This window comes from Bactrocera tryoni, chromosome 3, assembly GCF_016617805.1.
Source record: "Bactrocera tryoni isolate S06 chromosome 3, CSIRO_BtryS06_freeze2, whole genome shotgun sequence".
NCBI classification, from domain to species: domain Eukaryota; kingdom Metazoa; phylum Arthropoda; class Insecta; order Diptera; family Tephritidae; genus Bactrocera; species Bactrocera tryoni.
This window is the reverse complement of record NC_052501.1, coordinates 58,751,429-58,823,517: the sequence shown is the minus strand read 5'-3', so window position 1 is coordinate 58,823,517 and position 72,089 is coordinate 58,751,429. Positions and strand designations below refer to the sequence as shown.

Sequence of the window (72,089 nt, the reverse complement as noted above, 5' to 3'; positions counted from 1 at the left end):
TCGTATGGAATTAGGGCAAAGTTTATTATCATTGGCATAAAATTATCTTATATTTAAATTAAAAAAAATATTAAGAAAAGTCAAGTTTTAACATATTTTTAAACAGCATAAAGTAAAATTCTTTTGATCAAAGCCACTATTTATTCAAATTTTAATAAAATTTTTTATTTTACATTTTTTTTTGGAGTTTTCTTAGTTTAACTAGAAGATAAATTAATCAAAAATATGAATCTCTTTGAATTTTTTGTTTCCGATAGAAATTGCGACCTGCATCCTGCCCGCCGTCCGAAAAATGTACATGCGAGATGCATCGGGTAATTGCTTCCCAAAGACGGAATATCAAAGATTTCGTATCCAAAAAATTTGTGAAAGATGTTCAAATATATAACTATAAAGCCTAGAGATTTCGCTTAAATCAATTATTTCTTTTCCTCCCAAAAAATTCCTCAAAAAAATCGATTTTTTGAAGCCTCGAAAGCAGGCTCTCCCCTTAACACTTGCCATTGTCCGCGATCTTCACTGTTCGGCGACACGAGAGAAATGAGATTTTGTGCGCCGACAACGCCATACACGATAAACATGCTCGCGCACCGATCGTAAAAAATCAAACATTTTCGCGAACATGGATCGGTACGCGAACAAGCCCATACACGATAAACCGCAAGCGCACACATACCGAACGAACGCACTTGTGTGCTCGTGTATGGGCGCTTTAAGGCTGTGTGCTAAACGGAAGAAGAAGAAAATTTTGAAAGTCAGAATTTTATAATAGAGGTATTCTCCCGCTCTTGCAAAACCCTTGCACGGTGCACGAATTGCAGATATTTCCTCTTGGTGCTCCGACACAACAACAAACACACGCAGAAAACTATTTGAACTGGCTGTAAAATATGTCAGACCAAAACCCATTTTTATTTTCGTGCAATGACACGTAAAAAAATAATTGCAAGCCTGTGTTAGTTGTCATTTTACTTAAAATAGATTTTATGATTTCTATTTAAAATATAAAGATTTGTTACAGTTTTTTTGTTAAGAATGAATGCAGAAGGTGCGCCAATTCACAATAGCATTTACAATAAATTCACCGAATCAGCCGTTCATATATCACTAGATTCTGCAATGGGTGCTCTCGTGCTCTTGTATATTTCGGTATAGGATTTTTGCAATATGCAATCTTGAAAGAAGAAGAGAATTCCCCTAATATGTTAATACTGACTTGGCAACCCATCAGCGAGGTAAAATTTTAGATACTTATACCATGTTCAGACCGAAAATTGAAAAGATTAGATTATATTTAAGCATTTCATACCCCAACAGTGTTCTCACTGCCGTTAGAAAGATCAAAAAACAGCTGTTATTGGCATTCAAGAATTCACATCGCTTAATATTTATCAAAAGAGAAGATTGTCATATAGTATTTTGAAATAAAAAGACTTTTTTTTTAATATTTTCCATATAATAGAAATAATGGATGCATTTTTTCATTTGTTTAGTTGATTTTCAGATGAAATTAGATTCATTGCTTTAAACAAAATTTTTTTGTTTACATTTTTTTCCCTTTGTACCCTGCAAGACGGGTAGCTGTTAGCAAACGTGTAAGCGGCTTGTTATTGTTCACTTTTGCATTCGTTAAAATATTTGTTACTTTCGTTCAGAGAGTGGGAAAAAAGTAACACATAGCTATTTGATGTTCAATGGTTATCTCACTCTAACCAATGGCAAATATCGCATGCTGCCTTGTTCTAACAGAATACATGCATTTGTTAGCAAATCTCTTCACAGTATGTTACGGGTAACAAATTCTTTTGTTAGCGCATTGCTTACCTATGTGTTATGGATAACAAAAAGTATTTGTTACCCGAATATCTGTTAGTGTTATTATTTTCGTTATCAGTTTGTTACCTATAACATATAATTATGTTAGCAAGAACAAGCAGTAACAAGATTATCTGTTACCCATTTGTTACTTCTAGCAAATTCAATTATTTTAAATAAAATTCAGTTTTTTTATTATTTCGCTTTATTTAATAATAACATCAAAATAATGAAATATTTACTTAAACTAATAGCGAGCTCCACGTAATGCTCGTCCTCCAAGTCACCGGTGATGCGGCTAATTGAATGGTGCGTCTTTGTTATACGCATCCAAACGCTCCAAATGATTTCTGTAATATTAAAAATTTTAATTACACACACGACATTCAATTCACAATGCTTACCTTTTTCTCGTTGTTAATCTTTTTCGTTTACTCTATATAAAAGAAATTAATAACATATATAGTATAAATGTATATAAGAAATTAATTATAAAATATCAAATAATGAAATAACGAACTTACCTCTTTAAAAACCAAAATAAACTGCGCTTTTCGTTTTCTTGTTCTTGAAAAAATGGGCATTCGTCTCTCCTATTCTAGCAAGTTAATATTACAATATGTTTAGAATGTCTATAGTTTTTCTCTATCTTACTTACGTATTTTCCCATTCAATTGAAAATTCCAGAAAATGTAACAGTGTTAGTGAACAGCTGAAAATGTTTCAATGTGTTTGTGCAATCTGTTACCTCCGTCTTGCAGGGTAGTGTTTAAATCAGCTGTGATAATGTAACAGATTTCCAGTGCTGACAAGTCGATTGCGCAAAATCAGAGTCGCACAGAGAGATTTAGCGTGGATCAGTTTCAAATCATTTCAATGAAGTGATTAGGAACTGTCATTTTTGTGTGGCGAAATCTTGATAAATTTTTAAGATTAGTGGGATAATCTATTCAACAGCCGAAATCGTGTGATTAAGTGTCGTGTGATTAGCTGTCGCCTGTCAGGGCTAATAGGTAAGATATGCCCTAACAAAAGAATTGTTATTCAAATTTCTGTTAGTGTTAATATTTTCGTTGGCAGTTCGTTACATTTAACATCTAAACATGTTAGCAAATTTGTTACCAATTTGTTAGCAGTAACAAGCATGACTGTACATCGATATGTCTTATATTTGTTACCCTTTTGTTACTTCTAACAAATTTATTTATTTTAAATAACTTACAAAATTTATTTTGTTAATATTTCTCTTTTAGTTAATTATTTTAACATCCTCAATTAGATGTATATTAATATAAATTAACAACTTAAAATATATTAAAAAGCTAATTTAAAAAAAAAAATATTGGAATCCTTAAACAACAAATTAAAAAAAAAATAATAATTTGCTTATTAGTAATATGTACGTTTGGCAGAAAATATCAATTTAATTTATTATTAAGACCTAAAATAATGTAATACAAGATTAAGTTTATTTAAGTATAAAAATTATAATGCTGAAAATTCATATTTGTATAAAATTAAAACTAGAAATTACAACATAAAACTAATATGTACAACTTAGAACTAATATACTACTGTGATCAAATTGAAAGGTGAATTCTTAATTTATACTTCGCGTGTTTTTCGAATCGGTAAATTTTTAGTACTGTTAGTGACATCCAGAGCCGTAACTAGGGCGTGGCGAAGGTGGCACCCGCCACGGGCGCAACAGTCGCAGAGGCGCAACGTAGGTTGAGCCTACATACGCCTGACGAAATATCGGTTGCTGAGCGTCCGAAAGAGCTACCGTCTGAAACTGGCGCGTCACCCACGGCGGGCGAAACAAGAGACATAGGGCGCGAACGGACCGAAAAAACTGCAGCGCCAGAGCCAGTGCAGTGGGCAGCAATGCGGAGTACCACACGTGCCAGTGCGAATGTAATCGTCGCGAGGCGCGCACAAAGCAAGGGCACCCGTGGACGTGCTATTCCAGAAATCGGGGGCGCCACGCTATTAGTGCGAGTCTGTCAGTCCTGTTTCTGTGCCCACTGCCGGCCGTGCCGTGTGTTGTGCTATAGGCCAGTCAGCCACAATCTGTGTTCATCTGTGATCCAGGTGACAAAACGCATGCTTTTTTCAATAACATATGATGCAATGATGTAAAATTGTGCAAATTGTAGATTTTGTTTTCCATAGACAATGAGGACTATCGGAAGGTGCTTTCTGATTTTCGGTATAACTTCCGGTTTAGCCGGAAATACTATCAATTTTTGTCTTTCAAACGACACATACATGCTTTTTTTTCAGTTTTGGAATAAACATTCATTCCCCTCTAGAATAACATACAACGTGCATAAATTCCAAGAAAATAGTATTTGAAAATTGTATCCTAATCTAGCAATATCAACTACACATCAAGGTTCCTATTTATAATATCCATGGAAACTTGCCATTAGTCGTTTTACGTTATTGTATAGGATAATTAGTTCCTATTCCAAAATCAAGGAAAAAATATGTAGGTGCCATTTGAAAAACAAAAATTGGTAGTATTTCCGGTCAAAGCGCAACTCACTCAGGTCGAGTACAGATGACTAGTGACGGAGAGATTGCAAAATGTAAAAGCAATTCTTTAGAAACACTGGGTTGATTCCTAATATACGGTATGTTCTTCCGGCTCGGCTCGGAGCCGCTCGACTCATAGCCGAGCGAACGTGAGTGGAAAGTGCGCGGCGCGCGATTGATCTCCGCTCCCCACACTTGCGTATTCCACAAGCCGCATGGTGTAATGGCAAAGCGCTTGCTTACGGATCCAGAGGTCATGGATTCGAACCCTACCCCTCGCATTCTTTCTACTTTTTCCTTGATTTATGATTTTTTACTCGTTTCACTGCCTTTTTTCTAGTTCTATTTTTCATTTTACTCTAGATCTCAAGATTGAATTTCTAGTCTGATAAGTATTGCAGTGGATTCATCACCATACCATATTAGTACTGCCAGGAAACATTTGGATACTTAACGGAAGAAAATTGCGAGTGAGTATACCTACTGTAACTAATAAAACATACATAGTTATTAAAATTTTCTCAACTGTATTTTGAACAATTATTTTTTATAAATATTTACTTTTTTATAGAGATGCCACCAAAGAAGAAATTGTCGGGTGCTCAATTCAAGCAGATTCGCGAAGAGAAAAAGGCTGTAGCAGTAAAAAATAGTGGTAATATCCAGCAATTCTTCACGAGGGAATTACCATCAACGCAGACTGCACAATCGCAATCAGAAGACGAAAATGATGAATTGAATAGAGAACAAAACATGGAAGTGGAATGCAACGATACGCTTTCTGAGACGGATTCCTCAAATCAGCAGAGAGTGGGACAGGAAGAAGATTCGATTGAAATCAATTTCAATAATCCCAAAACATGAAAAATTGATAAAAATTTCATCAAATTATATATCGAACAGGGTCCTATCAATGGTGACGATATTTCCGTGTACCCAGTTACAAATAATAGACGTTTTGAGAAAAAATGGTTTACTCGAACTATGACAAATAGTGAGAAAGTACACAGGAACTGGTTGATCTACTGTGAACAGCTTGACTCTCTGTTTTGTTTTCCGTGTATCCTCTTCAACGATGACAGGAGCAGCATTTGGTTGAACGGCTTCAACGACTGGCCACATCTCAATCCCTACTTACCGAGACACAAAAACTCGACGTCTCATAGATCCAATTATATAAAAATGAAAACATTTGAGAATAAGTTGAAATGTGGCGGTTTCATCGATGACCATCTTCTCAAAGAATTTGATAAGGAAAGAACAAAGTGGCGACATATTTTAAAAGTGATACTCGATGCAACTTTCCACTGCGTCAAAACCAACGACGCCCTTAGAGGTAGCAGTGAAGTAATTGGGCGACCAGACTGTGGAAAGTTTTTGAACACTATTGAATTGATTAGCCACTATGATGCCACAATAAAAAAACATATCGAGACACACAATAAAGGCACAATCTCATATTTTTCACCGGCGATTCAGAACGAATTGATCAATTTGGCTGCCCAGCAAGTGCAATCACATATAATTAGCGACATAAAAGCAGCTAAATATTTCTCAATCCTCTTCGATTGTACGACCGACATTTCTCCGAAAGAACAGATGGTTCAAATAATTCGGTACGTTAAAATCGAAAACAAGAAGTGTACAATTGAAGAAAGCTTCATCACGTTTATTAACACCGAAGAAAAAACCGGTGAAGGTCTTTCGGGAGAAATTCTTGATATATTAAGAAAAGATGGGCTAGACATTGCAAATGTACGAGGACAGTCTTATGACAACGGAGCTAATATGGCAGGCAAATATAAAGGTGTGCAGTCGAGAATATTAGCTTTGAACGTGAATGCTCGGTTTATTCCATGTACTACTCATAGCCTAAATTTGATTGGGGTCAATGCTGCCAACGTGATACCGCAAATGCAAACTTTTTTTGGTATCATCCAACAAACGTACAATTTTTTTTTTGGATCGGCAACTCGTTGGAAATTTTTGCAAGCAGAACTAAAAATAACGTTGAGTAAGCTAAAACTCATCAAATCTTATCTTCGTTCCTCTTTAGGCCAGGAACGGTTGGCGAATATCTCTATTTTGTCGATTGAGAAGGATACTACAACACGTCTCAATTTCGATAAAATAATCGATTTATTTGCAGAGGCGAAATCCAGAAAAGTATTATTCTGAACGATATAAGCGATCCTTGTATAAATTATTATTGAAAATAAGATGTACGTTCTTTCACGTGTAAATATATGATTTTTGATTTGGACAACATCGGTTTCCATTATACTATATGGTAAGGGCGCAAGCAAGGTTGTTGCCACAGGCGCTGAAGCAGCTAGTTCCGGCTCTGGTGACATCTATGCTAAACTTCACGTCAACATATTCAATAACTAACTCCAATACTAAGGAGATACGCGTCGTTTTGTGAGGCTCTAAAATTGAATTCTTCGATTTTTACTATATCTGAATTAATTGAACTAAGAAGTGCGATAAAGCATCATCTCATACTGTAATGGTTATTCGTGATCATTGGCCTGATTTACCTTCGTGTAATTTCTGGCTATTTAGCAAATTAACATGACCACTCCGAGGACACCGTTTTGACTCAATTGAGGATATAAAGGATGAATGGAAGAGGGCTCTGATGGCGCCCTGACCATGACCTCGACGGAGGATTCTTCCAAGTGCTATGATGACTGGAAAATTCGTTGGCATAAGTGTATTGCCGCGGGAGGGTTACTTTGAAGGAGATGAAATGGACAAAATTCACCTTTCAATTTGATCACAGTAGTATAAATCTTAAAACTAATATGTACAACTTAAAACTAATATATACAACTTTCAACTAATATATATATGTATGTATAAGTAATAATAAGAAAATCTATACTACTTTAGCCTTAAGTTTATGTTTTTTTTATTGTTTAAATCGATTGTGGCTTAAGGCCACAAATCTCCGGAGCTCCCCACATATTGTATTTTTGTCCTTGTCAGGAAAAATTTCAAAAGGTATAAGTTAAGACATCCAAATATATATCAGTAAAAATACCTGCCAAAAACTAAGCCTACTCACTTTAGCTTAAGTAGGGATTCCTTTCCTTTGCGCCTCTCTAAAGTGTAATGGTACATTACATCATCTGAAAACGCCGTCAACACTACCTTTTGCGCCCTTTGCGTTCAATATTAGCAGTATCTGTTATGAAGAAATAAATGACATTAAATTATATAATATTACAATCGCATTATATTTAAAAGCGAAATACTAACCATAGCATCCGTTCTTTCCTTTTTTGAAAATTTGTCTTCCACGAAGCGCACGTGCTCTTTCGGTTGCACCTCGGCCTCTTCTGGCATCAAGAAAATGAAAATTGAAAAATTAGCTTCTGTTTTATTTTTAAATGTAAAATTGCATTACTTAATTTTTAGGGCCTTTTCAATGGCAGTGAGACGGTCATCAACACCGCTTATCAGTTTTGTTATGTACCTGGGTCTCAACATTTACACATACACATGAATATATAGTATATACTATATATGTATAATATTTAAATTAAATATAATAATAATTAATAATAATAAAATAGTTAATAATAATATAACTTACTTACCTGAATTAGTTATAATTCGCAATCGTCCAGTTTCTGAGCACCGATAAACGGTTGGCGAAAGTGTCGACGCTTTCCTAACCAAGGTAGGATGGTGTCCAACGTTCCCAACAATCGAGTGATAGTACTGAACCGTTCAGTAAACAGAATAGCATGCCCGTTTGGACGACGTGTATATAACGGATGTGACACGAGTATAATCAATTTGTTCGTATTTCAGTTTTCGCCGAAAAAGACCTCTGATTCATTCTTGCCGAGAGGAACATCACTACTGTCCAAATAGATCACCTCTCCACTAAAGTTCATGTACTATGTAATAGCTCGCCAACTATGATGCCTCTACTGACACAATCAGATAGGCTATGAGAAGGACGAATGTGATGCCAAGGCGCGGGGGATGTCAACTCTTGTATCCTACGAATCCAATTTGATATGTATGGTGGCCTGATTCTTCTAGGGAAGAACGTTAGTTCCAGGCGGAACGTTAACTAATCCCAAAGAATTTCGCACGTTCTGGAATGGAAAGAAGCGCTGCCGCCAGTTCCAGGCGTGGTATGTTAGTAGCCTTGCCGACAGATGAGTGAAGCGTACAGAACCGTTTGTTTTCGATATCTTCACATAAACCACCGCTGCATACGCGTGTGTTGAAGGATGGAGTCATGTGTAGAAGTTCACGTAAGTGAGGAAAGTTCTCTGATCGCCATTCACTTGGGAGTGGCCAGAAACGATACTTTTACATATAGCTCAAGCAGCTCACGACTGCCGGTCCTAGACCAAGTATCACCTGGGTAGCCAAAGAACATCCGTTTAAAGGCGAGCTAAAGTGAGAAGGCGAAACATCCCCTTCAAAGGGTTGTGTGCTGGGTTTGGGACCTGTCACGTAAAAAAACACCCCCAATGAAAGGAAGCAACAAGCCTCGGATGAGAGACCCCCCTTTTGATGACGACCATGACAAACGAAATAAGGACTACGAATTAAGGGCGTGCACCTGTAATGTCCGGTCCCTTTATTGGGAAGGTGCCGCTGTCTAGCTGATTGATGCCCTCGTGAAAATAAAGGCTGGCATCACTGCCGTCCAAGAAATGCGATAGACGGGATAAGGACAGCGACGAGTAGGTCCTTGTGGCATTTACTACAGTGGCCATATAAAGGAGCGCAAGTTTGGTGTGGGATTCGTGGAGGGAGAGAGACTCCGTCGACGATTACTATCATTTACTCCGGTGAATGAACGTCTAGCTACAATCCGCATCAAAGCGAGGTTCTTCAACATATCGCTTATTTGCGCCCACGCCCCGACGGAAGAGAACGACGATGTAACCAAAGATGCCTTCTATGAGCGTTTGGAGCGCACTTATGAGAGCTGCCCTCGCCACGATGTCAAAATCGTGCTTGGCGACGACCTGGTAAATTAACAACCAATCAAATATTCACCATGCGCCAAATCTTGGAAAAGACCCGTGAAAGGAGAATCGACACACACCACCTCTTCGTCGATTTCAAAGCTGCTTTCGACAGCACAAAAAGGAACTGCTTTTATGCCGCAATGTCTGAATTGGGTATCCCCGCAAAACTAATACGGCTGTGTAAACTGACGTTGAGCAACACTAAAAGCTCCGTCAGGATCGGGAAGGACCTCTCTGAGCCGTTCGATACCAAACGAGGTTTCAGACAAGGCGACTCCCTATCGTGCGACTTCTTCAACCTGCTGCTGGAGAAAATAATTCGAGCTGCAGAGTGTACAGCTGCTGGCGTATGCCGATGATATTAATATCATCGGCCTCAACACCCGCACCGTTAGTTCTGCTTTCTCCAGACTGGACAAGGAAACAATGTAAATGGGTATGGCAGTGAAGGAGAACAAGACGAAATATCTAATGTCATCAAACAAACAGTCGTCGCACTCGCGACTTGGCTCTCACGTCACTGTTGACAGTCATAACTTTGAAGTTGTAGATAGTTTCGTATATTTGGGAACCAGCATAAACACCACCAACAATGTCAGCCTGGAAGTCCAACGCAAGATAACTCTTGCAAACAGGTGCTACTTCGGACTGAGTAGGCAATTGAGAAGCAAAGTCCTCTCTCGACGAACAAAAGCCAAACTCTATAAGTCACTCATAATTCCCGTCCTGCTATATGGTGCAGAGGCCTGGACGATGACAACAACTGATGAGTTGACGTTGCGAGTTTTCGAGAGAAAAGTTCTGCGAAAGATTTATGGTCCTTTGCGCGATGGCCACGGCGAATATCGCATTCGATGGAACGATGAGCTGTATGAGATATACGATGACATTGACATAGTTCAGCGAATTAAAAGACAGCGGCAACGCTGACTAGGTCATGTTGTCCGGATGGACGAAAATACTCCAGCACTGAAAGTATTCGACGCAGTACCCGCCGGGGCAAGCAAAGGAAGAGGAAGACCTCCACTCCGTTGGAAGAAGCAAGTGGAGAAAGACCTGGCTTCGCTTGGAATATCCAATTGGCGCCACGTAGCGAAAAGAAGAAACGACTGGCGCGCTGTTGTTAACTCGGCTATAATCGCGTAAGCGGTGTCTACGTCAATAAAGAAGAAGATACGCGTGTGTTATGTAATTAAATAAATTACACTTATTAAGTAGCTTTAGATCTCTTAATTTTAAAGATGATCTTAAGAATGTATAATACAAAATTTACTTAACTCAACGAAACCTTAAATGTATGAAATAATACAAATAATCGTAAATGGTATGTTTATTTAACAAATGATGTTTTTGTTGTTAAATAAAATTTAGTCAAATAGAGGGTAGTTATATTGTTACATCTGTAAAGATAAAGAAAACAAGAAATTTAATTTTTGCCATTGTTAAATACATATGTAACTCGTGTGAGTTAGCATCGTAAAACTCGTGAAACGATGTTTCAACGAGTGGAATCATTCCCACGAACGCTCGATACGAATTTGATTAAGCTCTGGAAGCCGTGATATTTCAGCCGAATGAATATTTTCCCCAGTTACGATAACAGGCGATAACAATCCAGTAGGATCAAAGAGTCGTCTCATCTATATCGTAGACCGATGCGAACGAATAACTGATCCGACAGTGCCCATCTTAAGTTCAAAACAGAAGCGTCACCATTTTCTTAGGAAGAACTTCCCGGCAGATAAGATGACGTCCACTTTTTTAGCCAACTACACTGCGTCGGTAACGCTTTCACAACTTGTCAAAAAGTCGCCATCATAAAAAGAAGTTAATATCGTAGTTCTAGTGCGAACCGTTTGTTGTATGTCAGAAACCACAAAACTTGCCTGAACATTTCCTTTATGTCCGCTGTTATCGCCACACGATAGCAACGAAAACGTAAAAGTATACTACTCAACGTATACTGAAATGTTTGGACCTACCAGTTGAACATCGTTCAGTGAGATTCCAATGTTGGTAGGTGTTAAAGTTCCCTTTTGTTCGTCGCAAGGGTAGCTGTACAATATAACGGCCGTCTGAGGTACTCCGTCTGGTCTCGAAATTTGTTTTGAAATTTTCTAACCCGTAATGAGCGCACATGCATCTTCAGTGGCCGTTGCTGACGGAAAGCCATTAATGCGACCGATGTTTCAGGAACCAGGCTATAAGCACGTCTTATTAGATCTTCCCCATTCCACGCTTAGTTACCGCTGAAAGCTTAGCCACCACAATTGGCACAGCTAACTCATTCCACTGATTTATAGGGATATCCATAACACGCAATGCACGCAGCGACCCAAGAACTAAGTATATCCACAATAGTCAATAATGATTGTGATGACTGCCTGCCGAAGTTTTCCCAACTTAAAGGCTTCTAGGTTGCCCGTGTTTCAAAGGCATCTTTGGACGCTAACCATTTGCATATGTATCCATCAAAAAACGGGATAGCTAACGGGTCCAATTTGAAATCAACCAAATGGCCATCCAGAGGTGTCGTGGTGCAATTGTGCGTCCCGTTATGTTAAATTAGTAATTTACCAGCGGGTAAAGTTTTCAGTGCTTTATTGCGTTTGTACGATGAGTACAATCAGCACGGAGTTATAATCAGAAAAGAGGCTCATACATACATGTCCTCCGATATTTATAGGAGTACAATAGAAATAAAAATACCATAACTTTAAAATATGAATTAACAAAGATAATAACAAACAGAAATGTATGATAAATAAAGTTGACAAATTGAACGCTTAGAATAACCAGTATTGCTAGATCAATCTTAACATAATTATAAAATAAACTTAAAACTAACGTAAATAATCTTAAACAATACCTTTCAAATAAATTAAAATTAGTTTTATTAAAATGGGAAACACTAAATTCAATATTGTCATGTCATCTGGCCAAGTTACTTTAGAAAGTTCGCAATTAATCTTCTTAAAATTAGCTTTCGCAAAGTTTAACTGAGAACAAAGGTTCTCCGTATTATTGTCAAGTGAGTTAGCTATGATGTCGATACTAATTTCCAAACCAGGATGATTAGAGTTCTCTGGCAAAACCAAATGATCGCATCGGATAACAAAGAATATTGAAGCGTTATCGATGAAAACAAGATCTAAGAACTTACCGAACTTATTTGAAATTAAATTAATTTGGTTAAAACCCAACTCCGACAAATCATCTAAAAACTCGTTGAAGCATAAGCGAATACTAACAGTAATGATATAATTATCAATAGATTTCCATGATTCACACGGAGAAATTAAAATCTCCCAAAATAATCATGTAATTATTAGCCATGGAGAAAGCATTATTTATTACAGATAAGTTAGACTGAGACGGTATATATGATAAAGTTAATAGTTAAAATATGACCATTATTATCGCAAATTCGAATGTACCGCAAACAGGACGCCACCTCCTATTCTGCTCAGCGGGTCATATCTAAAGATTTCAAATTCGCTATTCAATATATAATCAAAAATTTCTTAAAAATTACAATTAATGCTATTTAAATACAATTCAATTTGTTTCGTATTAAGATCTCTAATCCTGAGAAAGTGGTGACGTATTACAGTCAGACAATAAGCAAGTCAGAGAGAAATTATTGTGTAACTCGGAGGGAATTACTGGTGTTCATAAAGTGCATCAAACATTTTTTTATGGTCACCGTTTTCGAGATAAGACAGATCAGCATTAAAATGGCTTCTACAAATCAGGAACCCAGAAGGACAGTTGGCACGGTAGATTGAGAGACTTCAAAGTTACGACTTTTCTATAGAACATCGCAGAGGTGTTCATCAACAATTGAGTATCTCTGTTTCCATAGAATTACATCTGACTAAGGGAGGAATTTTGAATCAACTCTAATTCAGGAGATGTGCCAGAAACTGGGTGTTCGGAAAACCCATACAAATGCACTACATCCACAGTACCATGGCATGGTAGGACGATTTCATCGAACTTTGGAAGAAGATTTGAGGAAAGTTGTGGGTTAGTATCAAAAAAGGTGCGTGGAGTCCCTACTCGCGGATGAAGTTATACTTCATAGTGATATTCCAAGAAATGCATATTATTTTGTATGAAAGAAAACTAGAAAACTTAAATTCACATTTTATAAATTTATTATGCACATAAAATGAAGAATAAAGCAAAGTCTAAATGAAAGAGCTTTGACATGAAAAGTAGTTCTGTCTCTTCGTTGTACTTATATGTACATATATTTGCATACATTGCCAAACAAATAATGCACAAGCATACAAACATACATATGCGTACACATATGAATATGTCTCCAACAAAAAATTGATCTTCACAAGACAATATGGCAGCCAAATTGGCGAAGAACAAGTGTAGTACATTTTACAACAAAAACGATTTCATTCATGAACGCAAGCGCAAATTCCACAACCGACCTCGCTTTATTCAGAAAAACAGACGCCGTAACATCTCCCGAGCTTGCCTTCGCCAACAAGCGTCTTTTCGTGACAATAGCAAAAGCTAAAAATCATAAATTGAACAACTTTCTGGTGTTTGTTCTAAGAAAGAAGAGAGAAAAGTGGCAACATAGCTGTTGTCGATTTATAATGCTCATACATATGCGTACATATTTACGCAAGTTTGTTGGTAAAGCTGTTAGAGCGGCAAGGGAAGCGGTGACAATCGGCGGCCATTCGTTTATTATTTATTTTTTTCGGCACAGCTTGGGTTTTCTACCAGCAACAAAATGTTGTGACGCTTTGTCGACGCGTCAGTGCTTCGACAGATTGACTCTTTGACAAAACGTGAGTTTCGGCCATTGGTTGTCCGTGACAACGGAGATACAAAAAGATGCAGGCGGCACTTGTTATTATGAGAGTGAAAGTGTCAAAGTGTACGGTCGCAGTTACGTTTGCTCCTCAATTTTTTTCTAATTTACCTGCAATCCAGGCTGTGGAAATTCGCCTTCAGATTCATCGGAGGTTCTTATATCGCTGACACCACGTGGCACATCAACTTAATTGAAATTATTCACATTAATATCTAAAAACAATAATCAATTTATCATATAAACAATTGGAAATTTTAAAACAATAACAAAAAATAATACCAAATTAAAAAACACTCAATTAATTTTCGCGCAAAAAATTCTTCTCCTCACAATTAAAGTGATTGTCAGCTGTTTCTGTCGCACTGCAAACAAACTGTCTACGCAAAGTTGTAAGTGGCCAGGAACACTACATTATCTGCACGTACGGTCGGTAAAGCAGTTGGTAAGGTAGTTTCTTGTACTTAACGTAACCACAATTTAATAAGATCGCTATGGACATACAAACTCCGCCTCCGGGTGGGGGAACACAATGTAATTAAATAGGTATGCTGCTTGAACGCATTTAGAGACGTTAAACAATGAATTAAAAAATGAAAATGCGACACTTAAACTCCAAAATGAAAACTTGAGAAAATCGCTAAACAAATATACCAACGAAACGTCTTCTTCTCCATCAAAATCGACCTTTATAGCGGAAACAGACGAAGAAGAGCTGGAAAATGGAACAAATTGGCTGTTAAAAAAGAAAAAAAAAAGAGGGAAAGTAAAAAACGTAAGGCAGATTCATCACCGGATGTAACGCTGAAGTCTCCGAGCTCGGAAAACACAGCAGAAGGTAAAAAAGCTATAAAAATAAGACATCGGCTTCCGCCAATTATTATATCAGAGAATTTCAATCAACCTTTGATGCGTTCCTTAATAAACGCGGAAGTTAAAAATACTAACACACTTAAGCTCACTGGCCCCAGTTCATGCAAAATAAACCTTTCAGATAGTTCAGACTACAGAATACTCACAAAGAAATTAAATTAATCACAAATTTCCTGGTACTCCTACTCCTGGTTGGGTTTTAAAGTTTCGAAGGTCATAAACAAACTTCAATATAAAACAAAAAATCCATTGAATATGTTTATTGTATGCTTCGAATCAACAGAGAACATCAAGAAAATTTTATCTTGTGCCGCAATGTAAGTCCTGTCAGGCTTTCGGTCACACCAGAAATTATTTTTGTAAACCACAAAGGTGTGTGAAGTGTGCCGGAAATCATTCTACTCTAAATTGCACAAAATCTGCCGATCTACCGCCAAAATGCTGTAACTGCAATTAAAGTCACCCTGCGAACTATAGGGGATGTGAAGTAGCAAAACAACTTCAAAAATTAGAAACGCAACCGAAAAAAATAAAGAGCATAACCAACATCCTAAACACCTAAGTACAACCGCTTCTACTGCTCCTCAGAAGGAAGTTACTAATGTAAGTCAGCAATCTGCAAAACCCTCATTTGCTAGCAGAACTAAAGGTAGTAATCATGTACAACAACATAAGTTTGCAAACCAAACAAATTTTAATGCTATTAGTGATATTACCAATAATTTATCGATAATTCTCAACAAGCTCAATAAGCTAGAAGAGCAAAATAAACTTACACATGAACGACTTACTCAACTAGAGCGACAGCAAAAAGAAAGTAAGACGCAAAAATGAAACCGTTAAAAATTATGACATGGAGTGCAAATGGCTTACTCAAACGTAGCAAAGAATTAGAGACATTACTCCATGTTGCAAAAATTGATATTTGTCTTATATCAGAAACCCATTTTACTAATGAAACATTCGTTAAATTCAAAAACTACAAGACATATTGCTCGAACCACCCAAATAACAATGCGAGAGGGGGGAGTGCCATAATTATCAGAGATAATATTTCCCACTACGAATAAATTAATATAAGTGTCCCAGAATTTCAAACCACGACCATACATATCGGTTGATACTAGTTTCGGTAAAATAAGTATTACCGCGATATATAGCCCACCTAGACACAATATCAAAATGGACTTGTACACGAAACGTATACTAAAACACCATGGAAAATTCACCGTGGGTGGTGACTTTAACGCAAAACACTCCCAATGGGGCTCAAGAGTTACGACACCGACGGGAAGAGAGCTTTTTAAAGCTGCTATGGCTACTGGATGCGACTTTATGTCTACTGGCAAGCCGACTTACTGGCCTCTCGACACAAGAAAACTGCCTGACCTGATCGACTTTTCCATCACTTGACAAATATCTAAGAAATTCATTACCATGGAAAATGGATTGGACTTAAATTCGGACCACTCGCCAGTATATCTAATCTTTAAAGGCCATCTACAAGAAATCGACATACCACCTTATCTCTCTAATAGACATCCGGACTGGGAGTATTTTAAAGTTATGCTTGACAAAAAAATTGATTCTAAAGTAAATATAACTACTAAAGATATATTAGAAGATGAAGTTCATGCATTTACGAAAACTATTCAAGAATCGGCTTGGGAAAGTACTCCTGTGCCCAAACAAAGAAACTTTTACACTAAATATCCTTCCGATATTTTAGAACTCATAAAAAAAGAGAAAACTACGTAAAAAATGGCAAATCACGCGATTTCTCAGTATAAAATAGAACTAAACAATTTAACTAAAATTCTCAGCACCAAAATAAAGTTATTTACAAATCAAAAAATTTCTAATTATATTGAGAAATTAAAGCCAAACAAACATACGGATTATTCCCTTTGGAAAGCTGTAAAAAACGCTAGGAAACCAATATTGTCGAATACACCCCTCAGAAAGCCAAACGGATCCTGGGCCAGAAGCGATGAGGAAAAAGCGAAAGTTTTCTCAGAGAAACTAACAAAAACATTTAGTCCTTTTGTGGTCAATGGTACCCTACCACAGCTGCAAGAATCGCAATACGTGGGTGAAATCCAACCAACAACAAATAAAGAAGTGGAAAATATTATTAAAAGTAGATTTAAACCAAAAAAAGGCTCCCGGCTTCGACTTGGTGACTGCTGATGTACTAAGAAATCTAACGCTAAAAGCAATAGCAAAGCTTACGACGATAATAAACGCTTGCTTAAATCTCAGATACGTCTCACTGTCATGGAAAGTATCTGAAATCATTATGGTACAAGAACCTGGCAAAAGCTCACATGAAGCCTCGTCATATCATCCAATTTCCCTGTTGCCTATCTTGTCCAAACTACTTGAAGCTGTAATCATAAGAAGACTTCAGAACATAATTGAAGAAATGGAACTTATACCCATTCATCAATATGGATTTAGATCTCAACATTCCACAATCGAATAACGAGCATAATTGAAGATGCGATGGAAAAAAAGCACAATTGCACAGTTGTTTTCCTTGACGTATCGCAGGCGTTCGATAGAGTATGGCACCATGGCTTACTTCTTAAATTAAGATTTCACTTTCCACAGTATCTAACCGGTCTAGTTGATTCCTATCTGAACAACCGCTACTTCAGAATCAAGCAGGGACAATCATATTCTACGTTACAGCCGATAAAAACAGGTGTACTCCAAGGAAGTGTCCTGGGACCGCTCTTATACATTTTATTTACCAGCGACATGCCTACGCCACCAAACTGCGCAATCGCCACATTTGCAGATGATACCTGCATCATTACGACCGGCAAAAATGAAGTTGAGTCATTGCACTGAATGCAATCTTCACTAAGTCAAATTGTAGAATGGACACGGTACATTACTTTAAACGAGTTGAAGTCTATCCATATAAACTTCACTAAAGTAATCCCGTATTCCACCTCACTGAAATATCTTGGTATGACGTTGGATGCAAAATTAAAGTGGAGGGAGCATATACAAAGGAAAGTTGCAGAACTAAAACTAAAATATAACAAAATAAACTGGTTAATCGGCAGGAAATCACCATTAACTACCTCAAATAAAATCCTAGTCTACAACCAAACGTTAAAGCCCATTTGGACATACGGAATTCAACTATGGGGATGCGCTGCACCGTTATACATCGAAGCGGTGCAAAGATTCCAAAACAAGGCTCTGCGAAAAATTGTAAATGCCCCGTGGTACATACGCAATTCAGATCTACATCGTGATCTCCGCATAAAAATGGTTCGGGAATTCACGAAACGGCATCGAAACATGCTACAAGGTTACAAAATCATGTAAACGCTGAAGCCCGGCAACTGGGAGAAACCAGAAATAGCAGGCGCAGATTGAAAGGGACTACGTTTAAATTTATTTTAATTTATGCTATTGATTATACATATGTTTCAGTTAGGGGTGTCTGAATACGAATTTTGCGTTTGTAAATATTATACTTTTAGTTATTATGGAAATATTATTTATTTTTATATAATATAAAAATCAATACATTTGGCATTCTGCATTAATTTTTCATCCAAATTTAGTTTTTCATTTACGAATTTTCTGACTGTATATTACCGTTAAAAAGGAACATAAAAAATACTCTGGGAATGACAAAAAAAATAATAATAAAATTCAAAGATCATGTAAATATTATACGTTTATGGTTTCAAAAATCGTCATTAATCTGTGTCTTCTTTGCCTTTACTTACGGCTCACGGTAGCATTCTACCCGAGCATGTTAATGAATAGATATGCCGCAAATGTGAAATCAAATCGTTTTGAGTGCTAATTTTTTCACATGTGGGAACATCGAAAACATAACTTCGAAAAGGAAAATACACCATCGATGCGTATGATTATTTAGATTTGCGCTGCAGGACTTCAAGAGGGTAATGGTAGAATCATGGATGGCTACTGGAGTATTATATTTTTTTTTTTTAATTTCAGGAAAAGAAGCAAAAATGTGTACTTACCACGATCAGCTTAGGGAAATCTTTGGCAAACCGTTTTTTGCTACCGTTGCTGGTATAAGATACTTTCTTGGCTTCGCCACTGCTGTGTCCAGCGAGTCCTGCACTAGAATTTGAAAATTAGGTTTTGGAAGCTTCTTCAATCATCAAATTAACAATTTTGTTTCTCGTTAACTTTTTGCAATTTGTTTTGTTTGTTCATTTATTCATTCACAATACTCATTATAACAGTGATTCACATTTACGTTCAAATCCTGAAACTAATAAAACTAATTTTTTTATATTTTTAATTGGATTTTTAGCTGATCTCTCAATTTATTTACTTTAATAGCATACTTTTCTTACTGTAATAATTAAATATTTTGGGAAAATATTTTATGTTTATATGTTTATTAAATTTCCCTTATTATGCGCATTTCACAAATATGATAATCACACACACATATGTATATTCAAAAATACACCTGCGCTAATGCTTACTTCCCTGCCAGCCAGGAGCGGTTAACAAACCAATGAAACAGTAGGTAGTAAAGTGGTAAAAATGTGGTTAGATTGCCATAGGTCGCGTGAAGATTCCAACCACTTTTCCCCTCGGCCTGTACAGCCTTAAACGCATAAAATACATACTTACTATGTACATACATATGTAACTATTTTTGCGTATTATATTGGATGCGCAATCCAATTTCAAACAACACACACTTATTTTCACATACTTACTTAACAATTTATATTTGCTGCTTCTGATGATATTGCTGCTGCTGCTATTTACAATTCAGTTCTGATTTTCAATGCTATAAAAACAAATGAAGTAATTGCAAATTATTTTTAAAAAAATCACATAAAAATCATTCACTTACCCAGCAAAACTTGCGTGACCGAAACTCCAATACATTTACACAATTTTTACTTGTCACTAACACTTCCTCACAAATCTTTGAAATGAGTAAGAAGTCAATCTATTGTATCTTTTGTTTGTTTTATATGATAAGCTCTTCACTCAACAGATGTTAAGCAAAAATAAAACAAAAGAAGACAAATAAATTTTTTAGCTGTCACCGCTTATTGAAAACGATGGATGTGAAAGCGTACAGCGTGATACCGTGAATTTGACGTTTGCTTGTTCGTTGTGACAAATTGAATTCGAAGAAAAAAAGAATTCGGTTACAAACGCGTCGATAGTTGAGAATTGTGGAGAAAAATGTGAGGGCCCTCATGATATTAGGATGAGTCCAAAACAAAACATCAATAAATGACAAAAGAATAAAAAAGATAATGGTTGTCAAAAAAGTCTTGCGGCATTTTCGCTAGTTAGCGCTGAAAGCGCGTAGTTCTAGTTTTATTCGTCGCATCGGGTCATGCTACATATACCTTTTTGGAAAGCTTATTTCACGCGCTAACATGTGTTTGATTGATTGTCGTTTTTTTTTAAGTCGTGCGTGAGTTATAGCGTCGCAAACATGGAGCAAAATAAAGAGAAAATACGGCATATTTTACAGTACTACTACGATAAAGGCAAAACTGCATCTCAAGCCGCCAATAAAATTTGTGCAGTTTATAGACCCGATACAGTTTCCATTTCCACCACACAACGATGGTTTCAACATTTTCGTTCTGGTGTAGGGGTGGTCGAAGATGCGCCACGTTCCGGAAGGCCTGTCGTCGAAAATTGCGATAAAATCGCTGAATTGGTCGAAAGAGACCGGCATAGTAGCAGCCGCAGCATCGGTCAAGACCTGGGCATGAGTCATCGCAAGCCTGCGAAGTTCTATTAGAAAACCACGGGAATATACATAAAGCAACTATATTTACGGACAGCCAGGCGGCCCTCCTGGCATTGTCTTCACCCATGACAAATTCCAGTACAGTTCACAACTGCAAGAGAGCACTAAGCTCAATAAAAGACAAGCTCCAGCTAAACTTGATCTGGGTTCCCGTCCACAGGAACATTTTCGGTAACGAAAAAGCAGACGAGTTGGCAAAGGCAGGAGCTTTCCTCAATGAATCCATGGCGGAGCTAATACCAAGCCCGCTAGGATCGATAAAAGGAGAGATCAATAGACTATCTCAGCAAATTGCAAACAACAGGTGGAAAAACATTACAAAATGCGTCATAACTACACAATTATGGCCGACATACATATGACAGGAAAAGAACCAATGACTTATTAAATAGGTCAAGAAAAAGTATTTACAGAATAACAGCTACCACAACAGGGCACTGGCCATTTGGGGAACATGCGTCCAAAATGGGATTGCCCTACAACGACATCTGCCGTGGCTGCGGAGTAGCAGGGAACAAGGAAACAATCTTCCACTTTCTCTGCGAATGCCCAGCTCTAGCACAGATCCGACACAAAACACTCGGAATCCACCAAGCACCAAACCTTGAATGGATTTCACCAAAAGCATATCGGACATAAGTAGTTTCATCGAAACCTCAAAATGGTTTGAGAGAGAAGGTGAAACGTAATAGCAGATACAGGAGGTTCTACGAATAGTGTATCAAAATGGCACATCAAGTGCTAATTGAGCCCGATAGGGCTGCACTCCTACCTACCTACCTACCTATCAAACATTCATTTTATTTTCAATAAAAAAAAAACAAAATTCAATAAAAATACCGCAAGACTTTTTGACAACCCATTATTATTTGGATATATATTTATTATAAATTGTACCTGTGTTACTATAATTCTTGTATATATGATATGTCCGGTATTACAAAATACAATCTTAAAACATAAGTAAAGGCTCGTCCAGCCATATAACATAAACATATTGAAAAAGCGATTAACCACCGAAAGGGGTTAACACCAGACACTTCAGAATAAAAAAGTCCTTTCCTAGAAGATTCTACATATAGTTTATCTAATTATAAACGAAATTTAAAAATTAAAACGCTAATACATAAATTAGGCTTGTATAGACAATAAATTAAAATAAAAATATTGTATAATTCAAGTCAAGTCACCCGGATGTTATTTGTTTGTTATATGGGGGCTACATCAAGTTTTCACCAAATTTTATCTATTTTAGGCACAAAGATAGGGTAAATTTTTGAATAGCATCGCTCGACTTCAGGGTTAAAATGGGTATGTACAGATAGATATATGTATGTATAGTTGCCGCTGATTATTGTTTTTGAGATATTTGCATTTAAAGTTTAAAAATTCGACTATTTAAAATGCGTGATTCTTCGATTTATAATGAACTTTACACTAATATTTTTAACTTTTGTATCCACTAACACTTCACAAATTCGGTTCTATATATTAGTTTTATATTCCTCCTCTATTCGTACATACCCATTTTAACCCCGAAATCGGGAAATGTTCTTATAAATCCCAGCCCAAAGATATCCTGTTATCAGTAAAACACGCTCTCTCATTTTCATAGAGATAACTCACATGTTGGTCGATATATGCGGAAATTTACTTAGCGTTCAAGGTGTACAGACGTGTTTTGTAATTCGCTCCGTGTATTCAAATTTTGAAAAAGTAAACAATTAAAAATAATAAGATAAAAACAAACAATCGAATAAAAATCAGTGCACACAAATTGTTAATAATAATATAAACAAATAGTGCACAAAACAAATAAATAACAAGTAAGGAAGGGCTAAGTTCGGGTGTCACCGAACATTTTATACTCTCGCATGATAAAGAGATAATCGAGATTTCATTATACGTCATTTACATATTTTTCAAATACCGTATTTTTGTAAAGTTTTATTCCGCTGTCATCATTGGTTCCTAATGTACTATATATTATACAGAGAAGGCAACAGATGGAATTCAAAATAGCGTTATATTGGAAGAAGGCGTCCAAATATGCCCCTCCCAAATGCGATCCCTTGTGCCAAATTTCACTTTAATATCTTTATTTATGGCTTAGTTATGACACTTTATAGGTTTTCGGTTTCCGCCATTTTGTGGGCGTGGCAGTGGGCCGATTTTGCCCATCTTCGAACTTAATCTTCTTATGGAGCCAAGGAATACGTGTACCAAGTTTCATCATGATATCTTATCTATTTTTACTCAAGGACGGACAGACGGACGGACGGACAGACAGACATCCGGATTTCGACTCTACTCGTCACCCTGATCACTTTGGTATATATAACCCTATATCTGACTCTTTTAGTTTTAGGACTTACAAACAACATTGTTGCGAGAGTATAAAAAATAAAAAAACAATAATGAGTGCTTCCCAGCCTCAGTAGCAAGGCCGTAGGCATTCCTTAAATGCCTACTTCAGATTTGTGTACCCAACAACAATAACAACTACGGGCAATAAAAAGGGTAACGGCGATAATGAGTCATCGCGGCGATTTGCAGAAAAGGGAACGCAGCAAAGAACGCAGTCAGCAGAAGTAGCAGAAAGCAACAATCGGGCAACAACAAATGCGCTGACAGCAACCAGTCTGCAGGTACCAGCAAGCGCACAGGCAACGAAGAAAATCACAACGCAAGGTGAGAACGTAATAAACAAAAGGCCCGTCTGTACAAACAGGCATTGACCGCTACGTCAATATAAAAAGGAAATTAAGTCCTTCAAAGGCAGCAGTCAATCCTAAAAATTTCAAGGCGGCACACCAAATAAAAATAAAACGGAAGTTTTAAATGGCTAAAGATTTGCGATACTAAGCAATGGTTCAGACGACGATGGTAAGAGTACCACCATAGTCGTTAATGCCAAACCACCTCCAATATATTTGCGCGAACGTAGCAGTAATACTTTTGTTGCGAAATTAAGTGAAATTGTTGGCACTAACAATTTTCATTTAGTGCCTTTGAAAAAAGGCAATATAGACGAAACAAAAATTCAGTCGTACACTAAAAAAGTTTCATGGAAATAGTTAAATTTTTGACAAATAAAAACAAAAATTATTATTCGTATAAACTGAAGAGCTCTAAGGGCCTAGTTGTTGTAATCAAGGGTATAGAGTCCGCCATAGACTCTAGTGAAGTCAAAGAAGCATTGGACGAATGCGGTTTTGGAATTAAATCAGTTGTAAATATATTTAATAGAAACAAAGTACCTCAGCCAATGTTTAAAATTGAATTATTGCCGAACGCAAATCAACTTAAAAAAAAATGAAACTCATCCAATATATAATTTGAAATATTTGCTGCATCGTAGAGTAACTGTGGAAGAACCACATAAAAGAAACGGTCCGGTACAATGTACTAACTGCCAAGAATATGGGCATACTAAATCATGCTGCACTCTACGCAGTGTTTGTGTGGTATGTGGTGATTTACATCCCACTTTCAAATGCACCCTTAAGAAAGAAGAATTAAATAAAAAATGCAGCAATTGCGGAGGAAATCACACTGCTAACTACAGAGGTTGTCCTGTATATAAAGATTTGAAATCGAAGTTGTCACAGGGAATTCAAGCACGTCGTAACCAAATGTTACAAACACCCCGTAATGAAATTATAGCAACCTCAGAAAAAAGATCTAATCCTATTACTTCTAACAATAGTAATATGCAAAGAAGCATTGCAAATGTGGTGAAAGGCAACACTGTGCAAATGCAACTGCCGCAAAATCCTCCAAATGGAGGTATTGAAACTATGATTATAAATCTTACGCAGTGTGTGACACAATTCATGTCGATCATGCAAAACAGAGATCCAAGATTTAATAAAATCACAAAATCAAATGTTGCAAAATTTATTAAGTAAAAAATGAGCTTACTAAATATCGGTATATAGAATGCTAATGGTGTTAACCAACATAGATTAGAGATTATCAGATTTCTGTCTGAAAAGAATATAAATATAATGCTTATTTCAGAAACTCATCTAACAAATAAAAATAATTTCAATATACCGGGATTTAGATTATATGTTACAAATCATCCGGATGGAAAAGCGCATGGAGGCACGGCAGTGTTGATTAGAAATCGTTTAAACCACTACGCTCTAGAATCTCATGCTACACCACAGTTACAAGCTACAACAATATCACTAAAAAATCGGGGTTGTACTTAAATCTCACGGCTATATACTGTCCACCTCATTTTAAAATTACAGAAATCGAATTTAAAGACTTTTTTGAAATACTAGGTCAAAGATTTCTAGCAGGTGGAGATTACAACGCAAAACACACGTACTGGAGCTCACGTCTTATTAATCCGAAAGGACGACAATTTTATCAAACTGTTATAAATAGGCACAATAACCTTGAAATAATATATCCTGGTAAGCCGACATATTGGCCTAGTGATCGTAAGAAAATACCAGATTTAATTGATTTTGCTGTAATCAAAAATATAGATAAAACGCACATAACAGCTGATACATGTACCGATCTATCTTCTGATCACTCTCATGTACTAATAAAGTTATGTGAGGCGCCGGGACATGATAATATTTCCCCAAAAATGCTAGTTGAGTTACCAATTATTGCTGTAGAGGTGCTCTCTTTGCTCCTCAATGCAATTCTTAGTTTCGGATACTATCCATTTTCATGGAAAAAGTCGCAGATTATCTTGATAGATAAACCTGGGAAAGACTTAACACGGCCGTCTTCATACAGACCAATCTGTCTTCTACCCTGTCTTTCAAAAGTATTTGAAAAAATATTACTATCAAAGATGTCTCCTTTCCTCCATGAAAATAATACAATGCCAATACATCAATTCGGTTTTCATGCGAAACATGGCACAATAGAGCAAGTAAATAGAATTACAGCTATAGTGAGCCGTAACAAATGCCACATTTTAGCATCAAGAATATTAGCGGAGCATTTAAGTTCTGTCGAAGAGTTGCTAGTGAACTGGCGTATAAGCGTGAATGAATAAAAGTGTAAGCATATTACATTTCTGCTAAGACCAAAGATGTGCTGTTATAAAGAATACTATTTTCAAAGAATACGAATATTTATTAATTGAGTTTTCCAAAGAATTGTTTGTCCAAGTGCATTTTCGCTAACGAAAATGCAACAGTTAATAAAATGTACCACTAATTCCACTAACGAAAATGCAACAGTCAACAACTCCGAAGAATTTTAATAATTTGTATTTATTGTTCATTCAAGTGCATTTCCGCTAACGAAAATGCAACAGTTAACAAAATGTATAATAACTTTATTAACTGTATTACTTTGCAAAATGCACAAGACACATTTCCTAAGAATTTTTACGCAAGCATTTATTTTTAAGTTATTGCAAGAAAGCAAAATATTAGTATTTAAGAAAGCACAAAATAAAACCGAATGCTGATTATCGATTAAACCTTCAACCCAGTTGTTTAATTTGTCGTTGTTCATCACTTCGGTGAAAAAACTGGCGCAGTCGGTAGGATACCCGTGTATCCTTGTGTGTAAAAATTTAAAATCAAGTTACATAGGAAAGGATATTGAATATTTCTATATTCGTAACGGGTAGAAAAAAAAAAAAATAAGAACAACGAATCCTTTAAAACATACAAAATATTTTTGCGAAAAAGTTTAGTGAGAGTGACATTTGAACTTCATAAGATTGAAGAACGAATCCTTTAAAACATACAAATTTTTCGAAAATAATACAAGAAGGGGGTGAAGAAAAGGGTAAAAAAGATTTACTCTTATCGATGATAATTTCAGACAACAACCGAAATATAAAGATATACCCATATTAACAACTCATCAGAAACCAACTGCATATCCTAATCAACTTTAAACTCAACATAGTGACAATATTTTTTCCATCCTTGGAAACACATCCAGATCAACTTCAAACCCAACACAGAGCCAGGCAGACAGCAATATAATATTCAACAACAACATCAGAAAGTGAGAATCCGATTAACTATATTATATATTATTATTATTATTATTAACTGTATGTAACTGATAAAATTAGCATAGAGTAAGAAATTGAAAGAAAATTAAAATATACGTCTGGAAAACAAGAAATCAAAAAGTTGCAAGAGCTCCTACATAAAGTAACCTTGATAAAAACCCAAGCAAAGAAACATTATTTAAAACATATTATTAGAGAGAATTTCTTTTTTCTTCCTCCCGAACCTATAAAAAAAAGGGAAATAAAATGGCAGTACCAGCTCAAAACATTCTTACTATAAACCCTTTAAAATATCTTAATAACTTACCTGAATTCTGTGGCGACTCAAGAGACTTGCAGACATTCACTACACTTATTAATCGAATACACTCACACCTACAAACATATGACGAACTGTCCCAACTAGTTTTTTCGGACTTAATAAAATCAAAGCTAAAAGGAAGAGCAAGACAGGCAATAGAAATAAACTGCCACGCGACCTCATGGACAGAGATTAAAAACATACTACAGAATAATTTCGGGGATAGACATTCTTGCGAAGAACTCTTTGACGAATTACGAAGCGTGACCTTTAGAACAAACACTTTAGATTTTTACAACGACATGAAAACCAGGTTACACAGGTTAAATAACAAATTAGTAACCATTTTAGGAGAAACCGAAGCAACTAGAGAGAGTGCGATGAACAACAAGCGCACTGCCCTCAATATCTTTAAAAACAAACTTCCTGAACCAATGAAATCAATCCTTTTCTGTAGGAACCCAGAAGACTTGGAACATGCTATGGACATACTGTTCCAAGCCGGGTACAGCACAGAATTTAAAACTCATTCAAGTAATAGGAATACTGACTATAGAAACAATACACAATACAATAAAAAAGACAGTAGGAATAGAACATAATACGGGAATTCCCAACAACTATTCAACAGAAGGAATTTCCAACCAATGCCCCAAAATAACGGAAGAAATTACCAACAATCCCAGTCATACCAACAAGCAAACCCACAAAACCCTAGTCCTCAAAACCCATCCTTCCAGAGACCAAATTTCAGAAACCAACCGGAACCTATGGACATAGGAAAAATAGAAGTGGCTGAAAATTTTCAGGAATCAGCCTCAAGAATAAATTACCATTTATAATAATAAAAACAAAGATAGGTTTTATAAGACTTATAATAGACACAGGCGCATCAAACTCCATTTTAAATCCGGGTATCTGCGACCCCAAAATAATTCATCCAACTAGCCCACTTTTAATTAAAACTCTCCAACATCGAATTTACGATGACAAAAAGGCAATAGTACCCATGTTCGAAGAATTTAGCGACATTGGAACTAATAAACCAATAGAGTTTTATATAATAAAATTTCATAACTTTTTTGACGGTCTAATAGGTAACGATATACATATTGAGACCACTAAATGCCTGTATCGATTATAAAAAGAACGAAATAAAGATCGGTAACAAGACACTCCCTATGCACTTCGAAAACGAAAACTTAATCGAAATAAAGAATCTAACCCATTGGCTGACCAAATTAGAATAGGGCACTTGAAACCCGAGAAAAGGTCACAATTGTTGCAAATAATAAAATATTATCGTAATATTTTTTACCAGGAAAATGAAGGACTTTCATTTACTTCAGCAAAAAAACATAGAATTAGAACTACAAACAACATACCTATATTTTCTAAGTCATATAGGTACCCATACGTACATAAGGAAGAAGTCACAGATCAAATCCAAGAAATGTTAAAACACGGGATAATTAAGAATAGCAATTCTCCCTACTCAGCCCCAATTTGGATCGTGCCAAAGAAGGCCGATGTCAGCAGGAAACCAAAGTGGAGACTTGTAATCGACTATCGTAAACTGAACGAAGTAACGATCGATGACAAGTTTCCCATCCCAAACATAGACGAGATTCTTGAAAAACTTGGAAGAAGCCAGTACTTCACTACACTCGATCTGGCGAAGGGTTTCCACCGAGATAGAGGAAGAAGACATCCACAAAACTGCATTTAGTGTCGAAGGAGGGCACTATGAATTTCTGCGAATACCTTTCGGACTAAAAACAGCCCCTGCAACGTTCCAGAGATTGATGAATAATCTACTCCAAGATTATATCAACAAAATCTGCCTAGTATACCTGGACGATATAATCATATTTTCAACATCCTTACAGGAACATATGAACTCACTTAGACTTATATTCGCAAGATTACAGGAGGCAAATTTAAAAGTCCAGCTAGATAAATCAGAATTTCTAAAAAAGGAAACAGAGTTCCTTGGGCACATAATTACAACGGAAGGAGTCAAGCCCAATCCTAAAAAGATAGAATGCGTTGTTAACTTCCCAATACCCAAAACAGCAAAACAGATCAAGCAATTCTTAGGGCTCACAGGCTACTACAGGAAGTTCATAAAGGACTACTCGGCTATAGCTAAACCAATGACTAGGTGCTTAAAGAAAGATTCACAGATAAATATAAATGACTCGGACTACGAAAAAAGTTTTAACACCCTCAAGACCCGACTAACACATGATCCGATATTAACATACCCAGACTTTTCTAAAACATTTACATTGACAACGGACGCGAGTAATTACGCTTTGGGAGCGGTACTTTCGCAAGAAAATCATCCAATATGCTACGCCAGTCGCACCCTTGATACGCATGAAACAAATTATAGCACAATAGAGAAGGAATTATTATTAGGAACGATTATGATATTAGGTACAAGAAAGGAATAAAGAATAATAATGCCGACGCCTTGTCAAGGATTGAAATTGAACCCAGCATTAATACACTAGAGTGCGACAGGGGAACGATAAAAAGTACTACTTCACCAATTAATATGTTTAAAAATCAAGTAGTTATAATGAAAACTACCTCTGGATCATTAAGAATAAAAAATAAATCTGTTTTTAAAAATAAAAGAAGAATAATTTTATGAAGGAAATGGACTGGGAAACAGCAATTACAATACTAAAGAATCATTTTAATCCAACACAACTGAATGCTATTTTTATCGAAGACGAATTTTATACTATGTTTAAAACTGTTTACGAAGAACTATTTTCAAATAACCTAAATTTTAAAGTACTTAGATCTACACTCATGACGGAAGACATAGAGGACGAAAATCGATTAACTGAAATTATTAAAAACGAACATCTTGACAAAAACCATAGAGGAATTCAGGCAGTATATAAAGAATTAATTACGCGAATTTACAATCCTAAATTAAAACAAAGGATAACTCAGTTCATAAATAACTGTGAAATTTGTAACTTAGAAAAATACGATAGGAAACCCCCGAAGATCCCTTACAAAATTACAGAAACTCCATCCAAACCTCTGGAAACATTACATATAGACGTATTTTATACTTTAGGTAAGAAACTTTTTATGACAGCAATTGATAAGTTTTCGAAGTTCGCGTTAGCATTTCAAATAAACGGTAGGAGTTGGACAGAATTTAAAACAAAACTTTTGCTGATAATCAATACTTATGGGAAAATAAATAAAATTGTTGTGGATAATGAACTAGGCTTTAAAGCTATACCGATGCAAGAATTTTTGAAAAAGGAGAACATAGATATTCACTATACTTCCAATAGTAACCATACGTCTAACGCCGACATTGAGAGACTACACAACACAATCAATGAGCACATGCGCTTGTTAAGGCACGATAAAGAAAACAAAGACGAAAGTATAGAAGATAAAATGATAAGAATAATAGGTTTTTATAATAATACAATACATAGCACGACCGGTATCAAACCGATTGATTTTGTAAATGGCAAAGTACATGAACATAGATACAAAGAAATTCATGATCTTATAAATTCAAAGAAAGAAAAGTACATTCAGAAGTTAAATGAAAACCGGAAGGATATAGAATTAGAAGGCGGACCAAATTACATTAGAGAGATAAGAGGAGGTAAAAATCACAGAAAATACAGGAAAATTAATGCTGAAAAAATAGATGATGACCACTTACAGATAACAGAAACTGGACATAAATATTATAAAGCTCACGTTAGACCTAAGAAGAAATACCAAGACTCAAACCATCGACCTACATGATGTATCGAACAATAATGGATACATACCGATAAAAACAGGAGAGACTAAAACTGTAGAACACTACATAAAAGTGCTACACATAATAAACACCACAGAATACGAACGAACTATGGAAATAATCAAAACCAACATTGACATCCTAAAGATATCCAGCAGCGAATCAAAAAAATTAATAAATACAATAAATAAGAACTTTATGCTATTAAGAGCAAAAATAGAAAACCTTAACCCACATTTCCGAAGGAAACGGGCTCTCTTAAACATTATAGGAAAAGGTCTAAAAATTATTGCAGGTACAATGGACAGTGACGATGAAGAACAAATAACTAAAACTCTTAAATTACTACATACGAACGATGAAAACTTAACTAACGAAATGAACAAACTAACCTATATAAACAATGTCATGAACTCCGAAATCCAGAATATAACTAACCACATAAACTATCAGCAAAACATTATTGGGGACTACTTAAACAAAGTCAATAATATTATAGGGAATAAAATTTCAACCATAGAGGACGAGATAACATTTATAGAGCACATATACCAGATTAACAACGACATCTCACTCCTACGGCATCACGTAGACGACATAGGACAGATTATTTTCTCCGGGAAACTGGGAATCATCCCCACAGATATTCTCAGCCAAACCGAACTCGAATTAATCACAGACTTCGACAGTTATACTAATATTAAAGTAGCCGTAGCACTTCACGAAGGAAATATTATAATAATTCTCTCTATACCACAATATTCGCAAGATTCACTATCCATGGTGGCATTCGTACCCATTCCTGACAAAAATAATAAATCCATAAAGGTTAGCCACTCTGATGTTCTCATAGATTCAGAAAGCAATATTTATAGCACATACATATATTAAAGATAATCTAAAAAGAAATCGTATAAAAATTAACGATGATTGTTTAAACAAAATACTAAACTTTGAAGAAGCTTATTGCAAAATGCAAACATTAAATACAGAAGAGATAAGCGAAATAATTCCTGGAGTACTAATTCTTAAACATTTTAACAGCACAATATCCCATAACTGCAACAAAGCTAAATTAAACATTTCAGGAAATTACTTAATCAAATTCGAAAGTTGTGAAATAAACGTCAAAATAAAAATACAAGACAAGTTTATTCTACCTAATATCATTACAAAAATTAAAGACAATAGTAATACAACACTAGCAGACATAAAAATTGAATCTTTATATCTGAAGCAAATAGAATACGAAGAAACACTGAAAAATATACTATATACAGATAAGAACTCAAAAATACTTAGTTTTGGTATAGATATCTCAATTATTATATCAATATGTATCTTAATTATTTTTATATACCTCTTTAAGAATACAAAACAAGTAAGGAAGGGCTAAGTTAGGGTGTCACCGAACATTTTATACTCTCGCATGATAAAGTGATAATCGAGATTTCATTATACGTCATTTACATATTTTTCAAATACCGTATTTTTGTAAAGTTTTATTCCGCTATCATCATTGGTTCCTAATGTACTATATATTATACAGAGAATGCATCAGATGGAATTCAAAATAGCGTTATATTGGAAGAAGGCGTGGTTGTGAACCGATTTCACCTATATTTCGTACATGTCATCAGGCTGTTAAGAAAATATTATATACCGAATTTCATTTAAATCGGTCTAGTAGTTCCTGAGATATGGTTTTAGGTCAATAAGTGGGCGAGGCCACGCCCATTTTCAATTTTTAAAAAAAGCCTGGGTGCAGCTTCCTTCTGCAATTTCTTCCGTAAAATTTAGTGTTTCTGACGTTTTTTGTTAGCCGGTTAACGCACTTTTCGTGATTTTAAACATAACCTTTGTATGGGAGGTGGGCGTGGTTATTATCCGATTTCTTCCATTTTTGAACTATATATGTAAATGATGGGTTGACATAGCTATAGTAGTTTCCGAGATATGTACAAAAAACTTAGTAGGGGGCGGGGCCACGCCCACTTTTCCAAAAAAATTGCGTCCACATATGTCCCTCCCTAATGCGATCCTTTGTGCCAAATTTCACTTTAATATCTTTATTTATGGCTTAGTTATGACATTTTATAGGTTTTCGGTTTCCGCCATTTTGTTGGCGTGGCAGTTGGCCGATTTTACCCATCTTCGAACTTAACCTTCTTATGGAGCCAAGGAATACGTGTACCAAGTTTCATCATGATATCTCAATTTTTACTCAAGTTACAGCTTGCACGGACGGACGGACGGACAGACGGACGGACGGACAGACAGACATCCGGATTTCGACTCTACTCGTCACCCTGATCACTTTGGTATATATAACCCTATATCTGACTCTTTTAGTTTTAGGACTTACAAACAACCGTTATGTGAACAAAACTATAATACTCTCCTTAGCAACATTGTTGCGAGAGTATAAACATATATTCCAAATGTACAATTAAAAAATGAAACTACTATAAACAATCCGGCAAAGATAATATAATTTCGTCGGAGCCTCAAACTAACGGTGGGGGTGTTATAAAGAATACTATTTTCAAAGAATACGAATATTTATTAATTGAGTTTTCCAAAGAATTGTTTGTCCAAGTGCATTTTCGCTAATGAAAATGCAATAGTTAATAAAATGTACCACTAATTCCACTAACGAAAATGCAACAGTCAAGCTGATTATCGATTAAACCTTCAACCCAGTAGTTTAATTTGTCGTTGTTCATCACTTCGGTGAAAAAAGTATGTGCCCGGGAGTAAAAATAAACAATATTTTAGTACCCCAAGCGAACGAAGGAACATATCTTGGTATTCCCCTAGATAGAAGGCTCACGTGGAGAAAATACATCTCTAGTAAAATAACATGTATGAAGATAAGAGCTGCAAATTTAAATTGGCTTTTAATTAAAAACTCCAAACTTAGCCCAGACAAAAAAGTGCTTTTATATTATGCGGTCATTAAGCCGATTTGGATGTATGGCATTCAACTGTGGGGTACGACCTGTGCAACTAATATTGATATAATACAAAGGTTCCAATCAAAAATGCTTAGAACAATCACGTGTTCACCATGGTACATGCTTAACGAAAATATCCATAAAGACGATTCAACCCATATTTCACACACAGGCATGTCATTGTAAGGAAAATATTATTCCTGAATTTCAATTATACATATATCTCACATATAGACCGATATTTTCTTTCAAAATTCAACTATATATACTGGGGTCCACATATTCGGTACCTAGGTGCTTAAACAGTTTTCGGAATTTTTTAACGACAAATTTTAACCCGTTGTACTGGAAAGTGAAAGAATCAAATGGAATTTAAAATTGTGTTATATGGGAAGTAAGCGTGGTTGTATTCCGATTTTGCTCATTTTCGCACTGTGACATAGGAATATGAGTATGAGTATTGTTGTTGTTGTTTTAGTGGTTTAGGAGATATGTATGTAGGAGACGTACACGGACGGACAACTCGAAGCGGACAGACATATTAATATTAATATATATAAATATATTATTATTTACTTAAATTTCTAACTAAACATCTATTACTTACATTTTTAACTTAAACTACATAAATACGAAAGAATGCAACCATGCTATAGTAGCCATAGTCAACCCCAACTTGACGAATATGCTAGACGCGTACTCGACAACGGATAAACTGGACAGTTGCTTTTTGAATGTGAATAAAGATACATCTAAATTAATATATACTTGCTTACTACAAATTCTGTGTCTACTTATTTCCTACAAATTTTGGGGGCTCAACCGGGATTTGAATATTTGAGCCAAGAAAGCGCGATGAATAAAGTGCAAATGCCGCGTGAATAAAAATTGAGACATTCGGGAAGTTTTAAAATGCGAAAGCTTCACATTGTGTAAGCTAATAAGTTTTATGAAGTACATTAATGGTGTACGTGAATTTATTTCACATATTGTAAAAATACAGTGAAAATCGTGAGAAAATTGCGATACTTGAGTACAAATTGATACCAATTTTATGAAATATGGTACATTTTGCAAATGGTAGACATAGTTCGAAAAATTTTCTCGAACTCCAATATTTGAAGTGACGGTTGAAATTTAAATTTCAAGAAACCGAAGTGCATTTTCGATGAGAGAAAAAAAAAACAAAACACGAAGTTAAAACCTAAAAACGATGCAGTGTAAGCCGCACAGTATTATACTGCAAACGAAATAGAAATAGTGACAGAGTACTAAAAGCAGTGTGACAGTGGAAAGTGCTAAAAGTTTAAAAGAGCATGCAAGATACTAGATGTGAAAACTATCGAAGGTTGAATCACATATACACCGCACAGCAACGTATTGAGACAGCAGTAGTGATTGTAAGGCGAATAGGCTTTACTACCATAAGTGTTGAAAAGGATAAGCAGAAGTAAATTTAATTGAGACGAAGCAGAAGAAAGACAGCAGCAGTAGTAGCAGCACAGCAACTTACTGATAGCAGCAAAGTTCAGATAGAAAGAGCAAAGAAAGGCGAGCAATAACTATACCGAAGTCACATCGGTATAAGTCCAACAGCTTCACCAAGAAGAGCAGTAACATCGACAGCAGGAAAGTATAAGAGCAAAGCTGTAGAAGTGTAAAAGTGTAAACACAATGGCTACGACAGACTGTAAACAACATCTGTCAAATATTAAAATACACACGTTCTTATGGGCAGTGTTATTTTGACAGCTGCACGACTACACGACTGCAGGCCGACAGTTGTCGTTCTCGCTAACTTCAATATCCTCCTATTTTTGCCAACGACAGTACGACGACAGTAGAGTTGACAGTAGAATGGATGATAGAAAGAGGAGGTAGAGTGGTGATGCCACTAATATGTAAAATGTAAAATTATTCACAGCTCTAACAAACTTGATGTTATTTTACAAATAAAAGCATAAAATAGCTATATTATAGCTCTATTATATCTTTTGTAATAACAATTGATAATTTAAAGCAAAAATATTGACCTATTTACTTATTTTTTGCATAAAAAATTTCACTTTGAACAAAATACACAAACGTTGTTTTGTGTACATGCCGGCCATTGTGTTGTTGTTGCTTCTCAAAATCTACTGAACTTGGTTGACATGTGGTTTCAACAAGATGGCGCTACATGCCACACAGCTCGCGATTCTATGGCCATTTTGAGGGAAAACTTCGGAGAACAATTCATCTCAAGAAATGGACCCGTAAGTTGGCCACCAAGATCATGCGATTTAACGCCTTTAGACTATTTTTTGTGGGGCTACGTCAAGTCTAAAGTCTACAGAAATAAGCCAGCAACTATTCCAGCTTTGGAAGACAACATTTCCGAAGAAATTCGGGCTATTCCGGCCGAAATGCTCGAAAAAGTTGCCCAAAGGTGGACTTTCCGAATGGACCACCTAAGACGCAGCCGCGGTCAACATTTAAATGAAATTATCTTCAAAAAGTAAATGTCATGAACCAATCTAACGTTTCAAATAAAGAACCGATGAGATTTTGCAAATTTTATGCGTTTTTTTTTTTAAAAAGTTATCAAGCTCTTAAAAAATCACCCGATAGTAAGATGAACAACGACGTTTTCAGTTCACTGTCGTGCCGCTGCAGTCTGTCGTAGCCATTGTGTTTACACTTTAAAAGGCAGCTAGAAAGGAGTGCTTTACAATTAAGGCGAATCACAAAATACGAAGAGTATCGAAAGTCAAATCGGTATTAGTCGTACAACTTCACCGAGGAGAGCAGCAACGGCGATAGCAGAGATCAGCAGAAAACGTAGATAAGTAATGCGTATAAGTATAAGTAGCAGAGAAGAGGCGAGTATTATAATATTTAAAGATAAAACAGTATCAATAGAGTATCAGAATTAATAAAAGTTATCAGAATTAAAGGAACAGAAAACTAGAGCGAAGCTAAAGAAGGCAAAATAACTTCTACCTGAGAATAGCCATAGCAAAAGAAAAGAAAATTTTTCATTGCATTCAATTTAAAAGCGGAAATTGAGCTAATGTTATATCGAACCAAAGTCAATGAAATATGTAAATGGACTTAAATTAATTTGGCACATACATTTCTAATTAACTATTAACTACGAAAACTTACATATATTTACTATACTTAAACATTACATAGAAAAAAATATACATACATATGTGTGTATATGTATGTTAACTATGTCAAACATTTGAAATTGAATTCATTAAATAACATAGTTTTAGCAGGAACTATCCATTTTTATTAACTTACTTTTATATTTTGCCACATACCACGTATTATATTTCAACTGAAACACAAAATTTTACCACATAAATAATTTAAAATTCTTTGTACTAATCATAAGTTGTGTAATAATCTGTAAGACCATGGACGCTCAAACGATTTTAGGTTTGACAGTAGTAAATTTGAAAGACAATTTAAGACAGGTTGGTTTAAGTATTCAAGGACGAAAGACTTCTTCGTCACTACGGTCTCTTACAGAGTGAAGAAGAAGAGAGTGAAGAAGAACCCATATACGAGGAACCATCGATTCCCGTACCACAAACCATACAAACCGTAGTTATGAAAAATAATTTTACATTAAAAGACATTCAAGACAGTTTACCTTCGTTTACTGATACAGACACATTAGACGTTCGTGTCTGGGTTAAAAAGTTTGAAGATAATGCACTAACATTAGGGTGTACAGAGCTCCAGAAACATGTTTACGGGAAACAATTGCTAAAGGGAGCAGCAAAACTATTTTTGCGAAGTCAAGAGGGTATAAGCGATTGGAATTCGCTGAAATCTACAATTATAGACGAGTTTGGCACAAAACTGTCTGCGTTAAATGTTCATCGAATGCTGCAAAATCGGCGAAAGAGGTATAGTGAATAATTTAAAGAGTATTTATATACACTGATGGAAATAGGAAAACCCATAAAGTTAGATGAAGTCAGCCTGATAGGTTATTTTGTTGAAGATATTCCTGATACTAGGCCAAACAAAACCATTTTATACCAGTCGCAGTGTATCAAGGATTTGAAAGAAAATTTGAAAGTGTATGAAAGAGTGCATGGTTCGCGACAGTCGACGAACAAATCGCAGTATACACAGAATATAGCGAAACCATCAACTACTCAAAGCGGTAGCGAAAGCGTTAAGAAATGTTTTAAATGTTCAGCAACTTCACATTTAGCAAAAGATTGTAAAAAAGGGGAAAAACAATATAAATGTTTTAAGTGTGGTGAAGTAGGACACCGAAGTTTCGAATGCAAGAGCGGTGGTGGAAAAAATATTAAAACAGAGAAGGGTACGGTTAATGCCATGTTTAATGCACCTTTGAATCCGGTCAGTGGTTTAATTTTTAAGAAAATTCAATTAGATGGCATATCAGTCGACGCTATGGTAGACACTGGGTCTGATTTGAGTTTATTGCGAAACGACATTTTTACCAAGCTGAATTGCCCACAGTTAAGTAGCGACAAACGTAGATTAATAGGAATAAAAGAAAGCGAACTGACTACATTAGGCAGCATTACACGGGAAATCAGTGTAGATAATATTAAAATAGACGTAACCTTACATGTAGCTAAAAGCGAAGATTTGCGTTTTGAAGCTGTACTTGGCAATGATGTTCTTAAAAAAGCAGATATTTCGTTTGAAGAGGGTATTGCTACATTTAAAATTAAAAATAGAAAAGTTAATGAACAGGTAAAAAATGAAAAAGTTGACAGGCAAGAAACGGAAGTCACAGACTTTTTTTTGCGCTGGATTTGACCAACGGATTTTTTCACGTACCTGTTGAACCAAATTCCAAGCGGAACACGTCTTTTGTTACGCACCGTGGTCAATTTGAATTTAATTTTGTCCCATTTGGAATCTGTAATTCTCCCGCAGTATTTTGTAGGTATATTTCAGCTATTTTTCGTGACTTGGTCCAAGCAGGAGTCATCGTTGTTTATATGGACGATATAATTATACCGTCACAAAATGAAGAAGAGGCAATAAAAAAATTAGAATGCGTTTTGAAAAGAGCAGAGAATTTTGGCTTAGAGATTAAGTGGCAAAAGTGCCAATTTTTAATGAAGCGAATAAACTTTTTAGGGTACGTTATTGATGAAGATGGTATCAGACCATCAAATGATAAAGTAAGGTCCGTTCAGTCATTTCCACTACCACATGATAAGAAATCACTTCAAAGATTTTTGGGCCTTACCTCATACTTTAGACGCTTTATAGAAGGATATGCGGTGGTTGCGAGGCCATTAAGTGATTTACTAAGAAAAGACGTCGATTTTCAATTCAAAGAAGAGCAGACAATTGCAGTTCATCAGCTTAAATTATCTCTTATAAGTGCACCAGTTTTGAAGCTGTATAATCCCAGTGCTCAAACTGAGATACACACAGACGCTAGTAGACACGGCTATGGGGGGTGTTCTTTTACAAAAAGACGTAGACGACCAGCAATTTCATCCCATACAATTTATGAGTCGCAAAACTAGACCAGAACAGCAAAGGTACCATTCGTATGAGCTTGAAGTTCTTGCGATCATAGAAGCGTTGAAGAATTGGAGAATATACGTTCTAGGCAAAAAATTTAAAATAGTGAGTGACTGCAATGCGTTTGCTTTAACTATGAAGAAGAAAGAAGTACCTTTAAGAGTCGCTCGTTGGACTATGTACCTTCAGGACTTCGACTACGAAATTGAGCATAGACCTGGTACGAAAATGAAACACGTTGATGCTATTAGCCGAATGACATCAATGCTGTTAGAAGATTCGCTAAGTTTTCGTTTACGGCAAGCACAGCAAAGTGATGATTGGGTAAATGCGGTAACTAGAGTTTTAGAATGCAGTACATACGAAGATTTTTATTTGAAAAACGGTATTTTGTATAAGGACCCAGTAAAAGAGTTAGTGGTGGTACCGCAAACAATGGAAGAAGAAATAATTCGAACAGCGCATAGTCAGGGGCATTGGTCAACAAAAAAGACACAAGATTATGTTGAAAAATCATTCTATATCCCACAGATAGGACCTAAAGTTGCGAAAGTTATAAAAAGTTGTATCGAATGCATTATAAGGGAAGCAAAATCGGGGAAAAGAGAAGGTTTACTTTCTCCCATAGTTAAAGATGATAAACCGTTAATGACATATCATTTGGACCACTTAGGCCCAATGGAAACGACGCATAAAAAATACAATCATTTGTTTGTTGTGGTTGACGCTTTTAGCAAGTTTGTATGGCTTTACCCTACCAGGAGCACAGACGCAACATCCGTAATAGGACGTTTAGAAAAACAAGCATCGATATTTGGTAATCCCCAAAGAATAATAACCGACAGAGGCACGGCTTTCACAGCCAAAAGCTTTGAAGAATATTGTAGCAAGGAAGGCATGCAGCAACTTCTAATTGCAACAGGTGTTCCACGGGGAAATGGCCAAGTAGAACGAATAAATCGCATCATTATTTCACTTTTGACTAAATTATGTCACAATAATTCTGAAAATTGGTACAATCCCGTATATAGAGTCCAGAATTTAATAAATAATACACCACCGAGAAGTACAGGTGTAGCTCCATTCAAAATAATAACTTGCTTAGACATGCGCATACCTGAAGATATAGGACTTAGAAGATTATTAGATGAAGCATTGTTAAAGGAATTAAAAGCCGAACGCGAAAGTGTGAGGAATAAAGCTAAAAAAAATATATCAAAAATTCAGGAAGAAAATAGGCGCACTTTTAATTCGAAACGTAAAAAGGAAACAGAATACAAAATAGGCGATTTAGTAGCAATTAAGCGGACGCAGTTTGGACCAGGTCTAAAAATTAAAGCGAAATTCCTCGGTCCGTATTCCGTTAAGAAAAATCTAGGGCACGGAAGATATGACGTTGGAAAAGTAGGCGACCACGAACGTCCTCATAAAACCACAACGATAGCTGAATTCATGAAATCATGGACTCCTTCGTTCGGGTCGAACGACAGTTCAGGACGGGCGAATGTAGGAGACGTACACGGACGGACAACTCGAAGCGGACAGACATATTAATATTAATATACATAAATATATTATTATTTACTTAAATTTCTAACTAAACATATATTACTTACATTTTTAACTTAAACTATATAAATACGAAAGAATGCAACCATGCTAGACGCGTACTCGACAACGGATAAACTGGACAGTTGCTTTTTGAATGTGAATAAAGATACATCTAAATTAATATATACTTGCTTACTACAAATTCTGCGTCTACTTATTTCCTACATGTATGTTCATTAAACTTATCAGAGTGCTCTTTAAATTTTTTTCGCACGGGTATTCCTTGCTATCCTTGCACTTTATAGGTTTTCAGTTAATGGCATCTTGTGGGCTCGTAATTTATTTCTTACTAAGGAACGCGCATACCATATTTCATCCAGAAAACAGACAGTTACCCGGACTTCAACTCGACTCGTCGTCCTGATAATTTATATATATGTACATAACAATATCGTGATAGATTCACGATTAAATTTAGATGGTAAGTATAGGGTTTTTCAATACGGCATTGCAAAAGTAGACCGATAGAACAACGTGAAACGATATTCGTTTTAACACGAAATTCGGAGTCAGTAGCCTCAACTTTAAGAGCGGAGTTTTCAATAAGAGCGCTACAAATTTTTTTTTAAATAAAACAAAAACTGTTTGGGATATACATGAAACTCTTTATTCCTGTGTGTTTAAATGAGTTAAGCATTCACCCCCTCTGCCCGGTAAAACTGGCGCTTCCTAATACAACAGCGCAATTCACCACAGCTGATGACACTACAACACAACTCACCACACCTGTACCCTACCCACTAAACAAAAAGGATGGACAACAGAATAGAACACATAATTCGAGGCATGAGCGCTACGTCAAGTCATCGATCCATCAGTAACCACCGGGCTACATTCGAAAAAAAAACATCATTTCACGGTCCTGAAACTGGACACCGTCTCTTCGACTTTCTATTGATAATCTTTTTACATATATGTATGTATTTATATTCGGCATTTATATTATACGTTACATATTTTGTTACTTGCTAAATTAAACTGAATTTAAACATAAATTGCACTTGCAGTCTTTAATTAACACAAAGTGGCAGAGTGAATAGTTTTAAATCAACTAGTGGGTATATTTTAGTCATGGTCCTTCGAGCCTCAAAGAAAGGCCTAGTGGAGAAACAAAAACCACAATATACATATAAATATACCTGTGTGGTGAACAAAAAAAAAACAGTGTGCAAAAAAAAACATATCCATATATTTATGTACATATAAATAATAAACAAACAAAGAATCAACAGAAGGTGCAGTGCAGTGAACAAACAAAACAAATAAAAACAAAAACAAAGTGCATTTTAAACATTAAGTGACAAAAAAAATGTTCAAACATAATTAACATATACTCGTACAACAGAAAGACACAAAACAAAAAATCAAGTGTGGTGACTCCGAGTACCAAGTGAGCGTATCAAGTCCTATTATATATTATATGCACATGTGTATGTATGTATAGATAGGTATATAAAACATATAACACATTCCATTTAACAATTTAATGCGGTTACCAAACGGTGCTAATTTTCGAGTTTAATTTACCGGAAAACCCGAAAACTGTTCAGTATAATGTATATACACATATGCATACATACATACATAAATATAAATATCAAATTTTTCGATGCCTACGTACTAGCTTATCTTCGTGTATTTAAATACACATATTAACAAATACAAAAAAAGTTGTTGTGCTCGCACATAGTCACATATTCTAAGTCCACATTGGCAATTATTCGGCAATACCCCTTGTTTTTTGGCAAACAAAAACAAGGAGGATTGCATACAAAAAGCGAACTGATCTCTCTAACGAGCTCTTAATTGCTTAAGAACAAAAACATAATTATAAATACATAGAAACAAATTGGGCATACTAATGTAAAAAGCGCATTGATCTCTTAAACGAGCTCACAATTGCACAAAACATAAGCACCTACGTATATGGGGTGTACCTAAATATAAAATATTTGAAAATCAAATATTTTAATATATAAAAATCGCGGCTTTTAATGGTAATTAACTATTCACACATATATTTAAAATTAAATAAATAAAAATAATATTGCATTAACATTGCAAGTAAATAAAATACGATATTAATAAAAAAGACGTTTTTTACCGATATAATCAAAAAAAAAATGGTTAATAACGAAGAAAATCAAAATACACCTGCAGGAGCTACACGCTCAAAACAGGTTGTTAAATTCATTTCACAAAGTGACAGTTTAACAACTGCACTAGATTTGCCTCTTCACCGATTCAAGAAAACTCTGAATCGTTATTAGAATTGTAGATTCTGACGATTCAGATCTACCACAAAATTTTAAATTATCTGCTTACGCTATATACGAAAACTGCTTAGACCAGTACGAAGAAACAAAAGCTATGATCTCCGATCAACTAAAGCTAATTAAACCAATTGCAGAGATGCCACAAAGAGACAATCAAAAGGCAAGTTCAGGCATCCACCTCGAGGTGCATGGGACACAGAAACATTTTATGGAGGTTATGAAGATTGGCCGTCCTTCCGGGACATGTTTACAGCCGTTTACATCAACCATCCAGAACTATCAAAAGCACAAAAATTGTATCACCTCAGATACAAAACCAAAGGTCAAGCAGGCGAAATAGTCCAACAGTTCGCATTAAATGACGATAACTTCAATTTGGCTTGGGAAGCTCTAAAAGCTAGATACGAAAACGAAAGAGAACTGGTGGATAAACAAGTAACGACATATTAAACTTGCCTAAAATTAAGAAAGAAACAAGTTAAGAATTTGTAAGACTACAATCTACTGTTTCTAATTGTTTGTCGATTCTGTCGACACAAAATATTCCCACAGACTGCTGGGGCCCAATTCTGGTAAACATTTGCACCGCCGCATTGCCAGTAAAGTCGTTACTTCTATGGGAGCAATCGCTCTCATCACGAAAAAAAGAAGTGCCCCACATGGGAACGAATCAATGATTTTTGAACTACCCAGTACGAAATCGCTGAAAGGGTAGGAAAAAAACTAATTAAATCGAAATATGTTCAAAACGACCTAAAAAAAGCTTCACTACACCCCAAGTTAGTAGCAAAATCAATTTAAACTGAAGCTTTAACAAAACATAATCGTTCAGATCCGAACAGAAAAAACATACGTCATGCGAACTATGCACAAGAGGGTATAAACTGATATCTGGCGAGAAGTTTAAAAAACTAAAAATTAATGAAAAAACAATTTCGTGAGATCAAAAAAATTATGCACAAATTGTTTGTCACATGCGCACATATATAACAAGTAAGGAAGGGCTAAGTTTAAGGGTGTCACCGAACATTTTATACTCTCGCATGATAATGTAATAATCGAGATTTCATTATACGTCATTTACATATTTTTCAAATACCGTATTTTTGTAAAGTTTTATTCCGCTATCATCATTGGTTCCTAATGTACATATGTACATATAAGTTAGCAACAGTAACATTTAAACACGCGCATCCGTTCTACTCGCGAAAAGTGCTGACGATGCGTCTAGCGCAGTGTGGCGTGATTCCCTGGAAATCCAGCGGAATGTGGGAATCGATGTCAGCAGAACTGCAGGCACATTAAGTTATGTTAAGAATTATAAAATTTGTTAAGTTCAGAGTTAAGCGACCGGTTGAACAATAAAGGTCGTAAGACCGGAAAAATAAATTTTTTTCTTACTTTTGACAAGTAAATTCATAACTGGCGCCCGAGCTAAAATAAGCTTCTACGTCGCGAAGGAAAACAAAAGGCGTTGAGAATCCTTCTTCGGAGAAAGTGGAGTGATAATAAAAACAACTGTGCTAGTGTGAGATCAGGCCCCTTATTAGCAGAGCAAAAAGGACGCGTTGGACGCAAGCCAACTCATCAGCACCTATCAACATTAACAACCAACAATATCAAGAGGCAAAGAATGAAAGTCGTTATTGTATTGTAAGTTAAGTGATAATTACTAATTAAGAACATTAAGTGAAACCCAGATTGTGAAATTTTTTTTTTACCAAACTAAAATTGAAATAAAACCATTAAGCATTAATTTGTAAGTGCAAAAACTGAAACGTTATTGAAATAGAAAAGAAACCGATACGTAAAGAGTAGTGGACAGTGAGAAAAAATATAAAACGAACTCTTTAACTGACACAACAAAATAAACAATGTCGAACCCAAATAATCTGGTTCGTCCAGCAGTAATCAGGGCGAATGATCCTGCAGGAAATTCAGGATCAGCTAACGTTACAATAAACGAGGATGACCTCGTAAACCTAATAGGAAGGGTAGCTTTAGACGGGTTAAACAGGCAGGTGCCCAGCATAGTTAGGGCAACCCTTAACCCGAATGCGGGCTTAGCAGACACTTGCGACCAAACCATCAATATAGAACATGCAAGCAACTTATCAGATTTAGACAAGATACCTGATGTAGTAAAATGTTTACGCGAATTCTCGGGAAATCCCGCCGAATTCAATTCATGGAAAAAAGGTGTAAATCGAATATTAAATATTTACGAAGCGAGTAAGGGCACACCTAAATTCTACGGAATCCTTAACGTGATAAGGAATAAAATCGTCGGCAACGCGGATGCTGCCCTCGAGTCATACAATACACCCTTAGACTGCTATTTGTAAGTGTCTAACTTTACATTACGCCGACAAGCGTGATGTATCCACCCTAGAATACCAAATGACTTCTTTGGTTCAGGGAAATAGGTCAATTGAAGAATTTTACCAGGCCGTTTATTCCAATTTATCTTTAATACTTAATAAGCTAGGCTGTATGGAGGTGGGTAGCGAGGCTCGTAATCTTCTTACTCACACATACAGAAACAAGGCGCTAGATACGTTTGTGCGCGGCCTCAACGGCGACTTGCCTAAACTATTGGGCATGAAGGAACCAATGGATCTGCCCCAAACATTACACTTGTGCTTGAAGTTGGAAAATCAGGGATTCTGCACACGGTATGCACACAACACCAATATGGATCGTAGAGGGATGCAGCGAAACACCGCACCACCTTTACCTTCAAGAAATTTTCGGAGGCAAGTAAACCAACAAAATTTCTTCCCCGAAATTGCTTACTTACCACAGCCACAACCACAACTTATTTCACATAACCTTCCAAATCAAAGATTTGATCGGAACTTAAATGCACAAACACACTTTAACTAACCGCCTATGCGCCCCCCAAAACCGCCGATGCCTATGGAGGTAGATGAAACTTTGCGCTCGCGCCGCATTGACTATATGAACCGGCCACAAAATAATCAATTATTCGGCAAAAGGCCACCACAGACCACTTCTGAAAGAAATCTCAAGCCACAAAAGGCACAACGTAATTTTCATATAAGTAATACTCCAAGCGCTACCTCGAACACTAACTCAGAAGTGTGGCGGAAGACAATATACAGGATGAAGGACAATATTACGAATATAGCGATATTCATTTTTTAGGTTAAAAAGCTCTTCGTTGCCTTACTTTGAATGCCGCACAAAGAGCGGCGAAGTATTCAAATTTTTAATTGACACTGGCTCCAGCCAGAATTATATTCAACCCAATTTAGCAAAAAAAGTACTAGAAAACAAAGATATATTTTTAGCGAAAACTATTGCTGGTGATATAGAAATAAAACACCACACATTTTTACAGCTTTTTAATCAAACAGAAACTTTAAAATTCTTTATACTACCCCCTTTAAGAACTTTTCATGGCATTTTGGGCTATGATAGCTTTCGGCAGCTAGATGCTGTAATTAACATTAGAGAGGGAACCTTGACAATTAAAAATAATTTGAAAATATTAATTAAAGAATTAAAAACAGATGCAGTAAATGCTATCAAAATACACGATGACAACATTACTCCCCATCAAAAAATAGCTCTACAGAAATTGGTTACAGAGCATCCTAATTTATTTTCAGAACCGGATGAACGGTTAACTTATACTACCAAGGTAGTGGGAGAGATCAGAACGTCATCCGATTCTCCAATATATAGTAAGTTTTATCCATATCCAGCATCGCTTAGAGGCGAAGTAGAGAAACAGGTGGAAAAACTACTAACCATCCAGATCCCCCTATAATTCCCCTGTGTGGATCGTGGCGAAAAAACCCGATTCCAGTGGAAATAAACAGTATAGGTTAGGGATCGATTATAGAAAATTAAATAGTTTAACTATAGCGGATAAATATCCGATACCCGAAATAGAGGATATGTTATCGCATTTAGGCGCAAATTCGTTTTTTACCACGCTAGACCTCAAAAGTGGGTTCCATCAGATCCCACTAAAGCCGTCAGACATAGAAAAAACGGCATTTTCGGTGAATAATGGGAAGTTCGACTTTACTCGGCTACCATTTGGGCTGAAAAATGCCCCCGCCATTTTCCAGCGTACACTTGACGATATCCTCCATGAACATATAGGCAGGATTTGCTATGTGTATATAGATGATATCATAATATTCGGAAAATCTGAAGAAGAACACTTACAGAATCTTCGAAAAGTTTTCGAAACTTTAGAGGAAGCAAATATGAAAATTCAACTGGACAAATGTCACTTTTTTCAAAAAGATGTAGAATTTTTAGGATTTATAGTATCACAAGAGGGCATTAGAACTAACCCAAAAAAGGTAGAAGCAATTACTAATTTTCCCGAACCCAAAAATATTAAAGAATTGCGTTCATTTTTAGGCCTATCCGGTTATTATCGTAGATTTATTCGCGATTACGCGAAATTAGCAAAGCCATTAACAATCTTACTAAGAGGCGAGGAAGGCCAAATTTCAAAAAACAAGTCCGCAAAAGTACCGATTGAATTCAATGAACAAGCTAAAGAAGCATTTCAGAAAATTAAAAATACATTGGTTTCGGATGAGGTAATTTTAAATTTTCCAAATTACAATAACGATTTTGAGCTCACAACTGATGCCTCAAATTTTGCACTTGGTGCCGTTCTTTCCCAAAGTGGAAAACCTATTTCTTTTATTTCGCGAACTTTAAGTAAGGCGGAGGAACATTACCATTGTCTGGGCATTATCCACTCTACGGAATTTTTTGTACGGGCACGATAAGGTCAAAATCTTTACAGACCATCAGCCCCTAACTTTTGCTTTAAGCAACAAAAATACAAATAGTAAAATGAAACGATGGAAGGCAGAACTAGAAGAGTATAATCACGAAATATTTCATAAAACTGGTCGAACTAACGTTGTGGCTGATGCACTATCACGAATTACAGCACAGCAACAAATAAATTCAATGTCGGTTATGACGCATAGCGATGACAGCTCAGGTCAAAACTTAATTCAATTCGTGGATGTACCTATCAACGTCTTCAAAAATCAGATATTTTTCAATTGGTCTACAGAATCAAGCTATAAATTTCAAATTGTTTTTCCAACTATTCACCGTCACACTATAACAGAAATAGAATTTTCCGAGGAGACAATCAACCAACCGAACCAATAATGGGAATAATACAAGAAGTTTTTTCAATCCACTTCAATAAATATCGTATTAGGTTTGCACGAAGAAAGGTAGAAGATGTATTAGAAGAACAAAGGCAGGAAGAAATTATCATAGAAACACACAGAAGAGCTCATCGTAATGGTAGAGAGAATAAATCTCATATACTAGAGAAATATTTTTTCCCCAGCATGAATAACAAAATAAATAAAATAGTCAAACAATGTAGTATTTGTAAAACAAATAAGTACGATAGACACCCTAATAAGCCCATCTTAAAAGAGACACCTATCCCCTCATATGCAGGACATATAGTGCATATAGACATTTACAAAACGGAAGGCAATCTTGTGCTCACTGCTGTCGATAAATTCTCAAAATATGCGCAGGTAAAACCAATAAAATCAAAAGCTACTCAAGACATAAAAGAACCTCTAAGGGAACTTCTCTTTCAGTTTGGAGTACCCAAAACTGTAATTTTTGATAACGAAAGGGCATTCAATTCAGCGACTATTACTTTTATGTTGGAAGACATATTAAACATTCAAATTTTCAAATCTCCGCCATATAAAAGTGCAGTGAATGGTCAAGTCGAGAGATTTCATTCAACACTTTCCGAGATTATGCGTTGCCTAAAAGCAGAAAATCGAGATCAATCATTTGCACAACTTTTAGACAGAGCTGTCTATGAATATAATTACTCAATTCACAGCACAATTAATAATAGACCAATAGAAATTTTTTTCAGTCGTACGATAAGCACAGACCCCGAACAATTCGAAAAAGCTAGATTAGATAATATTCAAAGAAGAGATAAACAACAACAAGATCTTAAAAATCACAATAGCAAATTACAACCAATTATTGATTATAATCCAGGAGAAACGATTTACATGAAGGTCCACAGTAGGTTAGGATCTAAAATCTCACCTAAGTATAAAAAAGAAGTAGTTAAGGAAAACAGGTCGACTACGGTACTGACCGAGTCAAGTAGGGTAGTTCATAAGAGTAATATTAAAAGCTAAGCAATAAAATTAAATGAAATAGGCGCATTTTCTAAATTTTTTCTTTTCGCAGACTAACGCTTACAGCGGCAACAATGGCTCTGACCGACTTCCAAATTACAGACTTCTCAACAGCTCATATAATTACAATAAGCAAAGGACTGGCCAAAATACAAGACGTAACGTTTAAATTAATACACCTTATCAACGTCGAACTGTACGAACAATTTTTGGCAGAGGTAAAGCAATTCATGGACAAAAACACACAGACAAACAGTATATTTTACTCAACTTTAAAACAAGAAATAGAACAGACTAAAGAAGCAATTAAATTTATTAAACCATCAGGTAGAAAAATTAGAAGATCAATTAACATCCTGGGTACGGCATGGAAATATTTAGCTGGAACCCCAGATCACGACGATTTTGCTGCATTAGAATACGACACAAAACAATTAAACGACAATAACAATAAACAATTTCTACTAAATCAAGCACTAACAGAACGTATGAATAACCTCACAGTAATTACGGACAGACTAACAAACGCAATAACAAAAGACAGCTACTTCAATGACGAACTAGTAATAAGTATTCAAAATAGATTACGTTTAGTTAAGGAAGAAATTGTAAACGTTAGATATGCCATCCAATGGGCAAAACTATAATTAGTAAATAGCATTTTATTGAACAAGAAAGAATTAGAATTAACTCTTAAAACACTTGAAGAGGAAAGGATGCCTTTTTCATCAACTGAAGAAGCCTTAAGTTTTGCAGAAACAAGCGTCCTTTATAATTTAGCAATGTTAGCGTATATCGTAAAAATACCAATTACGGAAAAAGAAACTTATGAAAATATTTTAATTAAACCTGTTAAGAGAAATAATACGATTATAAATATTTGTAATATTTGTAATAAAGACCAAATTGTTAGCCTAGTTAATGAAACCTGCATAACGAAACTTCTAAATAGTAAACAAAATCCAACCTGTCAATATAGCAACGCAAATCATGTTAAACCAATAGAAATACTTCAACCTGGACTAATTCTACTAAACAACTTTAATGGTACCGTAAATAATAGCCTGGAAGAAATGTCTGTTGCAGGCACATTCGTCGTAAAATTCAGCAATCTTACCATAAAAATAAATAACGATTCTTTCTACAATGGCGAAACGCTTTTAACCGGGGCGTTACCAGTCAGAACACAATTTGCTCCAACGGAAAAAGAAAGAATAAATCTTTTGTCATTGGAATCAATCCACGAGTTATTCATAGACAACATAAAACGTCTGGATTGCCTCCAGAATAATACGAATACCACTCAAACTTCTGTGGCAATCATGGCCATTCTCACACTATCAGCTTTTTCAATAATATTCTTCTGCCATAGGAGAAAGAAGATAATCCTGCAAACAAGCTTTACACCAGAAACATCGTCCAAGGGTGAGGATCCAGCAGTACCAGAAATAGTACCAAAAACAGCAAACCCCATAACATACTTAAATTTTGACAACTTGCCATATTTTTGATCAATTGAGGACAATTGAAAGGAGGAGTTAGCAACAGTAACATTTAAACACGCGCATCCGTTCTACTCGCGAAAAGTGCTGACGTCTAGCGCAGTGTGGCGTGATTCCCTGGAAATCCAGCGGAATGTGGGAATCGATGTCAGCAGAACTGCAGGCACATTAAGTTATGTTAAGAATTATAAAATTTGTTAAGTTCAGAGTTAAGCGACCGGTTGAACAATAAAGGTCGTAAGACCGGAAAAATAAATTTTTTTCTTACTTTTGACAAGTAAATTCATAACTTATATATTATACAGAGAAGGCATCAGATGGAATTCAAAATAGCGTTATATTGGAAGAAGGCGTGGTTGTGAACCGATTTCACCCATATTTCGTACATGTCATCAGGGTGTTAAGAAAATATTATATACCCAATTTCAGCTTCCTTCTGCCATTTCTTCCGTAAAATTTATTGTTTCTGACGTTTTTTGTTAGTCGGTTAACGCACTTTTAGTGATTTTCAACCTAACCTTTGTATGGGAGGTGGGCGTAGTTATTATTCGATTTCTTCCATTTTTAAACTGTATATGGAAATACCTGAAGAAAACTACTGTGTAGAGTTTGGTTAACATAGCTATAGTAGTTTCCGAGATATGTACAAAAAACTTAGTAGGGGGCGGGGCCACGCCCACTTTTCCAAAAAAATTACGTCTAAATATGCCCCTCCTTAATGCGATCCTTTGTGCCAAATTTCACTTTAATATCTTTATTTATGGCTTAGTTATGACACTTTATAGGTTTTCGGTTTCCGCCATTTTGTGGGCGTGGCAGTAGGCCGATTTCGCCCATCTTCGAACTTAATCTTCTTATGAAGCCAAGCAATACGTGTACCAAGTTTCATCATGATATCTCAATTTTTACTCAAGTTACAGCTTGCACGGACGGACGGACGGACAGACGGACGGACGGACAGACAGACATCCGGATTTCGACTCTACTCGTCACCCTGATCACTTTGGTATATATAACCCTATATCTGACTCTTTTAGTTTTAGGACTTACAAACAACCGTTATGTGAACAAAACTATAATACTCTCCTTAGCAACATTGTTGCGAGAGTATAAAAATTGCAAAAGCTCACTCAATGCTTCACTACAGCATATTTCATAGCTCACCTCAAAAGAGCGCATTAAAAACGCAAACTCTACACAGCGAAAATCAATATACTACTACCCACAGCAGTCGTCTCCATCGAACACCGAGGAGAACTATTCAAACTCAGAGCCTTAATAGACCAAGGATCACAACGATCATTCATAGCATCTAAACTAAAATTGTCAACCAAACACCCACATTTTGAAATTACGGGAATGGGCGGAAGATAAATCTATAACTCAAATATAATCTGTCCCATTACCCTAATTTTCCCCGAAGCGGATAAGCGAATTAAAGCAGAAGCTATAGTCCTAACGCAATTAACAAATATGCTTCCAAGCTATCACATAGGTAGCAGACATTGGCAGAAGGTCTCACCCTTAAAACTAACAGATCCCGACTGCAACAAATCATCTCAAATAGATATTATATGTATTAGGCAGCGACCTTTACCGCAAATATTACTTAAAGGTGTTGAAAAAATATCAACCACCCTTCTAGCACAACACACTATATTCGGTTGCATTCTTAGTGGACTAGTTTCAGAACCAGTTACCACCATACCAACTCAAGTTGAGGATAATGCAAACCTTAATTCACAATTAAGGAAATTTCGAGATATGGGGAAACTTCCTTCTGTATTTTGAGATATAGGGAAACTTCCTCCTATACTAAAAGCACATAAAACTTTTCGGCCCCGCAGGATGGCTTTCGCCAATAATGAAAAAAAAACAATTCTGAACAGATCCTAGAGCGGTGGCGGGCTACTAAACGCCAAATTAGTGCATACATAAAAACATAAAATATAACACAGTTGTATCAAAAAGTCGAAAAGTCGGCATTCTTCATAAATTTAAAAAAATGAATAAAATCTTAAAAATGCGATACATTGACGCAACTACATTTACAAAAGGCAAAGGCCACTCTTATCACATTTATCCAAGCGCTCCTCACATGGGTGAGTTATGAAAATCAGCTATCCAAAGCTTCAAATTAAGTGTAAAGAATTATTTACTTTAAGGAGTATCCATTCTGGCCACATCTGAGCCAGGCGTGGAGTTACTATCCTTTATAAGCCGATAATACAGAAAAGACAAATAATAAACAACCGGTATACCAAACCGATAAAAAAGAAATAGTAAATAACCGCTAGTAAAATTAATAAAAGCAAACAACTTTTTTGGTATAATAGTAGAATAAATCGTCAAAACACGCAAAATCAATTACTACCTCAAGCAACAAAAAAAAAAATTTCTATTAAAACCAAAATCGCTTCTTACAGCTAATATTCTGCGGCCTCGGCTACTCCACTAACAGTAACCACCGGACTACATTCGCAAAAAAACATCATTTCACGGTCCTGAAACTGAACACCGTCTTTTCGACTTTCTATTGATAATCTTTACATATACGTATGTATTTATATTCGGCATTTATATTATATGTTACATATTTTGTTACTTGCTAAATTAAACTGAATTTAAACATAAATTGCGCTTGCAGTCTTTTATTAACACAAAGTGGCAGTGAGTGAATAATTTTACATCAACTAGTGGGTATATTTTATTCAATGTGAAAATACATTCATACATACATACGTACTCCATTAGAAACCATTGCATTCCGAAAAAATTACGATTTGGTGCGGTTTATAGGCCGCGGGCATCATTGGGCCGTACTTTTTCCGTGATGATCAAGACCGGCAGGTTACTGTGAATGGGAATCGTTACCGCTCAATGATAATCGAAAATGTTTGGTCCGAATTGAATGATATGGGCTTGGACAATATGTGGTCCCAAAAGGAAGGTGCCACCAGCCACACACCAAATGTCACAATCGACAGCTGCTGTAAACACACTTGTTGACAGATCGGGCTAATTTTTGGCATCATAATTAAGGACAGTTGTACCAACCTAGTTAAAAAAATTTACATGTCTTACATATAAGCGGGAAATTTAAATAAAGAATTCCCGATATTTTCTGGACAGAGTGTTATGCTAAAGGCCGAATTGTTGTTGAGAAAACAATAGGTTTCTTAAAATCGGTATTTCGTTGTCTTTGTAGTCAACGAGGACTATATCCGTATTACGCACTATATACAGCAGCACGTATTGGAAACTTATGCTATGCATTCCATAATATTCGTTTGCTTCTTAATTCAAATGAAAACATAAATGAGTTAAAACCTAGACACAGCTGAAAATCCATATTCCGAAGCAAATAGAATTAGAGATAGTTTTTGATGATGATTTCATATATAAATTATTTGAATAAACCTAAAAATTCATTCAACGAATTATTATAAATTAAAAAAAAAACTTTGGCTTATTTAAATTTTTTTTGTTTCTAATTTATCAATGGATATTTTTTCCATCACTGCACTATGTCGCTTCATTTCCTTAAATTTATGTTTTTCAATTTCATAGAGTTTTTGTTTCAGACTATTCTTGTGCATGTTAGCTCTGCTGATTCTTAAGCGTGTTTAGAACTTTTGAAACATTGTCCTCCATTTTTTGAATATTTATTTGCTCCTCAAGTATACCAGTTTTGTTTATTTTCTGTTTCTTGTGTTGTGTACAGTGGGTCAGGTGGTTAGTTTCTAACTTTGCATCCATTTGCAGGTCAGGCGACAAAAATGGTATTTCGTTTTGCATTTGGGGCTGGGAAGAAATGTCGTCAAGAAGAGACCTTACTTGTACTAGGGAAGTCATCTGAAATATTTGTTGATCTTCCAAAACTTTGTATACCTTTTAATCCCTATATTGATGTATTAAGGGAAAGTATAGCGCTAACCTCCTCTTCGAGGGAACTTAAATTTACTTGGTTGAAGGGCCCACCTCCGGTTCCAGAAATTTGCTTTTTATTTTTGCAAATTCAAGTCAAATCAGTCCAAAGCTATAAATAAATCAATATTAACCGATAATATAAACGCGTAATGTTTTTTAAACACTAGTACTTCAAATTGATTTTGGTTGGTGTGTTTTTGTTTCTTGGCTCTAAATCATAAATTTAAAACATATAGGAGTTTCACATAGTCTCATAAAGTTATAAGTTATAACGATACGAAAACATAGCGGTCGGAGTTGTATTTGCGTAAACTTATTTTAGTATGCAATCCAACAACAAATATTTTAAACTAGTATAACAATTTATGATTTTATGAGTTTACGATGCTTTATGACTCATTGTGAGTACCCCAATAATTTAATGAGTCCTCAGCTATTTTTTTACATAAATACCTCCATTTTTTTCAATTTACGCAGTTCATTCATCAACGGATAGATTTCGACGAATATTTTCGATTTTGCGGTTTCATTGATTTTGAAATTAGTGTCATCTATTAGCCACGGAATATTATTGTTATTATTATTTTATTAGGAAAAATATACAGAAAGGAGTAGAAGCTGCTGTGGCCATCGCCTCCGATATAATAGTATAAAGTTACAAAGTTTAGATTTTTTTATAAAAATTAAAATGTTTGGTATTTACTAGAATTAAAGTGTTTTTGCCTAATACTCTCTAGTGCTGGACAGATATTGAATATGTGTTCCATGCATAATGTGCTGGGGCAGAATGGGCATGATGGTATAGGATTGCCGCCGAGAAGATGTTGGTGAGTGATTTGCGTGTGTCCGAGCCTTATTCGAGTAAAAATTGTTGCTTGCTGTCTTGAGATGTTGTTGGGGTAGCTTACCTTTTCGTGTAGTTTGTTTAGGACAGCGTATTTTGTTTAAATTTCTTCCAGTCTGCAACTTTCTTTTCATATATGTGTCTACTTAACATTTTACTGAGGTCATCTTGGTCTTGCACCTCGTTAAGAAAAGTGGGGGCAGATTCGAAGAATCTTGCCGCGTTGTCAGCATATTCATTCCCAGGAATGCCAACGTGACCTGGTACCCAGAGAAGAGCTATTTTTCTTTCATGTTTAATGCAAATATCTCTAATTTTAGATATTACTATGGAATTATTTCGTATGTTGCGTATGGCGTTCAAGCAGGAGAAGCTGTCTGAGCAAATAAGGAATTTACCTTTTTGTAAGATAGCATATTTTAATGCCATATACATATATTCCAATTGCCTCGGCTGTAAATACGGACGATTATGATGGAAGAATTTCGCCAGTAATAGTTGTCTTGTTAGCTGTGGTAACAGCATAGGCCGTATTAGTTAATTTGGACTCATCTGCGAAAATTTCTTTAAACTTTTTATTCTTATAGACGTTGGTTAGTTCTAAGAAGTTTTGTTGAAAAACTGTGTTACTGGTGGTGGATTTTTTGAAATTAAATATGTAGCGATTATTGATTTAGTAGATTTGAGTTGAAAATTCCTTTTGTGTTTTGCTGCAAGCCGTATACGTTTCTGAATGCCAGTGTTTGGAGAAATAAGTATTTTTGGAAGGAGTTGCATCGTTTTTTCGTAAACTCTTTCCTTTATTGACGGTAAGCCACTTTCTCCTAAGATACATTTGGTGGATGATGTAGGAAAAGCGTTTCAGCTACGACAAATCGCGGCGTGATACGAAGCGTCCAACTGCTTAATGTTTGTGTTCGAGCACCAACCGTAAATCGGCAGGTTATAGTCTATTTTGGAGAGTATTATGGCTCTTGTAATATTAATAAGTGTATGTATTTATAAGTATAAATGGCCGTTTGCTAGATAAATACTTAATTATGTTTAGTCTACTGGAAAGCGATATTTTAAGGTTAATACAGTGATACTTAAATGTAAACTTATTGTAAAAATATATTCCTAATATTTTTAAGTTATTTACACAAGTTATTAAAGTATTGTCGAAAATTAGATCAGGGTATTTTTTTACAAATATGTAATAATTTACATTTGGAAGTTGAAATAGATGCTACGGAAAGCGAACCCCATTTTTTGAATTTCGTAAGTACTTCATTGAAAACATCATTAGTTGCCTGCGGATCTTTCAAATTAGTGTATATAAAAGCATCATCGGCATACATAGTTATTTTTTATATTTAGGCAGATATCGTTGAGTTTATAAAACGCAATATTGAATAGTACTACGGATAGGGGGGAGCCTTGGGGTATACCGTTGTTAACCCTCATCGAGACCAACGGGTCTGGCTTTTTTTGTTTTGTTTTTAAATGTTATTTAAATATATTTAGAGTGTAGCAAACGACTTGCGCTTCCAGGTAGCTTCCTAGAATTTTATTGTCTATAGAATTCAGAAAAAAAAATTCAAGCATATCGTATCGAAAAGGACGAAAAAAGGATATTATAGTATTACACCTTAGTCGAGACCAATAGTCATTCGGGTCTATAGCGAGCTCTTTGCGCTCGACTTGTTAGTGCGAAAGAAGAGAAAAAGAGGGAAACAGTCAAAAGAAGAGTGTGTTTACAAACAAAACCAGGATTTTGTAAGTTTATTTTTGCTACAGTATTCTTCTTCTCCCTCTCTAATGAATTCGTTTTCTGTATTCTTTTGTATTATGCAAGTCAGTTGATGACAGATAGTTGAACGCACAACATATTACTGTGAAAATAGGCATATTTCGCGGCAGTTCTCATCTTGCCTTTTTTTATTCTGTTCGCTTTGGTTATAATAATGAGTGATGAAGTGGAATATGTGTATAATACACGATTACGTTCTAGAAACATCAGTGCAGATTTTTATGATCGCTTAACATCAGCATTGGTAAATGACATTCAAAATGAAAATAATGATGTTGTGCGTGAAGAAGTGGATCCATTCGAAAGCGATGACGATAATAGAGATGTAGATTATGTGCCATTTGAAAATGCATCGGATATTGAAAATGAAATCGAAATCGAGCCGAATGAAATATTAGATAGCGACGAAGAGGAAGTAATCGATGGTGTAGAAGAAGAAGAGCGTGAAACTCCAGCTGCTACTGAAACTTCTTACTACGGTAAAGATGGGACAGAATGGAAAAAAGAGCCTAATGAAGCAATTCGTACTCGTGCACCAGTGGCGGATCTACGGGGGTCGGAATTAGGGAAATTAAATAAAAACACTCGACGCATGGTGACGTTTCATTTAAATCCGTTTATCTCGCCAAAAACGCCTCAACTTAACTGTCCAATAGAATCACGCTATGCCCAGCTGAGCGGAATCATTTATTAAGTAACTATAAGTTGCCCAAGTTACCCATTTCATTTTCGTCAATTTCTGTGAAGTTATACCTTATTCTGGAAAATAAAGTGCCCAATTTTGAATATCTAAAATGGTAAGTATCGATGTTGTTTCGATTTTACTGTTCATTTTTGTGCGTGGTGAAATTTCACTGACATTCAAACGAGTGTTTACATAAAAATTGAGGTTAGGTTTGTTTATTCAACAATAGTAGTAGCCAATTTTGCATATAGAACCCGTGTTTTAACTTGCCCTCGTCCTCGGAACCCGGCGATTCCCGACGATAACAGCTGACACAAACTCAACAACAGTATTTCAAAGTCAGTGAAAGTACGATTAATCGAAAACGTTGCCAGTGCCATTCGAGAAGTCGACAAATTCTTCAAGAACTCATTTCCAAAACGTGTGACTGTATTAGCAAAGATACTTGGTGAAAAAATTGTCCAGTTGTGTGAAACAAGATGGGTAGAGAGGCACGATGCTGTCATTCAATTTGTTGCGAAGTTACCGTTGATCATCGAAGCTCTGTCAAAAATCAGTGAGTGGAAGAACAGAGAAACAGCAGGCAAAGCAACAATTCTCATATCGGCTTTGTGCAAGTTCGAATTTATCGTCGGGCTCTTCTGTTTCAGCGACATTCCATATACAGTTCAAAAAAGGAAGAAATCGGATAATAACCACGCCCACCTCCCATACAAAGGTTATGTTGAAAATCACTAAAAGTGCGTTAACCGACTAACCAAAAACGTCAGAAACACTAAATTTTACGGAAGAAATGGCAGAAGGAAGCTGCATTCAGGCATTTTTTTAAATTAAAAATGGGCGTAGCTTCGCCCACTTATGGACCAAAAACCATATCTCAGAAACTACTCTACCGATTTCAATGAAATTCGGTACATAATATTCTCTTAACACCCTGATGACATGTACGAAATATGGGTGAAATCGGTTCACAACCACGCCTTCTTCCAATATAACGCTATTTTGAATTCCATCTGATGCCTTCTCTGTATAATACATATATATATACATTAGGAACCAATGATGATAGCGGAATAAAACTTTACAAAAATACGGTATTTGAAAAATATGTAAATGACGGATAATGAAATCTCAATTATCACTTTATCATGCGAGAGTATAAAATGTTCGGTGACACTTGAGCTTAGCCCTTCCTTACTTGTTTTATTGGCATTATTGTTGTTTTCGTAAATTGTTGTATTGGTCGATTTTATTGGGTAAATTATAAAGATTAAAAGTGAGCAAGACCACTCCCGATGGTAACAATTTCCCATCGATATATTTTTTAAACTTATAAACTTCGACCACTTCTTGGGAGGATAATTCTTGAATGATTTCCTCCTCTGCAACATTGTTGAGAAAAGGAGCATATACGGTACTTTTCACTTGGTTGAGTGATGCGTGTAGCGTGGCCAATATTACCTACCAATTGTTTCGCCCTTAGAAATGTTTCGGCTATTTTGTTATTCTTTAGCAGAAGCAATAGTTTTCCATCACGAAGAGTGGATATGTTATGCACTTCACTGCTAATTTGTTTGATGGCATGATGTATTGCGAAACATGAGTAGGATGCAATAGGCCTGGACGGATCAGTAGCTTCAATCACAATAAATTTTGGGTCGTCTGCTTTATTTTCGGGAAGAAATGGGAAATCTTCTAGTTGAACAGTTATTGGAAGTTTACGTTTTTATACTCTCGCAACAAAGTTGCCAAAGAGAGTATTATAGTTTTGTTCACATAACGGTTGTTTGTAAGTCCTAAAACTAAAAGAGTCAGATATAGGGTTATATATACCAAAGTGATCAGGGTGACGAGTAGAGTCGAAATCCGGATGTCTGTCTGTCCGTCCGTCCGTCTTTGCGTCCGTCCGTCTGTCCGTCCGTCCGTGCAAGCTGTAACTTGAGTGAAAATTGAGATATCATGATGAAACTTGGTACACGTATGCCTTGGCTCCATAAGAAGGTTGAGTTCGAAGATGGGCAAAATCGGCACACTGCCACGCCCAAAAAATGGCGGAAACCGAAAACCTATAAAGTGTCATAACTAAGCCATAAATAAAGATATTAAAGTGAAATTTGGCACAAAGGATTGCATTAGGGAGGGGCATATTTGGACGCAATTTCTTTGGAAAAGTGGGCGTGGCCCCGCCCCCTACTAAGTTTTTTGTACATATCTCGGAAACTACTATAGCTATGTCAACCAAACTCTACACAGTCGTTTTCTTCAGGCATTTCCATATACAGTTCAAAAATGGAAGAAATCGGATAATAACCACGCCCACCTCCCATACAAAGGTTATGCTCAAAATCACTAAAAGTGCGTTAACCGACTAACAAAAAACGTCAGAAACACCAAATTTTACGGAAGAAGTGGCAGAAGGAAGCTGCACCCAGCCTTTTTTTAAAAATTAAAAATGGGCGTGGCGCCGCCCACTTATGGACCAAGAACCATATCTCAGGAGCTACTAGACCGATTTCAATGAAATTCGGTATATAATATTTTCTTAACACCCTGATGACATGTACGAAATATGGGTGAAATCGGTTCACAACCACGCCTTCTCCCAATATAAAGCTATTTTGAATTCCATCTAATGCCTTCTCTGTATAATACGAGTATAAACAAACATTAGGAACCAATGATGATAGCGGAATAAAACTTTACAAAAATACGGTATTTGAAAAATATGTAAATGACGTATTATGAAATCTCGATTATCACTTTACCATGCGAGAGTATAAAATGTTCGGTGACACCCGAACTTAGCCCTTCCTTACTTGTTTTCTTTTAGGAACCGTGTCGGGTATAGAGAAGCGATTTTCCCTGATATTTGATGGCCTCGGAGTCATCGTACATGTGTAAATGCTTATGTTTTTGAGGTTGGAATTCTAGTGAGCAATGTAAACACGAATATCGAAAGAAAGTGAGCACTCGCGAGCGGTAAAAAACGAATTAAGACGTCTTTACGGCACGAGAGATAGTCGATGACTGTGCCACGGAAAATATTTTATCGAGTCAGCAAGAAAGTTCAACTGCATCGAAAAACTTCATTTCGATACGGTTTCAATGATTTCAACGTAATAACTTTCGATCGAATTGTGAAGTTTTTAGATCGAAACGGATTCAATAATGAGACCCATTGATTTATTGCGCTTTTAGTAGTTTTGAACAGTACCGTTATATGGGGAGTGAGCGGGGTTATAATCCAATTGCTGATCTACGAACTCGTATTTTTTTGGTACTAAGAAGCCCACATACCTACTTTCATCAAGATATCTCAATAGGCTCGGATACGTCAAATACTCGTACTAACTGTTTTTACCCGACAAAAAACTTCAAAATTTTCGAAACGTAATAATCATGATGAGCATCTACCTAAATATAAATTCTATATAAAGGAAAAAATTGCTCAAACGTATTCAGTCATGCTTCCTCTTTCTCCCTGGAGAAATAATTTATGAAAAAGTAAGAGGGGAAAGAAATAAATTAAAACCTAGGTATAAAAGACAGCAAGTTAAGGAAAACTTAGGGAATAATATAATAATTAATAGTAAAAATAAAATTATTAATAAAGATAATATAACGTCACAATTACGTATAGGTTTCTAATAAGATCGTCATGCTTTTGGTAACACTAATCAGCTCAGTAGCCGCTTTTATAATAGACTACGCCCGACAAGACTATGTACTAATTGAAAATGGGGATGTTTCCATTTATGAGGAATATGTCGACTTATTCTACCATACTAATCTTTCTTATTTTGTGAATATTATAACAAAGGAAAATAGAAATTTGTGCAACAATTTACTTTATAATGAAAATATTAATGACAATCTAAGAACAACTACACAAGAAACGTTATTTTCGTGATTGAACATTGTTTATTTAGCACCTTTTTTTCGACACCACTTACCTCGGCACTCAACACTTTTTTTTAACCGCCAAAATATTTAATAAAAGGACACAATCTATTTGGGGTTTTTGCTTTATTCACCGTAAAATATATTTAAGATGCTTAATAGAATACGGATGTAAAAATGATGCTGCGACGGACGTTTGCTCGGTGCGAGATCGACGTAAAAAGGGGCTCTCGTCCCCTGGAGCGGTCGCTTTTGATGGTTGGGTAGTGTAGAGTTGTGGTTTGATGTCTTCATATGTGGAATGTCTGCATGTGAGGATCGCGTTAGTGTGGTGTGTTGTCTTGTGGCTTTCAGGGCCGTGTGTTGAGAAGGGAGAGCTAACTCATCTAGCCATCCCAGCCCCCTTAGGAGCATATTAGCCTAGCAGTCGCTGTAGTTGCTACAGCGTGGCAACAACGCTGCTAAGGCCAGTGGAGCGGCGTGGTGTACGATGCTGTCGGCGCCGCGGTGATGCTTCAATTCTACTCGGTCTGGATGATGGCGGGGCAACTAGCCTTCGGTGCCGACTGGGGCGACTGGGCTGCTGCGATCGGTTCGTGGCGAGCTGTCGTGCGACGGACCGTTTTGGGGTGCGATGCGGCATGGTATGGTGCGGCCTATTGCACAGTTGGCATAGGGTGATTGATGTACACTCCTGAGTGGTGTGTATCGTTGCCAAGCAATTTAGACAGTGCCCGTGAGCTTAAGCAACCTTCCGCCGCTGCATGGGCTGCATGCTGTGAAAAATGCTACAATGCTGTAGCCGGTGTGGGCGCCGACATAGGGAACATCGGCTGCGCTGGGGTTACCCTACGGGTGCTGAGAACGGTGGTACTGGTCGCGTGCCGCTACGAGGTGCGGTTGCAGTGGTGGTTGCCGCTGGGGTTCGAGGCGCTGGAGTTGCCACAGGGCGCGGCACGGTTATAGTTGACCTCACCGTTGGCGTTGGCACAGTTGGCATATCCACATCCATTGTAATCTGTGTGGGAGGAGGAATGTGGTTATAAATGTGTGTCATTAAAATGTATATGGCAATTGTGCCACGTTATGTGGCATGAAAGGGCCGTCACATAGATCGACCATTGCGTTAGGTTTCGAATTAGTTTCAACGAGATTTTTATTTGTGGGTTTATTACGTCGGGTTTTTGGTTATTTTATTTGCGTTACGGTAGTATCGGCGGTTTTTTCGTTATTTGCGGTTTCGTCAATGTGTGGTAGAAAACATTGTTTCACGAGCGGTCTTGTTAATATACCGCTTTGAGTGCGGAGATCAAAGACTCGTACATGACCGTCGGAACCGTTGTGTAGTTTTTTTATGCGGCGAAGCCGCTATTCGGTGGGGGGTAGACAGTCATCATGGATGATGACACAATCTCCAAGCTTTGGCGCCTTTTCTGGACTCTTCCACCTGTACCTTTCATGAAGGTCCTTTATATATTCTTCCATCGGCGGCTGAAATCGTGATGGAGAATTTTTATTCTCTCCCATTGATTTAATAAGGATAGCGACCCCACGCCCAGCTCAGGTGTGGCCAGAATGGGTGCTTCTTTGAGAAAATGCCCTGGTATCAGGGCTGTGAGTTGAGAACGGCTTCGAACTAACACTGTGGTAAACTGTTCATAATTAAATTTGTTGTTTCCAGCTACTTTTTTGAAGTGGGATTTAAAGCTTTTTACTGCTGATACCCATAAACCACCCATATGAGGAGCGCTTGGAGGGATAAATTGCCAGTTAATACCTTGGAGAGCATACCTTTGTACAATCTCTGGTGAGACTTGTTTGATAAAATCCACAAACTCCTTTTCAGTGGCTCTTTGGGCTCCAATGAAGGTTTAACCATTATCGCTCATCAGTTTTGATGGGAAGCCGCGTCGTCCGACGAAGCGAGCGAATGCCGCGAGAAAAGCCTCCTTTGTCAGATTCGTACACAGCTCGAGGTGCACTGCTTTTGTCGTAAAACAGACAAAGACAGCCACATAGCCTTTCATTAGAGTGGGGGACCTTAGCATGGACGCCTTTATATGAAAAGGCCCAGCAAAGTCGACACCTGTAACTGTGAAAGGCAGAGCGAAGTTGCAGCGTTCCGGTGGAAGTGCTGCCATAATCTGTGTTCGCAACTTCTGCTTGTGCAAAGTGCAGATCTTGCACATGAAAATGCATTTCTTTATTTGGGGCGTAAGACGTGGAATATAGAACTCTTGACGGACTATATGCTGCGTTAGGCGATGTTCAGCGTGAAGCATGATTAAGTGGATATAATTGAGGAGTAATGTGGCAAGTTGGGATTTCTCTGCTATAATTAGAGGGTGGCGTTCGTTGCATGTCAGGCTTGAGTTAGCAAGCCTACCATTCACACGAAATAGACCTTTAGTGTCCAAGAATGGGTTAAGGACCAAGAGTAAACTCCTTTTATCAATCGGTTTTGATTCTATTAATAATGAGATATCGCGGCTGAAGGAGCGCATTTGAGTGGATGCGATTAGAGCGACCTTTGCCTTTTGTAGTTCTAGGTGCGTCAATGTATCGCATTGGGGAGATTCTGGGTGAGTTCCCTTAACTTTACTTTTGAGTCGCTCTATGAACTTTAGCATATAGGCGATAACTCGAAGGGCACGAGGGAACGATAAGAATCACTCAAGGATGTCACTATCATCCAATGTTGCGTGAAAGCAGTCGATGTTTTGACTTTCTGGGGCAATTATATTGCGCATGGGCGATTTTGGCCAAGAATCGGGAGATTGGGTTTACCATCGGGGGCCATATCACCAGAGGGTGGGGGTGGCGAGGTGCAGAGGCTTGCACCCTCTTGTACCTAAATCGGCAGGATTGTCAGCACTGGCTACGTGTCGCCAAGTGGCTGACCCCACTAGGTCAAGTATTTGTGACGTACGATTAGATATGTACGTTTTCCATGCGTTTGGTGGTTTTTCCAAGCAGGCAAGAACTATTTCAGAATCGGACCAGAGATGCAATCTGAATTTCTTCATGTTTAAGTGGGTCTGCACCATGGACACTAATTTTGCGAGTAGTAAGGCGCCACAGAGCTCAAGTCGATATGATTTTTTCACTTTTACTTTTACTTTTTTAAGTAGGTTTTTTTTCCATATTTAAAAACAAAGGTGCGGGAATGACCTAAGGCGAGCGTGCGTGGAAATTCTGGCTTTAGTGGTAGTCGTGCGACGTACCGACCATCATCTGATCGAGTAGTTGTGGTTTTGTAAAAATTTTCACAATACCGATCTTCAGGGGTTGTGATTGATACGGAGGGGAGTTCTTCTTACTCCCAAAACTTTCTTAATTGCGAATTGAGGTATTCGTTGGAGATTTCCTCAACTTGAGTTGTCATCGTGGCAACTGGTTCCGCAACTAGTCCACTTAGGACCCAACCGAAAATGGTATTTTGCGCCAGAAGTGTTTTCGAAATTTTTTCAACACCTTCTATTATAATTTGAGATATAAGGTCGCTGCCTAATAGAAGGTCTATTTGAGCGGGGGTGTTGCAGTTGGGATCTGCTAGCTTTAGGTGTGTAACCTTTTGCCAATGCTTGCTATTTATATGATAGCTTGGAAGCATGTTTGTTAATTGCGGTAAGACAATAGCTTCTGCTTGAATGCACTTATCCGCCTGGGGGGAAATTAGGGTAATGGGGCAGATTTTATTGGAGTTTTGAACTACTCTTCCTCCCATTCCCGTAATTTCAAAATTGGCTAATTTTGTAAGCAGTTGTAGCCCATTTTGTGCCCTAGACGCAATAAATGATCTTTGTGATCCTTAGTCTATTAAGGCCCTGAGTTTAGACAGTTCTCCTCGGTGTTCGATGGAGACTACTGCTGTAGGTAGTAGTACCCTGCTGTGGTTTTCGCTTTGTAGCGTTCGGGTTTTTAACGCCTTTGAGCAGCTTGGTGCTTCTTGGCAGTTTTCTGAATTTGTTGTTGCAACTAGACCTGTTGCTCTTTTTATGTTTGCGCTGTTTGGGGGTGAGTTGGAAAAATTGGTAATGTGTAACATCGAATGATGTCGTTTATGGCAACAAACGCAATTAAATTTGCTTTCACAGTCTTTAAGCATGTATACATGTGATAAGCAGTTTGTGCAAAGTCTTTTTTTCGGTCAATTATATTTAATTTCTTAAATTTCTCGCAAGATTTAAGTTTATTCCCCCCTGTGCATAGTTCGCATGACGTTTGTTTGTACTGTTCAGATGTTTGATTTTTGAATAAACTTCTATTTAAATTGTTGTTGCTACTGGCTTGGAGTCTTTGGAAGCTTCTATTAAGGTCATGGGAAATATCTTTTGTTTTAATTATCTTTTTATAAATTCTTTCTGCGATTTCATACTGGGTAGTTAGGAAATCTTTCATTTGCTGCCACGTGGGGCATTTTTTTCTTGATGAGAGAGATTGTTCCCATAGCAATAACGATTTTTCTGATAATGCGGCGGTGCATATATTTACCAGAATTGAGTCCCAATTGTCTGTGGGAACGTTTTGTGTCGCTAAAACCGACCAACAGTTGGAAACAGTGGATTGAAGTTTCATGTATTCTTCACTTGTTTCCTTTTGAATTTTGGGCAAGTTCATTAATATCGTTATTTGCTTATCCACCAGTATTCGTTCGTTTTCGTACCTTGATCTCAGAGCTTTCCAAGCCATATGGAAATTGTCGTCATTTAATTCAAACTGTTTTACGCCTGCTTGACCTTTTGTTTTGTATCTGAGGTGATACAACTTTTGAGCATTTGATAATTTTGGATGACTGTGAACATGTCCCGGAAAGACGGCCATTGTTCATAACCACCATGGTAAATTTCAGTGTCACGTGCGTGCACCTTGTAGTGGATACCCGAACTTGCCTCTTGATTTTCATTATTTTATTCTCAAATAAGTATTGTACATATTAGTATAATCATCATTTAATATGTTTCTCTTAATATAAAATACATATATTGTTCAGCGACGTGTTACGGGGGAAAGAAACAAGATTTTCTTAAGAAATTGAATTGCAAAAAATATTAATTTCTGAGTTATATTTTCACTCTGCGATGTTTCAACATTGGCCATTTTCCAACAACATCACGCAGATCGATTTCGTCTACTTTATCCTTTGAAGAAGAAAGCAGCATCAAAAAATTCAAACGTTCATCCCCCATTGTTGTACGCAAATCGTTGAAAACAAATTTCAATTTACTAAAAGAACGTTCACATGAAGCTGACGTGCTAGGAGCAGTCATTATGTAATGAACAATTTTGTACGCAGAAGGAATGACCTTTCTCAATTTGTACGCTACTATAGAAATGTCATCGAAAGATTTACACTCTTTACATGAATCAAAAAGAATTTGTGTTTCAGCAAAAATACAATCTCGATCTTCACTGAAGAACTTAGGTTCCAATTGCACAACAAATTGTATAGATTCTATTGTAGTATTACTTCTGTTAGCTGGAATCCTGGACATCTCTTGAATGGGTTTGAAGGTTGACATAGTTTCTTGCAAATTATCTTGAATACAACTTGTGAAATTTTCGAGGACAATTTTGAATTCTTTTCTATAAAATGTCTGGAAATCAAAATTACAAGCAGTTGCTGGATTATCGTCATATTTCTTCGGAGCACGGCGTGTTCTGTGGTGTTTGGAAAAGTCATTTTCAGGGTTGAACTGACAATTTTCGGCAAATGCAACTGAACTCGCTAGCAATGCGATAATTTGTGAATCGTCATTCATTTGTTGGAATGACGCTGATGTGCTTTCAATCAGCAATAATGCGTCAATTCGAAAATGAAGACTGGTTCATAGATGGGGGAGTGTTACACCCCACACACACCCCCCTCGCGACGCCCCTGTGTGCAAATGAGAGCTCGTTTTAGAGATCTCTGCACTTTGTACATATGCATGTATGTACATATGTATTACGCTTTATTATTATGTTTTACACAATCCTGCTTGTTTTTGTTGATCAAAGACCAAGGGGTATTGTGGGATATGTGCCAATGTGGTCTTTGAAGTATTATGCGTATTTACACATGTATGTGACGATACACGATCGTAAAAATGTTTGAATATATTATTATAATAAATTTTCCGCTGCTTAAAAACGTACTGGTGTTGCGATCAGTATTAATTTTTTTTTTTTCAATTGGAAAAATTATTATTTTATTTAAATTCTACCCGGGGTATATTTTTTACCAGATGTGATGTTTGCGCGTATGTATGTATGTACTTATAATACGCCCGTATGTACTTGTACATAAGTACGCGAGTACGCGAAAAGAAAGTTAACAGACACTTTATTCTCGATATACTTATGTAAGTATGTGCATGTACTATTTATAAGTAAATGTATAGAGTTTATTCTTATATGTTGGTACACTGTTATATATGTATAAAAGAGTAAATTTCACCCTTTGCACGTTATATTTAAATATGTATATGTGAGATATATGTATATGATACAGAGAACATAAAACATAGAGAAGGTGCAGGTTCGACAGCGAACATTTTTTGTTTTGTGTCTTTCTGTTGTACGAGTATATGTTAATTATGTTTGAAAAATTTTTTTGTCACTTAATGTTTAAAATGCACTTTGTTTTTGTTCTTATTTGTTTTGTTTGTTCACTGCACTGCACTTTCTGTTGATTCTTTGTTTGTTTATTAGTTATATGTACATAAATATATGGATATGTTTTTTTTTGCTCACTGTTTTTTTTTTTTGTTCACCACACAGGTATATTTATATGTATATTGTGGAAACAAAATTCTCCACTAGGCCTTTCTTTGAGGCTCGAAGGACCATGACTAAAATATACCCACTAGTTGATTTAAAACTATTCACTCTGCCACTTTGTGTTAATTAAAGACTGCAAGTGCAATTTATGTTTAAATTCAGTTTAATTTAGCAAGTAACAAAATATGTAACGTATAATATAAATGCCGAATATAAATACATACATATATGTAAAAAGATTATCAATAGAAAGTCGAAGAGACGGTGTCCAGTTTCAGGACCGTGAAATGATGTTTTTTTTTCGAATGTAGCCCGGTGGTTACCGATGGATCGATGACTTGACGTAGCGCTGATGCCTCGAATTATGTGTTCTATTCTGTTGTCCATCCTTTTTGTTTAGTGGGTAGGGTACAGGTGTGGTGAGTTGTGTTGTAGTGTCATCAGCTGTGTTGAATTGCGCTGTTGTATTAGGAAGCGCCAGTTTTACCGGGCAGAGGGGGTGAATGCTTTACTCATTTAAACACACAGGAATAAAGAGTTTCATGTATATCCCAAGCCGTTTTTGTTTTATTTAAAAAAAACTTGTAGCGCTCTTATTGAAAACTCCGCTCTTAAAGTTGAGGCCACTGACTCCGAATTTCGTGTTAAAACGAATATCGTTTCACGTTGTTCTATCGGTCTACTTTTGCAATGCCGTATTGAAAAACCCTATACTTACCATCTAAATTTAATCGTGAATCTATCACGATATTGTTATGTACATATATATAAATTATCAGGACGACGAGACGAGTTGAAATCCGGGTAACTGTCTGTTTGTCTGTCCGTCCATCCGTGCAAGCTGTAACTTAAGTAAAAATTAGATATCTTGATGAAATATGGTATGCGCGTTTCTTAGTAAAAAATAAATTACGAGCTCGTAGACGGACGTAATACAACACTGCCACGCCCACAAAATGCCATTAACTGAAAACCTATAAAGTGCAAGGATTGCAAGGAATACCCGTGGGGAAAAAAATTTAAAGAGCACTCTGATAAGTTTAATGAACAAACATATTTCCTAAGCCACTAAAACAACAACAACAATACTCATATTCCAATGTCACAGTGCGAAAATGGGCAAAATCGGAATACAACCACGCTTACTTCCCATATAACACAATTTTAACTTCGATTTGATTCTTTCACTTTCCAGTACACAGCGGGTTAAAATTTGTCGTTAAAAAATTCCAACCAAAACTGTTCAAGCACCTAGGTACCGAATATGTGGACTTCAAGTATATATAGTTGAATTTTGAAAGAAAATATCGGTCTATATGTGAGATATATGTATAATTGAAATTCAGGAATAATATTTTCCTTCCTTCCAATGACATGTCTGTGTGTCAAATATGGGTTGAATCGTTTCAATACTTCCTTTAGCTCTCATATACCCAACCCAACGATTTTCGAACTTCTGGGTGACTTTATACCGCATATATCGACCAACATGTGAGTTGTCTCTATGAAAATGAGAGAGCGTGTTTTACTGATAACAGGATATCTTTGGGCTGGGATTTATAATAGCATTTCCCTATTTCGGGGTTAAAATGGGTATGTACGAATAGAGGAGGAATACAAAACTAATATATAGAACCGAATTTGTGAAGTGTTAGTGGATACAAAAGTAAAAATTTTAAGGTAAAGTTCATTATAAATCGAAGAATCACGCATTTTAAATAGTCGAATTTTTAAACTTTAAATGCAAATATCTCAAAAACAATAATCTGCGGCAACTATACATACATATATCTATCTGTACATACCCATTTTAACCCTGAAGTCGAGCGATGCTATTCAAAAATTTACCCTATCTTTGTGCTTAAAATCGATAAAAATTTGGTGAAAACTTGATGTAGCCCCCATATAACAAACAAATAACATCCGCGTGACTTTACTTGAATTATACAACATTTTTATTTTAATTTATTGTCTATACAAGCCTAATTTATGTATTAGCGTTTTGATTTTTAATTTTAGTTTATAATTAGATAAACTAAATGTAGAATCTTCTAGGAAAGGACTTTTTTGTTCTGAAGTGTCTGGTGTTAACCCCTTTCGGTGGTTAATCGTTTTTATACTCTCGCAACAATGTTGCTAAGGAGAGTATTATAGTTTTGTTCACATAACGGTTGTTTGTAAGTCCTAAAACTAAAAGAGTCAGATATAGGGTTATATATACCAAAGTGATCAGGGTGACGAGTAGAGTCGAAATCCGGATGTCTGTCTGTCCGTCCGTCCGTCTGTCCGTCCGTCCGTCCGTGCAAGCTGAACTTGAGTAAAAATTGAGATATCAGATGAAACTTGGACACGTATTCCTTGGCTCCATAAAAAGTTGAAGATGGGCAAAATCGGCCCACTGCCACGCCCACAAAATGGCGGAAACCGAAAACCTATAAAGTGTCATAACTAAGCCATAAATAAAGATATTAAAGTGAAATTTGGCACAAGGGATCGCATTTGGGAGGGGCATATTTGGACGTAATTTTTTTGGAAAAGTGGGCGTGGCCCCGCCCCCTACTAAGTTTTTGTACGTATCTCGGAAACTACTATAGCTATGTCAACCAAACTCTACAGAGTCGTTTTCATCAGGCATCTCCATACACAGTTCAAACAGGGAAGAAATCGGATAATAACCACGCCCACCTCCCATACAAAGGTTATGTTGAAAATCACTAAAAGTGCGTTGACGGACTAACAAAAAACGTCAGAAACACTAAATTTTACGGAAGGAATTGCAGAAGGAAGCTGCACCCAGGCTTTTTTTTTAAATTGAAAATGGGCGTGGCCTCGCCCCCTTATGGACCAAAAACCATATCTCAGGAACTGAAGCATCGGACAGAGTGTGAGTAAGTGTTTGATAGTAGCGGTGTCATCGCAAAGGGTTTTGATTTTATATTGATGGAATGTATTTAAAAATAATATTCACGTACATTGATTGAAAGCGATCATTTTTTTGTGTGGTACTCCTGAAAACAGATTTTATTTTTGGTTAGGCAAAGAAATACATCGCATTTGGAGCATTTTATTCTTGTTCTGCTTGTACATTCTTTCACGCGGCACATCCGTGGTGT

The 72,089-nt window shown here is 36.4% G+C and overlaps 2 protein-coding genes across 2 annotated transcripts; both read left to right on the top strand.

Annotated features, from left to right (window-relative positions):
• Nucleotides 1-1,202: 1,202 nt before the first annotated feature.
• LOC120770709 lies at nt 1,203-4,112 on the top strand. Its single transcript, XM_040098289.1, has 3 exons — nt 1,203-1,235; nt 3,490-3,909; nt 3,975-4,112. The coding sequence occupies exons 1-3, from the start codon at nt 1,203-1,205 to the stop codon at nt 4,110-4,112; spliced, it is 591 nt and encodes a 196-aa protein (XP_039954223.1).
• Nucleotides 4,113-44,909: 40,797 nt separating this feature from the next.
• Nucleotides 44,910-50,355, top strand: LOC120772864. The gene is made up of 2 exons (XM_040101693.1): nt 44,910-45,011; nt 49,614-50,355. Exons 1-2 carry the CDS (start codon nt 44,992-44,994, stop codon nt 50,206-50,208), a joined length of 615 nt encoding a protein of 204 aa, XP_039957627.1. The 5' UTR covers nt 44,910-44,991; the 3' UTR covers nt 50,209-50,355.
• The last annotated feature ends 21,734 nt before the right edge of the window (nt 50,356-72,089 follow it).

Bases quoted from the DNA above. Each gene is read 5' to 3' on its own strand.
- LOC120772864 (XM_040101693.1), top strand. From the start codon at position 44,992: ATGAAAGTCGTTATTGTATT. The intron at 45,012-49,613 runs GTAAGTTAAGTG...TTCTTTTCGCAG, and splicing joins ATGAAAGTCGTTATTGTATT to ACTAACGCTTACAGCGGCAA.
- LOC120770709 (XM_040098289.1), top strand. From the start codon at position 1,203: ATGTTAATACTGACTTGGCAACCCATCAGCGAG. The intron at 1,236-3,489 runs GTAAAATTTTAG...AGCCGTAACTAG, and splicing joins CTTGGCAACCCATCAGCGAG to GGCGTGGCGAAGGTGGCACC. The intron at 3,910-3,974 runs GTGACAAAACGC...TGCAAATTGTAG, and splicing joins TGTGTTCATCTGTGATCCAG to ATTTTGTTTTCCATAGACAA.